Source organism: Onychomys torridus, unplaced genomic scaffold (assembly GCF_903995425.1).
Source record: "Onychomys torridus unplaced genomic scaffold, mOncTor1.1, whole genome shotgun sequence".
Taxonomy (NCBI): Eukaryota; Metazoa; Chordata; class Mammalia; order Rodentia; family Cricetidae; genus Onychomys; species Onychomys torridus.
The window spans coordinates 42221-114309 of NW_023414046.1; the positions used below are offsets into that span (position 1 = coordinate 42221).

Consider the following 72089-nt stretch of genomic DNA (forward strand, 5'->3'; position numbering starts at 1 on the left):
TTGCTTTCCACCTTCTTTAATTCTGTCCCAAGCATTCAAGACTGCTGTTTGACATAAAATTGGGGTGTGGTCATCATATAAATATTGTCTTTGTATATCAAGAGAGTCATCTTCTCCAAGAAGTTCATTTGGGAAATTTTCTTACCTCTAGTCTTACATCATTATTCAATGGTCTCAGACTCATCTTTCTACTATGTCCTCCATGTAAATGGACACCAGCCTCTAAAACAGCTATATCCAAATATTGTCAGTCTCAAGGAATAATTCTATTACAAGTGATCATGAGTTTAATATTTCCTTTACAGACAGAGCATGCATAACTTATAACACTGTAGCTTCTTTGAATCTCCTCAAATCTAACATTTTCACAGGAGTCTAAACAGGTTGTACACAGCCTTGAGTATTTAGCACTTCCTGTATTGTTACTGGATGGAACAAGTTTGACTGTTTGAAAGCCTTAGGCTGTTTCTCTGTAACTATATAATGCAGTGCTGAGATAGGTGCACCTTAAAATTCCTCTGTCAGGGTCTGAATTACTCTATGATCTTCTAAAACAAGTTTTTCTAAAACTTTTATCTTGGCTTTCAATTTAACCAACTTTTTAAATGATAAAACTAAATTGATCAAACAAATAATATTCATAATTGATGCTATATAAATCCCATCAACATTAATTATCCTCCCATTTAACTGTTCCAGTTTCAGATCACTTAATGTGCTATCAAACAGAGGCAAAATACACTCCATTGTAAAAATATTTCCCCTGTTTTAATGTGTGAAAAATTCTGTTTTAACTAATTCCTCCTTTTAAGAAATCTTAATTGACTCACCAAATTTGCTGACGATGATGATTTTGATGTGAGGCTGACTGCTTCTGAGTAGAGCAGTAGAAGTCCAAGCAAGTTTCAAGGAAGCTACCTAGTGTAGTAGCAGTCCGAGGTGGGGATCCAGAGAGAGCCCACAACCCACCAGGAGAAAAGAAGACAAAGAGACTCTGGCTCACTTGGTGTGAAGACTCTGGCTACATTCAACTTGGGCCAGTGCCAGGGACCTACAAGGCCAAAAGTGGCTTTTTATTGAATTTGTGCCACAAATAATGGTTGCCAGATATAACATGAATTACTAAATTGTCTTCCTAATGAAAAACCCAGAGCCAGTTATTGAGGTAAAAGCTGAAAGATCAGTGAGGCAGAAGATCAAGCCACTACTACTTACCCCTATGAAATCCTCAGCCTAAAGAGAGCAAGCTCCTCTCTCCACCCTGCCTTATGACTTCCTCTTTCCGCCCAGCTCTATTACTTCCTGTCTGTCTGCACAGACTTCCAGATCTCTGTGATTAACTTGAGGCTAGCTAATCCTTGTGATTATCAGGCAAGCTTTTTCTTATCACAAATGAAATATCACAACAAGTGAGGGACAATGCCAGCCTGTAACAGTAAAGAAATTCAAAGAAGCCATATTATGAAACAGAATCTTCATGAATGTAAGTATCTGATTTCCAAGTCAACAAGATGAACATTTACAAATATCTCATTTTCATTAAGTATATGATAAGGATGAGAAACATGTGATTGATTGAAAGGTCAAATGAATAATTAATTAAACACACAGAAATCCTGTCTGAAATGTAAACAGACTGAAGAGATAAAAAGTCTAAAAGAAAAACAAACAAAGAAAGAAAATTAAAAATCTGCAAGAAGAAATATTAAGAATGATCAAGAAGACAATGCAATGCAAAATAAAAACAAAACCCAACAATCACCAATCATGATATTTGGAAGAAGCCTAAGAAACGCAAATAACTTACACAAGGAGATAAAAGATTTACTAATGGGAACTATGAAACACTGAACACAGAAAATGAAGACAACCTGAGTAAATCCAAAGACTGCCCTTTTTCATGGTCCAGCAATATCATACAGTTCACATGGCTACATAAGTCAGTTGATTCTAACCTCTATAGAAATCCCTGTGCAGTCTTCTCAAAAATACAGAAAATTAGTCTAAAATTACATAAAGCAGTTCCCCAACCTCCAAATGTTCAATTCAATTCTCAGCAAGAAAGGTAATAGCAAAGTTACCATAGTATTTAAACTCAAATATACTATGTTTACTGCCATATGAAAATTAGTTACCAAAAAATCCTTGAAGTTGCAATAAGAGGAGACACATAAATGAAAGAGGTATGATAGAAGTTTATAAAGTAAAGGCCTAATTGAGTATAATCCTCAGATTCTTGATAAGGAATCTAAACAATGCTCTTCAGAAAAGAGTGCATTTGAAAGATAAGAAGCTGTAAAAGTAATTGTACAGAAAAAGATCTTCACCAAACCCACATCTGACAGAAGGCTAATCTCCAAAATATATAAAGAACTCATAAAGCTTGAAATCAAAATACTGCACAATCTAATTTAAAAATGGGCTACAGAGCTTAACAGAGAATTCTCAATAGAAGAATCTCAAATGGATGAAAGGCATTTAAGGAATTGCTCAACATCCTTAGTCATCAGGGAAATGCAAATCAAAACAACTATGAGATACCATCTTATACCTTCCATAATGGCTAAGATCAAAAACACATTAGACAGCTTATGTTGGAGAAGATGTGGAGCAAGGGGAACACTCCTCCACTATTGGTTGGAATGAAAACAGCCACTCTAGAAATCAGTATGGCAGTTTCTCAGAAAATTGGGTATAAGTCTTCCTCAAGACATAATTATACCTCTCTTGGGCATATACCCAAGAAATGCTCAATCTTACCACAAGGACACATGCTCAACTATGTTCATATGAGCATTATTTGTAATAGCACCTCAAGTGAAGTACTGATAAAGAAAATATGGCACATATACACAATGGAGTACTACTCAGCAGTAAAAAAAAAGTGATATCATGAAATTTGCAAGCAAATGGTTGGATCTAGAAAATATCAACTTGAGTGAGGTAACCCAGACTCAGAAGGACAAACATAGTATGTACTCACTCATAAGTGAATACTAAATGGGAAGTAAGGGATGACCAGACTGCAACCCACAAATCCAGAGACGCTAGCTAACAGGAAAGGACCATAGAAGGGACACATCGATGATCCTGTCAAGAAGTGGATGAGATCTACATGAGTGGACTGGGTAGGGGGATGGCAGAGGGCAAGGAGAGGGTGAGGAGAACATAGGGAAATGGGAGGCTCAACCTGGAACAGGGACAGAGTGGGAGGGCAGGGAGGAAGACACCATGATAGATGAGGACATCATGGGAATAGGAAGAGGCAAGGTGCTGGGGAGGCTCTCAGGAATCCACAAGGTTGACCCCACCTTTGTCTGCTGGCAGTGGTCCAGAGCATGCCTGGACCAGTCTATTCTGGTGTCCAGCCTAGCAAATATCCTAGATGTCATCATAGAGCCTTTGTCCAGTGACAGATGGAGGCAGATACAGAGATCCACAGCCAGGTACCAGGCTGATCTTTGGGAATCGAACTGATGAGAGAGAGGAGAGAGATACTGCATTCAAGAGACATCGAGGTCATGATAGGAGAATGTGCAGAGATCAATGGCCACACTAGTGGAAGCCCATGAACTGTGAACTGGTGGCTGTGGAGCCCCCATGGGACTGGACTAGGCACTCTAGATATGGAAGACAGTTGTTTGGATCGAACTGTTTTGGGGGCTCCCGGGCAGGGGGGTCAGGATCGGTCCCTGGTCTATGAGCAGGCTTCTGGAATCTGATGTCTGTGTTGTGACACCTTGCACAGCCTTGGTGCAGTGGAAAGGGGCTTGAACCTGCCTAGGCTCAGTGTGCTGGGATCTGCTGACTTCCCATGGGAGACCTCAACTTGGGGGATGTGGGGATTTGGGAATGTGGGATGGCTTGGCATGTAGGGTTGGGGGTTGGAAGGAGGGAGGAGGGGGGTCTGTGGAGAGTATGTGGAGTGAGTAGAAAATTACTTTATTAAAAAAATGAAAAAAAAATGTCAGTGTCCACCTGCACTGTGTTTAACTAAATCTTCACCAATTACCTTGTGAATAACTCAATTTAGGATTATGAAATAACATAATCCAGGAACATAAAATGACTCTAGGAAAAGAGATTCATTTGAGCACTGATGTAAAGGCAGTGACTTCCTGAGTATTATGGAAATACTTCATGAAGTAGTCATAGAAAGTGAAAACTCATGTGTTGCACAAAAAAAAAAAAAATCAACAGCATGAAGAGGAACCACAGCACAAAAGAACATTCTTCCTGGGCAATCGTCACCCAATTCACTAAAATCAGGAATATATAGTGCACTAGATAAAGTTAATTTCAAAAGAAAATGGTAGAATTGCATGAGTTACTGAATCAAATAAAAAAACACAATGCAAAACAGAAAGACTTGACAGTGTAAGAGTATGAAAGATGGAAAACAAAACTATAGAATACCACATTCGAACACCAATGGTGGAAAGGAAGGTGAATAAAGAACATAACATTTCTATGACACAATCAAGAGAACAAAACTAAGTTAAAAGTTAAAAGAGGTATTGTGTTTAATGAAGGGATAGGAATTTCTCAAATGAAGTGAAAGAAATGGACATTCTATCATGAAAGGTGTTTAGAGTCCAGACAGTTATGGATAGAGAAGAAACTTTGTCCCTCATAATGTACTCATATATTGGGAATACATAACTAATAAAACAAATAACAAGATGCAAAGAAAAATAACATCACTCTGCAAGTGAAAATACAACAGACAGATGTCAGGCTTCTCATTAGCATCTACTTAGCAACAAGTTATGGAAAGATGTGGTTCAACACATAAGGAGAGCACTGCTTTAATGTAAGCACTGGGAAATCCGAGACAGGTGGATCTCTATACATTCAAGGAGAGCTTGTTCTTGGAAGATAAGTGGATGGCAGCTAGGGCTACATAGAGAGACCTTGCATCAAAGTAAGTAAGTTATTCAATAAAAAAGACAACTTAGAGCCAAGATTTCTACATTAAGAGAAGCCATTTGTAAAACTAAAGGAGAACTAAGATCAAGGATTATAACATTTGCAGTGAGAACAAGTGTCGTAGCAGATCCCAACAACATCTAGTGAATTATTAGGGAACACATTAAAATTTCAATTCTAAAAAAAAGTTAAAAATATACATCCTCTATAGATTGTTGGTAATGGTCGAGAGAAAGCCTGATCTGACCTAGTCCGGTGATCAGATGGCTAAACACCCTAACTGTCATGCTGGAACACTTTTCCAAGAACTGATGGAAGTGGATGCAGAGATCCTCAGCCAGTCCCCAGGTAGAGCTCCATGTGTCCAACTGTCGAGAAAGAGGAAGGTCTGCAAGAGCGTGAATGGTTGAATCCAAGATTGCAAAAAGCACAGGGACAAATAACCAAACGAATGGAAGCACATGAAATATGAACCAAAGGCTGTGGAGTCCCCAGCTGGATCAGGCCCTGTGGATAAGTGAGACAATTGAATAGCTTGATCTGCTTGGGAGGCACCCACTCTGTGGGACCAGGACCTGTCCTTAGTGCATGAGCTGGCTCTTTGGAATCTTGGGCTTACACAGGGACACTTTGCTCAGTCTGGACGGAGTTGACAGGACCTGCCTGTACCGAATCCACCATGTTTAAATGAATCCCCAGGGGTGCCTTGATCCTGGAGGACATGGGAATGGGGGGAGTGGCTGGGGGGAGGGGAGGGGTGGGTATGGGAGGGGGGAGGAGAGGGGAACCCATGGCCGATGCATAAAATTTAAAACACATAATAATAAAGAAAAAAATTTAAAAAAATATAGAAGTAAGTAAATTCCTGATACATATGAGCTGATTTGATTACTCCAAAATTTGTAAGTAGATATAGAAGACTTAAGAATCATCATAATGGTCTTTACACAAGAAGCCAAGGACTGTGTGGGTCCTTTGCTGACTTCCGCCAAACCCTTAAAGAGCTGACACCAATGTTTTGAAGAGTTTCCTAAAACCCAGAGAGAGAAGAAATACAACAAAACTCACTGACTGAATCAATCATCATGCTGATCATGTATTCAATTGTTGTGACCCTCATGTGGAATGAAGAGAACAGTTGACTTGTTACTTCCAAACTTATAAAAGAAAGCACCTCCCCAAAATAAATAAATGAATGTAATAGGAACATAACAGCAAAAGAGCAAAAAATCCTTGTTAGAAAAAGATTTTAGGGCTTATTAATGTATAAACCATGAAATTAAAAATTAAATACACTGAGTTTCAGGAATTATGGAGTTGCTAACTACATTAATAAATAGCACAGAGAGATCTTGGTTAAAGAAATATAAATTAACAAAAGAAAAAAGAAACAGTGTTTATATCCATCTGCATCAATGGAAGGCAAGGTAAAAATATGCGCTATTCCCCATCCACCAGTCAGATGGTTGTCATTAGGAAGACAAATAGCCCAGTCTCTTAGTGCTCTTTCTCATTTTATGGTTTTATGGATTTGGGAATGGTGGAAAAAATGGGGAAAACTCTGATGTGATCATCATCTGTAGTTTTGAACAGATTGGGGCAGCAGTGGTGTATCTGACAGTTACAGATATGGTAGATTTGGACCAGCACAGCACTTGCTCCTGAGGCTGTCTTTTGTCAGGAGCTGTAAGAACCTCCAGTGTTTCTTCTATACTTACTCTTTGGTTTCTTTCCTGTGACCAATAACACTCTAAATAGACCACACTTTACTACAAAATATAACTACAGATTGGCAATGAATCATGAGCATGTACACAGTGTGTGATTGAACAGAGGACACAATAACATTTAGTGTGGAATATTGCCATTTGAGGCCAGCCTGGTCTACAGAGCAAGACCCAGGACAAGAACCAAAACAACACAGAGAAACCATGTCATGAAAAACAAACAGGAAAACAAAAAAAGTACAAGCAAGCAGAACACCAAGTAGACTGGACCAAAAAGAAAATTTCACTTGGTACATAATAATCAAAATACGGAATGTATAAAACAAAGAAGTATATTAAAAGCTGAAATAGAAAAGAATCAATTAACCAATTAACACAGAAAGGCAGAGTATAACACCTAACTTCTCTGGGAAGTCTTTAAAAGTTAGAAAGTCATATGCAAATATTATAGAGATTCTAAAAGGTCTTTGATGCCAACCCAGACAATATACCCAGTAAAATTTACAGTCACCATAGATGGATGAAATAAGATAGTCAATGATGAAACTAAGTTTTAGAAATAACTGTCTAACAGGGATGCCCAATGACAGAGAAATGGATGAGATCTACATGAACAACCTGGATGACAGTGGGAGTAATGAAGGGCAAGTTTTGAGGGAAAGAAAGCTTAGGGGAGCAGGAGATCCCAGCTGGATCAAGAACAGAAAGGGAGAACAAGGAATAACAGACCATGATAAATGATGACCACATGAGTACAGGAATAGGCAGAGAGCTAGAGAGGTCCCCAGAAATTCACAATAATACATCCTCTGTAGACTGCTGTCAATGGTCGAGAGAAAGCTTGATCTGATCTAGTCTGGTGATCAGATGGCCAAACACCCTAACAGTTGAGTTGGAACTCTCATCCAATAACTGATGGAAGTGGATGCAGAGATCCTCAGCCAGGAGGACCCAGGTGGAGCTCCAGGTGTCCAATTGTTGAGAAAGAGGAGGGACAGTAAGAGTGTGAATTATTGAGCTCAAGATTGGAAAAAGCACAGGGACAAATAGCCAAATGAATGGAAGCACATGAATTATGAACCAAAGGCTGTGGAGCCCCCAGCTGGATCAGGCCCTCTGGATAAGTAAGACAATTGAGTGGATTAGACTGTTTGGGAGGCATCCAGGCTGTGGGACCTGGACCTGTCCTTAGTGCATGAGCTGGCTGTTTGGAACCTTGGACTTACACAGGGACACTTTACTCAGCCTGGAAGGAGGGGACTGGACCTTCCTGCACTGAATCCACCAGGTTTAAATGAATCCCCAGGGGAGTCTTGGCTCTGGAGGAAATGGGAATGGAGGGGAGGGGATGGAGGGAAGGTGGGGGTGGGTACAGGAGGGGGGAGGACAGGGAAACCCATGGCTGATGTGTAAAATTAAAACACAAATATAACAAATAACAAAAAAAGGATGAACTGTCTATAAATATTGTCCTACAAAAGTCACTAAAGAAATGATATAACCTAACGACGTTAATCACACCCTAGGGAACATAGGGACTAAATAATTGCAAACAAGCAAATCAAAAGAATAAAAACATGTGTGTGCACGTGCGTACACACACACACACACACACACACACACACACACACACACACCACCAGCACTAGTAACACAAACATCCCAAAAACAACAACATAACAGAAATCAAAATCATTCATCAATACCATTTCTCAATCTCAATTATTTCAATTCCACAATAAAAATATCCACACTGATAGAATGGATGTGAAAATAGAAACCATTCCTCGGCTGCATTAAGGATACATGCCTTTACATCAAGGATAGATACCATCTCAAGTAAAAAGATCAGAACTATATATTTCAAGTAAATGGACCTAACAAGCACTCAGGTGTAGCCATTTTAATATCTGATAAAATACACTTTAAAACAAAATTATTGAGAAGAAATAGGGAAGGACCCTACATACTCATCAAAGAAATACTCCACCTAGAGGACACTGAAATTCTTAACATTGATGCGTGAAAATTAAGAATACAGTAGTACATATATTGACTCCCAACACTGATATGGAAGACAATAATGCCCCACTCTCACCAATGGACCAGGCATGCAGACAACAATTAAGCAGAAAAAATGCTGAAGATTGTTGTCATTAAAAAAATGGATCTAGGAGTTATTTTTGGAACCTTTCACTTAAACATGCACAAAAAATACTGTCTTCACAGTAGCTCATCTAAGTGTCTCCAAAATTGACCACATGCTCTGACACAAAGCAAGTATCAACAGATACAAGAAAAATTGAAAAAGCATTTTGCATCCTAACTGAGCACCATGGTTATATCTAGAATCAACAACAATAGAAACAGGAGAAAGTTTACAAACTCATGAAAAATATAGGACTAACTACAGAATGAAAAATGAGTTAAGAGAGAAATTAAAGACTTTCTAAAACTGAATAAAAATAAATACAAAGCATACCAAATTTGGGTACGGGAAACAGTGAAGGCAGTTCTGAGAGGATAGTTTATCGCACTAAATCTCTACATGAACAAAGCAGAGATATCTCATACTACTAACATAACATCACATATGAAATCTGTAGAAAAAAAGAATAAATCACGTCCAAAATTAGACAGCAAGAAATATTGAATTCAAGGCTTAAATCAATAAAATAGAAACAAATACAAATGTAAATCCTAGAGTCAATGAAACAAGAGTTGATTCCTGAAAAAAATTGATAAGATTGAAATACCCTTGTCCACATTAATTAAAGTTGGTGAGAAAAAAATTTCCAAGTTAGCAAACTGAAAAATGAAAAGGAGGACACAACAGACACCAAGGAAATGCAGAGAATCACAAGGACATATTTTAAATACCTTGACTTAACTTAGAAATGTAAAAGACATGGATAATTATCTCAGTGCATAACACTTACCAAAGTTAAATCAAGATCAGACAAACAATTTAAAAATACCTATAACTGTCATGTAATAGAAGCAATCATTTCAGTTCTCCCAACCAAAAAGAAAAGGAAAGACACTCCAGGACCAGATAGTTTTAGTGCAGAATTTTACCAGAATTTCCAAGAAGATATAGTACAAGTACTCCTCAAATTAATTCACGAAATATAAAGAAAGGAACACTGTCTAATTCATTTTCTAAACCAAATGAGCATACAGGAAATAAAAACAATTACAAACCAATTTTCCTTATGAACTTAGATGCAAAATTTCTCAATATAGTCAAAGTACACATCAAAATGATCATTTAACATTACTAACTATCTTTCATCCCTGAGATGCAAGTGTCTTCAACAATGGTTTGTTACCATTATGGAGGGTCTTATCCTATACCTTACCAATATATATGCTAAATAATATTAAATGTGGGAAATGTATGGTATTATACTTTCAGATTATGACATATTTGGATTAAAATTCTGGTCCTCAGCTCTATTTTCTGCAGTTATTATGACTTTTTTTTACTTCCATACAGGTGAAAAAACTTCATCATGTTAGTCTGTGCATACAATTACATGTACATAAGGTGCATTTTCTTTATTCAGTATTATCTTAATAAACACCTAAAACATTCTTACTGTCTTAAAAAACGTGCCAAAGCAAAAATAAATGTGTATCTAGGTGATGTGGTGTTTTGATTGAGATACACAGAAGTCCAACAGATTGTTCAGGTGGTATGTGTGTATTTTTCAGTGGTACTGCATGTTTGTGTTGTGCACATGTTTTGCCTTGTATATATATATACATCTCATTCTCTGTCTCTTTCTCTCCCCCATCTCTTTTTCTTTCTCTCTCTACAATTGCTTTCATTATTTTTTACACACATAAGAATAATCATCATCATCATGAATATAAAATGCCCTAAGTTGTGGACTAGTGTCATAGGGATTATTTTAGCTTTTGTATGGTTTAAGTTTCTAATTAGACTTATTTTCATGCTTGTACAATTCTTTAGATGGTATATAATTATTTATTAGATATGGAACTTAAATAAACATAGGGTTCTTAATTAAGGTAACTAATTTTTAGGTGCACAGTGGCTTGGACTATGCTCAGATACATTGTAAAGTATTTTCAAACTTTCTACCCCATTCATTTTTTTGTTTGATTTTCCCCACACTTTCATGTACAGTCTCTCAAGTGCAGGTCATTGTAAACTTATAAGAGCAGATTCTCTTCTCCCATGATTTGTGTGGTGGGATCAAACTCAGCTTGTCAAAATCATCAGAAGGATCCTCAACTGGCTGAGCAATCTTGGTGACCCATATGTTAAATATATTCATACATAGTAAATAATATTCTTTCCCAAAATGTCAAAATATCACTTGCAGTAGGTAAGTAGCAGAGTACTTCTCTCTTACAATTACTGAAAATGTGATTTACTTGGTATGTTAATATGAATTACAGAAAAATGCACATCCATTTCATATGTTAATATCATCCTAGAACCTCATGCATCATAGGAATATGTACTTGAAAAATGGAATTTAATAGTTTGTCTACTATATATCTATAACAATATCATTATAGATATAACATTTTAGTAAGCACTTTTATGTGTTAATACCATAAATAATTGCTTCAGGTGTTATAAAACACTTCTGATTGATGTTTCTTCTTTTGATTTTTGACATATTTATATTAAAGTTGGAAATTCTTGCCAACTTTCAGATTTACCAACATTCATAAGTCTTTTCTTACCAATAGGAATGAAGACTTAAGTATCTTTTGAGAAAGATAAACAGTTAATTACATAAATACATAATCGTTAAGAAGTATGCACGATACTTTGGGGGCATAGATAAATAAAAATTGATCTTTTTTTCTCTATAGTGTATACTTTTTGGTAGAGGAGCTGGAATGGAGGACAATGTAAAGGGTGGGAAGGAAGAGGGAGTTGTGACAGAGAACACATGGAGAGACAACTAAAATTAAAGGGTATTTGAGTGGTAGTATGAGTATAGAAACTTAATACAGTATAAACTCCCTAATACATAAACATTTTGTAGTTGATCTAAAGGAAGTTGTCATATAAAGGGGGGCAAGTCCCAATTGGCCATTTCTTGTCACCAAATGAAGATAGTAAAGCAGGATTGGGCTATATCTAATTGGGTTCATGGTCCAAGAGGCACCCTGAGAATCTCTAAACAATCCAGGCAGTGGCCAAGACAAGTTTTCTCTCCTTACAGGGATAACAAGGTGTCATTGCTGAAGAAAACACATATACAATATGAAGATGTCAAATTTATGCCTATATAGAAAATTCACACTTACTTTCTAGCATCTTTTGTACAGAAACTTACTCTGCAGGCTGCCAAATAGAAATGTAAGCAACAAGTTAGCCACATACCCTTTATCTATGATGGCATACTGCCTGCAAAATATGGTAGGGTAATGAAGGCACAATGTTTGAGTGAATCACCAAATTTTAACAGATTTGACTTAAGGTCCACTGCACAATATAAAATCCATACACAACACTAACTGAGTGACCAAGAAGCTGAGATCAGATTGCCAAGGGAATCTATAGCAAAAGCAAATAATACAGGCTTAAAAAAGAAAAAAAGTAATATGTATTTTGTCTTTTATTATATAATAAATAATATTAATTAGATCAAATAAAATAATCACATAAAATATTCTCATATAATTTATTTTACAATATATGTTTATAGATATGAAATATATAAGTATATATTTATATATTAGTAATAAAATAGCTCTTAGTGAGTGATACACTGTTATACTCATAGACAGGGCCTTATTCAGCTATTATCAGAAAAAAACTTACTCCTGCAGGATACTGGAATAAACATCAATATGACCCCCTTATATTATGCAAAGAATTAGAGACATTGTACACTCAGCCCTAAATGGGATGTCCCCATCAAATCCTTCCCCTCAGAGCTCAAGTAACTACATGTGTGAGTAGGAGGAAACAGTGTGAGACCCAGTGGGGATTGAGAAGAAAAAAGTAAATCTCTAAACATACATGATCAAAGCTCGTATGAACTCACAGTTACTAAACCAGCATACACAGAGCTTGTACAAGGATGCATCAGGTCTCCTTGCTTGTGTTGTAGCTTACAGTGCAGTGTTTTTTATTAGATTTCTAAGATTGAAAACTAGTGTGTCTCTGATTTTTGTGTCATCCCTGGGCACTTTTCCTTCTAGTTTGTTTTCTTCAACTTTGATGTGACAGTTTTGTTTAATCTCATATTTTACTTCATTTTATGTAAATGCATACATGAGGAAATGAATGAATGAACTAATGAATTAAACCCTTTCCACTACATAAACATAAACATTGAACTATTTTTCAGCCTTTTTGGATAGGGAAATTTAGTTTTCTCCTATGAAGTGACAGTGTGTATCAACCACTGTAGAGTAAGTAGGCCTCATGTTCAGAAGCTGTTGACTCCACATTTTTTGTGTGTCTGTGATTTTTATTTGGTTACAGTTGGTGTGGTTTTATTCTTTGTTAGTGTTGCTCTTCTGTTGGGTTTTAGTGTTTTCTTTTACAGAGCTTCTGTTCTATGAGCATTTGAATTTGGTGGGTAGGAAGGAGAGAATCTTGAAGGACTTATGAGACAGGAAGAATATGAATGAAATACATTTGAATTTAAAATTATTTTACATTATAAAAATATAAAAAAGAATTAAAATATTATGCAAAAATTTCATTATGCTCATTATTACTCTTTCACCTTTCAACTCTGTCTCTCTCTGTCTTTGACTTTCTCTCTCTGTTTCTCTCTCTGACTCTGTCTCTGACTCTGTTTCTCTCTCTCTCCATTCATTATCATCACATCTTCCAAAAGCTTTAGTTACAAGTACTTCTTTGACACTACAATGTTGTTTGAATTTTCAGAAGACAAACGTATTAAGTAAATTCACATCTGTAATGTTTATATCTGCAGGTCAAACATTTCTTTATTGTAACAGAAGTTTTGAAATGCATCAGTGCCTGGATCCAAAGAGAGAAAGGTATGTTTGGAAGAATAAAAATTATTATGGATTTACTTTATTTACTTCTGTCTTATTTATGAGAGTTTATGTGGTATGAAGTTTATAAAAACATACAGTACTATGTATTTCTATGTTTTAAAGAGGTTTTAGAACATCATATCAGAAAACAAATAGTAGTAGGTATGATGAGTAGGCTAATAAAAACTTATAATGTCCACTGCTTATGTACTTGAAGACAGGGGTACAGAAAATGCATTGTATTGGTTTGGATTCTTTAAATTAAGACAACTTAGAAATGAGTACATATATGTGTACATATATGAGATCTATCAAATAGGTTTCCATGGTGTTTTCCAGGCAATTCAGCAATGGAAATAGATATCTCACACTGGAGAGAATGAAAATCCAGCAGTTTAATTCAAGAGGCTGGATGACTCAGCAGTCCAAATCTGGTGTTGGAGTCTTTGAAGATTTCTACAGAGATGCTATTCATCATTCTGTGTTGAAATTATAAGATTATGGAACTTATATCAGTGAACTAATTACACAGCAGCAGTAGAGATTGATTTGGTAGATGAGTGAGGACATAGCTCTGAAAATGGAAGTTTTTTGTCATATATACTGTGTGGTCTGTTACCAGAAATGGATACCCACTTTATGGTAGGTCTTTCTGCTTCCAGGAATGTCATTAAGAAAATATGTTACAGGCATTCCCAATAACTTGTTAGATTATTCATGACATTATCCAGTTGTAAAAAGAGGTTAACCATCAAAAGTCCATCCTATATCAACTTGATACACAACCAAATCTCTTTCTGTCATGCTTTATTCCTTATAAAAACAATGCTCAGGTCACATGTTCCACCTAATATGATACAACCTTAAATACAACTCAAATTCATTATACATTTAAAAGTAGATGGTGATGTCCCTTGAGGAATACTTAGTCTTTCTTCCATAAATTTAATAACCATCAATATATCAATTACTGTTATGATCCATGAGAAATATTTAATTAAATCACAAATACTCAAATATATGCTTATTTAGACACAAAAAGGTGTTCTTAACAAAAAGCCCTCATTTCTGCATCTGTTCATGAGGTTTGCTGATAATAATGAACTTGTTCTACTCCCTCTCATTATTTATTTCCCCACATAATAGCAAAGCACCTATGAAGGTCTTGACTATTTCCCTGAAAGTATGATGTCTAACTTCATTCTGAAAGTCATGAGCTCTTTATCACCCTACATGGATTGGTTATAGTTTCAGTTTCACACAGTATTAATCACAGGACTTAGTAACACAGACCATATTCCTAAAGGATCTGATGTAATCCAGACACAATCTTTTATTCTTTCATGGTAGAAAAAACAACCAGTATTTTCCTAAGTAGTGTGGACTAATCACATCTCCTAACACTGTTAATCCTATAGTAACCTGCTCACATGAGGGCATTGAAAGCTCAACTTGACCAGGATGAAATATCAAGATCTAATTTGAAGAAATAATTGTCATATTTCCAGGCAGTAGTTCTCCAGCCATTGAAAGCACATTTCTAGAACAGCAATCAATAAAGTCATTGCATCAATAAGCATTTTTCCCTAGGTGATAAGATGTAATGTTGAGTGGAAACATTCCAGTTTCCACACCAGAATTCATTGTCCCATAAATGACAGCTAAGAAAGACAGCATTCATTAAACTGGATCCTCATTCAAAGCATATACCACCTTCTGGAAAACACAGTCACAGCCCATTATGCAAACACCACATAAATGGTATCTTACATTTCAAAAGCCATTTCAACATTACACCAAACTTGCTGATAAAGGATGGTGGAGGCCACATTACCCTAGTAATTTCCATATAAATGGGCCTAATGTTGTAATTCTCTTCCTGTAAAGAGAATTTCTTGGTAAGAAATAATGCTCTGTTAGTGTTCTAGTCTCTCCACTGAAAGACTTGCCTGGTTATAGGTGATGACTCATCTTGTCTCCATAATCACTAATGCTGAGAGACTTGGTCACCCTCATCTATTCCTGGTAGTTTCCAGTGCTCTAGGTCTCTACCTCATTACAGAGATGCCCCCAGATTCCAATTATCTCTCTGAGTACTCTCCTACATAGGACTGACTTGATCCCTGTTCATATATGTTGCAGTGGTGTAGCTTAGTCTTCTTGTGTGAACTGTAACAGTGAGATGAGGGCCTGTGTCTGAGTCTGTTACCTGGCTCCTCCTTCTGATTGCCCCTTCTGGCATTGACAGAAGAGGAAGTGCCCAGTCTTACTGAAACTTTATGTACCATGGCTGACTGATATCCATGGAAGGCCCACATGTATCTGGAGAGAAACAGGGAAGGAGAACTGAATGGGTCTGTTGGTGAACAGGGATGAGAAGAGGACCTGTGAAGAGGGGAAGGAGGGGAAACTGATTGGGAAAAAAACAAATAAACACACACATAAGCACACACACACACACACACACACACACACACACAAATGCTGTCTGGAATACCAGGATGGTGTGTAAGATACTCATTAAGGCACTCAATGTTAGTTTTGACATGTGCATTATACTATGGATACACAAATTCATAACAAGAATAAGTATCTAGTCCATTAAGGTGAAAGCATTTTGCTTTCTTTTTCATTTTCTTCCTTTTATTAAAAACAGATTCTTTTCTTACACCATATATCCAGATAAATTTTCATTCACTCTACTTATATCAGTCCCTCCCACTCTGCCATCATATTGAGATCCACTTGATTTCTGTCTCTCATTTAAAAATAATGAGCTTCTAAGAAGTAACAACCAACTATAAAATAAGATATAATTTGCTAAAACAAAAACCAACATATCATAGGATCTAAGTGACAAAGCAAAAATAGTGTTGTGCATGAATAGCAATCCCTTAGAAGACATTCACATCTAGCATCTAGATACCATGTTTGGTTAACTCAGTCCCTCCTGCTTTCTATGTTCCTGATGTGAAGCACAAGTGATGGAGGGATTTACTAATTCTACTGCCAACTGGACGATTTTGATGTTTCAGTGTGTCTTCTAATGCACATGACTGGAAAAGAAATAATGTTTATCAATCCTCAGATAATTGTCTGTGGGTTTTTATTCACTCCACTCTTCCTTCCTTTCTTCACTGAGCTTATTAATTTATTGGAACATCCTTTAATTTATACAATATAATACAAAGGACTTTCACTTTTCATCATCATCCTGTGATGCTTTGGGATGTTCTGTATGTTAAATGTTTTGCTCTGATTGGTTAATAAATAAAATACTGATTGGCCAGTAGCCAGGCAGGAAGTACAAGTGGGACAAGGAAAGAGGAGAATTCTGGGAAATGGAAGGCTGAGCAGAGAGACACTGCCAGCCACCGCCATGACAAACAAGATGTAAGGTACTGACAAGCTTCGTGGTAACTTATAGACTAATAGAAATGGGTTAATTTAAGATATAAGAACTAGATAACAAAAAGCCATACAGTTTGTAAGCAATACAAGTCTCTGTGTGTTTACTTGGTTGGGTCTGAGCAGCTGTGGGTCTGGCAGGTGAGAAAGATTTGTCCTGACCATGGGCCAAGCAGGACTGAGAAAAACTCCAGCTACAAATGACACCCAATGGCTCGAGTTTCCACCTTAAACCTGACAATTTTTAATAATCAATTCAAAACAGAGCTATAATCAGCATCCTAGTTGTCTCTCTCAAATTAGCAGCAGCCTGTATGTTTGAGGTACTCTATGGTGGGTTCATGGTGTGAGTGGGCTTGACTTATGCTATGTCACCCAGAGGTGTTACCAAGCTATGCACTGTTCTGTGTGTTGGATATAGTTTTTGCTAGGCAATAAAGAGAGAGAGAGAGAGAGAGAGAGAGAGAGAGAGAGAGAGAAAGGGGGTTTCTGGGATACAGGCTGCTTTGATAAAAGCATAGACCCAGTGTTTCTAAGAGTTGGCAGAAAACGTGCCACTGCCCTGTTGGCAAGCTGAGGTGGGAGGAGCCACCAGCCACATTGGCCATCTTGGTCTTACAAATGCTGCAGTTTAAAACAATAGATTCACAATAAGACAAATTCAGATGAAACAAGACTTTAAATACTTTACAATGTGTATAAAAATGTATTTAGGCTTGGAAGAGAGAGAAAAAGAAATATATACAGTTATATAAACAAATAGTTTTTAAAAATAAAGTTTTTAAAGAGACAGTAAACGTAGTATAAAAAATAAGCCATGTAAAGATGGATATTACACAGACAATATGGATTGTGTTGTCTTGGGGATTTTGAACTAAAAAGAGATATTTGATTGTAAAGGCAGTGGAGTTAAGCCAATCTGTATATTTTAATGCTACCATGACTTCAAAATTTGGATGTAATGATATGTTGCTTTGGAAAGGAGGCTCTGCTTTTGTTTCTAAAGAAGGAGGCTATGGATTTGTTCTAGATTAAGATACATCAGGTTTGACAAGCCAACACCCCCTGACAGGTTTTTGTTGACACCATGGCCCAGATGATCCAACATCCAGAATGGTTTCAAGGCAATTGGCTCAGACAATACACCCTCATGGACTACTCCATAATTCTAACATTTTCTTTATGTTCCCATAAGTTACAGCGCCCCCCTCTAGCAGGGAATAGTAAGAAAAGCTATGCCCAAATTCCCAAATATACTAAGCCAGCTTTGGAGAAGCAATTGGCTCACTCCTTCTCCAAACCCAGGCATATTGCTAAAAGAAAAAGTTAAGAGATTCTTGTGTCCAAAATCAGAAGAGCCCTCTGATGTGGGACAGAGAAAAACCAATATTTTTATGTGAAAGTTAAAACCTTCCTTTTTGAAAAACAAGGAAAGGGGAAGTGCAGTGGGTTGTTCAGTATGTTAAATGTTTTGCTTTGATTGATTAATAAAAAAAAAACACTGATTGGCCAGTAGCCAGGCAGGAAGTATAGGCAGGACAAGGAGAGAGGAGAATTCTGGGAAGTGGAAGGCTAAGAATAGAGACACTGCCAGCCACCACCATGACAAACAAGATGTAAGGTACTAGTAAGCCATAAGCCACGTGGTAACTTATAGACTAATAGAAATGGGTTAATTTAATATTTAAGAACTAGATAACAAGAAGCCTGCTGAAGCCATACAGTTGTAAGCAATGTAAGTCTCTGTATGTTTACTTGGTTGGGTCTGAGCAGCTGCAGGTCTGCCAAGTGAGAAAGATTTGTCTTGACCATGGGCCAAGCAGGACTGAGAAGAACTCCAGCTATACTGTGAACTAGGAAATAGAACGCTGTTCATCACAGCTTCATTTGGTTTATTAGGTGAAGCGTACATTTAGAGGCTATAAAATTATTATGCTTTATACAGAAATGAGAAAGATTTTCTACACATGTTCTCAGAACAGGGTAAGTAGTTGGTAAACCCACTGCACTAGATACAGGAACTTATCAGAACAACACATCTACCCAATTATTTACTGAGGATTAATTAGGACAGCAGAGGTGCAGTACCTCAAAGCATAGAATCTAAACAGGAAACTTCATGTCTCAGTCAGTTGGTCCATTTTGAAAAATTTTATAAGATCATTAATTTTTCCAAAGTGAGAAATAAATGGATTTTACTGGATGTGGACATTATATTAATATGTGTATATAGATTTGTCATAGAAGCAAAGAATCTCCAAGACACAGATACTAAGCAAGGTAGAATCCACTGACTTCATTTGGTTTGGAAAATCATAATATCTCAATCATTTTGCTAGGTTCCATCCATCATGGGATTTTTGCCCTTTCTCTACCCACTCACTTGGAATATCATCCTCTGCTGTAGACTGTTAACACAAATCTCAGTTGTTTTCATATGAAAAGTTTCTTGATTTATTCTTGTGACCAAATTACCCAAAGAGGAGTTCATCCCTGAGCTCTTACTGCCTGTTGTTTTAGCTGAAATCATGGTGCCTACAGGTACAGAAGAAAATCTATAAACATATTTTACAGCTTGTTTTTCTCCTGAATACAGGGCCTCAGATGCATAGCCGAAGGGAAGAAAGAGTTCCAGAATTCTCAGTGGCAGTGGAGGAGGTATAAGAAAGTGCTCAGAGTGTGACAGCTCTCTGGGTTACTGTGACAGCCTCACCCATCAGCAAAGTTAGAAGCGCATATGGTCACATACACTTGAGCTAAGCATAAACCTGCTGGACACTGTCGGATCTGAATCCATCAGACTTATGTCTGAACAGTCATGTGTGTTGGTGGGATGTTTCCTTTTGGTTATTATCATCAGGTTCTTCTATAATCACAGTCATGCATATGCTTATAGCCCCTCTGAGTGTTATTTCAGAATCAAAGAAGATTTTCACCATGAAGGAGATGTGACCATTGGTGTATTTCTCCCAGTTCATACTTACTACACAGGCAAAAAAGTTGCACATCCTTATCTTCCAAACATTTACACCGACTTTCACATACAGTAAGTGTTGTTGTTCATTTATGCTGTTTCAGAATTCATGTTACAAATGAATCAGGTGATATGTGTATTCAAACTCCTATGTTTCTTTTTTTTATCATGAAAAATCCTCTTCCAATCCAAAATTCCTTATTTAATTGTATTTTATTCTTCATTTATTTTCTATTCTCAAAGATGATAGAATAAGTTGCTTGTATATTTATTGATTTTTGTTTCCAAATATGACAATTGAAATATTGGATCTTCCGTGGCCATGCCTTTACAGCCACATGTTTCTCATGTTAGGTCTTCAGAAGGAATATGGCTTTATCATTTTACACGGCTCTTCAGGACAGTCTAGAAGTCTGTATGTACTCCTGTAAAAGGAGGTGATGCCACCAAAAGTTGTTACTATGGTGGGGTGTGATGGTAGAGTAACAAGTTTGCATCTGGTATATACCAATGATTTAGCACTAAGGGTGTCATACTTAGAAGTTAACAATAGTTTCTTGTTGTCAAAACAGCTATGTCTGTCTTCAAAGTTTTTTAGTTAAATTAATTATTTACTGATATTTTACTACCAGAAGCATTTTTCTCTTTACATGTGTTTCCATGCATTTCTAACAAGTTTTTAATCTCATTTTCATGGATGTGGTCATAAGACACAATGACAAGATTGTGGCCACTTAGGCTTGTTTCTTACTAAGTCAGAAATAAAGTTAAGTTTGTGGTAGGGAAATATATTTCTTATTACAAAAGAGTAGTATGCATGTCTTTCTCCTTTCCATTCCTCCCTCTAAATTTCCCATTGTACCATACCTTTCCTATTTTTTTCATACAAGTTGGGGAACAAGAAGTATATGTATTTTAAAGCTAAAATTATTTTGTAAGGCTTCTGATTACAGCCTTTATTACACTGTGAGAGTGCATATATGTTTTCAAAGAGGGAATATGTCTGCTCGCTAAGTTTCTTTGTCTCTTTTCATGCATAGAATTTTTACATGCCTAGAAATGATCATCTTAATTATCAAGATTACAAAATGTATTAGCTGTGGGCAACAATTTTGCGTCATTATATTGGTTTTTGTGTTGTCTAACTTGTTAAACAGATTTTACTTTAGGACTATTATAACTATTCAGATGATATGATATACAAACATAAAATTATTTATCAATTTCCAGATTAACGTGAGTTTTCTTTTGAGGAAACATGACTTAGTCTATTGAACAGCACATGATACAGACTTTACAAGGCATTCTTACCACAATTTTTGTGTGTGTCCATGCACTCTCATACCTCAGGTCTCACATGCAGGTGAGAGATCATCTGTGGAAGGGCAACTTAACCTTCCACCATGTGTGTGTTGACATCAAACTCATCCCATACTCAGTGCTAGGATGTTGCCCTAGGTGAGTGATATGTTTTTCCACATGACAATTCCTATTGTATATGGTGCCGTTTATCCTTCCAAGTTAAAATTGTTACTGTCTCTATAAATGTATGAGATGAAGAAGATGTTCATGCCACTGACTTTAAATTATTGTTGACTAGATATGTCAAATTATATTACTCCAAATCTCCAAACATTATTTATGTTAATAATGTGACAAAAATCCATGTATCATATGAATATTATCTTTTACAATTTGGATGTTAGATTTTCTCCTCTATTATAAATATATTCCCTTTTGTGTGCAGTTTCACACATCAAAATCAAAAAGCATTTACTTGCAGCTTACTGCAAAATACTTTGCAATGGGATGCTTGTTTTAAAATTTTTAATTACTTCATTTATTTTTGAAATTATAATGTAATCGGAGCATTTCTCTTTTCCTTCCTTTTCCAAACTGTCACATAACTCTTCTTCCTCCCTTCCAAACTTATGGACTGTTTAAAAAATTGTTAGTACACAAACATATGTGTGTACATATATATATACATGTTCCTAACTATAAGCAGATCAGTCTACATAAATGTACTCCTATGTATAGTTTTGAGGATGACCATCTGCTATTGGATATTTGATGGTTTTGCTTTTCCCTGTAGGAGACTATTTCTCTGACTTTTGACATTCCTTAGTTGCCTCTAGTTCTTTGTCTAGAAATATGACCCTATGATCTTTCTCCCAGCCACTTTTGTGTATCTATTATTGTCTTCTTAATTCATATCATGTTTAGGCAGTCATGTTCATGAAACTTTCAGGATATGACTTTAATTATAAAATGTAAAAATTTTCAAAGAAACAACCTAACTTTTAATGACCAAGTTTATCAACATTGCTTTTTAATAATAGCAATAAATGCTTTTATTATCTTTTTCAAGACGAATAGTTAAGAGTAACACCACATACACATAAATATATATACATTATATTTTTGGAGAATTGAAAAAAAGCAATAAAGACATATAACTATCAATTTTCTGGAGCATAACTCAGATAGGAAAGTCAGCTTTCACGTTTCCCCCAATCTGTCTTCCTTTCATGTATTAGCAGTGAAAATATCTTGATACCTATCTATATCATGTTTCTGAGCTCTTCCCTCCATTGCTGTCTGTGGCCTCATAATTGAGCTCTTCTTTCCATTAATTGAAGCTCTGTGGCCTTCTCTCTTCATGTGGGCAGAGTGATCTTTGAATGCTCTCTACACCCTTGTATGAAGGTCTATGTGGACTGCATTAATTCATTAGAAAACCCTTCTTTGGTGTCCGTTCTGTTGTAGCCATTGTGCTTTGTTTATCCTCACTTTGTACTTTTCTTTAGCATGGAGAACTTATTTGCTAACTCCCCTATTCTCAGGGTGTTTCACAAAGAATGTGTAATCTGCCATGGAATTTTACAACACAGCAAGAAACACACATACAGCTAATCAGATACACACCAGACCACCTGGTGTAAGAATGTTTTTTGGGATCTCACAGAAGTGAGTACTGATGGCTGTCATTGTTAGCACTATGGGAATTCTTTTAATATTTATCTCAATGTGTCACTTGCAGAAATATAGGTGTTTATCTGTCACTGTATTTACATTAAGTAATAATTCAGACCATTTTAGACTGGTTTGGGTATATTGTATATTGATATTAAAAAATATTAAATTATCCGATGTCAATCTCATATTTAATGTAAATGAATAAATAAATAATGACATCTCTGATTTCCAGTTGAAATTATGCATTGCAGGGACAGTAATTCCTACAACACATTCCCAGGTTTCTAAACCTTTCAATATTTCTGTCCATCTTCTACAGCTATCATCCAGTGACAATACTGTACATCATAGGTTACGAAAATACATTTAGAAAGAGTCAGAATCTTGTATTTTTATTTCTCACCATTTTTGCCAATTTCTTACATTTTTCACATTAGTCAGAATTTTTAGAATTTAATGTTTGAAATATATTAAAATCCAAAATCTATTTTAACTAGTATATAGGGGATAGGATTAAACTTTCTTGTGCACAATTATAATGAATAATAAGATCACAACATTTATGTACTTGAGTATGTCATAACTTTACTTGGTTTTGAACACAGCATTTCAGAAAATCTTACTTTCATTTTTTCTTTCTACTTCTTTCTTTTGGGTTCTGGACAGATCCTAACTATGCTTCTGTGATATCTTGGGCTCCCTTTCTCTTTCTCTGAAGCCACTTACACTGCAATGTGGCTTCTCCATCTCTATCTAATCTCTATGTTTGCTGAACGCAAGTACTTAAGGATGGCTATCTTTCTTCCATCTCCCATTGTCCTCTTCCAGGAAACTAATATGATGTACTCCAGACCTATCTTGGTGCTTTTTCATTTTAAAAAATCTAATAATAAAGCATTCAAGCTGCAAAAAAAACCTACATTTTATTATCATATGTGACCTTGAGATAACTTTTGATGTACTATATATAGAAAAAAGAGAGTACTAACATATACTGATCAGATTTTGTGAATAAAGTTTTCATCCCCTTATCATTGCTTAGGGGTTGGAGACTTTGAACACCTTTGCTTTCTTTTCATGGTAAATATAACAGGGATTATTAATATAATGTGCTCATAGGACTCATACATGTAAGAAATTCTCAAAATGCATGTATTATATGTGTATGTAGTGTGGTGTGTGTGTGTATGTGTGTGTGTGTGTGTGTGTGTGTGTGTATTTATACACACACATTCAAATCTTTCTGTTAGGAAAGAAAACTTGGTTTGCATTATTTTTCTTGGTTTCTACTTTGAAGAATTTTGTGCCCATTTCCCTTCCAGTACATGCCGTTCTTTATTTATCATTTTGGTTTGTCTGGCTGCTTTCTTGTTGGTTTTTAAATGCTTTCATGAATTAATTGAGAACTTAAGTACAGTGTGTTTTGATTACATTCACTACTCCCCTAAGTCCTTGCAAATGTGCTCCTTTATGTTAACCCTCCTGTTCACCCAATTTGATATTTCTTCTTTTTCCCCCAAAGAGTCGTGTCTATGTTGTTGTATTACTCATAAAACTGGAGCCTTCTCTGGACTGTGGTAAACATACTGAAGTTCAAAGCTTTGATAATAACTGACTATCACAAAACCTAAAAAGTAAAAAATCCCCATGGCTAGAGGTGTGATTTCACACAAAACTCTCTTCTCTATTCTTGTAGGGGTTTTTATATTTTTGTTTTTTTGATTTTTTCTTTTTTTTAAGCATGACCTTTTGTAGCTCTTGTGCCACTGATACTACTCATTTGTGTATACAATTAAGCTGTTCTTTCTTGAAAACAATTTTCTTTTAAATATCTACAACCTCTGGAAGATCACTGAGATTTCTGTGCCTAAGAATAATGTGTGTTCCTCATCTGAAGCTTTGCATTACCCAGTGCCCCATTCTCTCCAAAATGATCAGTTGAAGGTCTCTGTTTATTTACACCTACCAGGAGAGGGTTCTGTGACAAAAATGGATCAATGTTCTCATCTATGGTTTAACAAATAAAATATTAGGAATCATGCTCATTCTATGTCCATTTAGCAGAATAATATTATTGTATTCTCTCCTTGGGCTTATGGTCTCTTTTGTGTTCCAAATGACCATGCTATGAATGAATTTCTTCTCATGGAATATGCGTTTGATCCAAACAGAATATTATATGAATATTCATGTAACATTTCTTTTGCTATTGCATCAGAGGACATGTCTTACTAGGTCTGTTATTTTTGAATCTTGCAGGGCTCATAACTGGATGACATCAACTAATTTTAATTCCTGATTTCATATATACAATTTAGTGTTTAGAGTATTCACCAGAGACGAATTTTGGAACATGATTTAAGCTAAGAGAGAGCCTTTCTTAGCCAGCCTGCTACTATATTGGGTTATCAGTATCCCAGGGTAGCATGGAGTCTTTCTCAGGATGAGCTTCTAAGTACAGAAAACATGTTCTGTGTTAAAATACACCAGGTAACAAGAACAGTTATCTAGAATTGGAACTACAGAAGCAAAAATCAAGTTTAATACATTTAGAGTTTTTCTGAAAAGTATGTGTGTTGTTTTCATTTTCATCAGATGGTGCTGTCCATTTGCTGAGCCTTACAAGCTGACTGGCACTTCCACCATCCAATAGGTTGTGTTAAGCTCTGGAGGCCTACTAAGGATTGAGGCACTGCTACATTCACCATTGTTCTCAGGGAATGAGCCAAATCATGACTATTTTAGTTTATGATCCAATCATAATGAGAGTTAGATGCCCACCCAGTGCTGTTAGCAGGGTAGTTTGCCAGGGGGAGCAAACAATTTCACAACCATGTCAAGAATTTCTCTAATTGCTCCTGATCAGTTAGTTAGTAAAGAGAAACTGGGTTTCTCCCAAACCCATACATACTTTCCTATATTTCAAGAGAACTCTAAGGCTCTCCAATTTTGTAGGAACATTTCTTCAAAGAAATCTGTTGTTTTTAATGCAGAAACAGGAATTTTCAATATCTCTAACTTCTGATCAACAAATCTAGTTAGTTTGGAAACAATAAGAAGAGCCATTGAGTCAAACCATTAGTATATATCTACCAAGTAGTCCCAGAGGCCCAGAAATATTTTATAATATATATATATATTATAAAAATCATCACATTAGGCTAAATATCAGCTATCCAAATAAGGAAGAGTGTGTACATTAAAAATTTGGGATATTAGATTTCTTTGTCCCTTGTAAGTCTCCTAATGCTAATTAAGACTACACCAAGTCACTATAAGTATGTCAGTCAATGGGCAGACAGTCTGTTTAATTCATATCTCTATGTAGTATGAGGGCATGGCCTTAGCATAACCAGCAATTCCGGCTGATTTTGGATGGGAATGATATAACTCTATCACTAAGGTCCCACCTGCAGAATAAAGTCTGATTTCTTAGGTTATTCCTATTTCTCAAAGAAACAAATCTTTTTGAATCATTCTTTTTAGGACTCTCCAGTTTTTTGATGCTGGCAACTAGGGTACAAAGCCATGGGGAATGAATGGAATCGTAAACTCTGTATTACAATCTAAAAAGATAAACTCAATGAGAATTTGAGTGCAAGAACCTGAGGACCAATGAAACCTCATTATTAAAGGGCCATACTTCACAGACACTCCATTTGAGAATATCATCTGTGGCTTCCACTTTCTTTATCTGATTGTGGTGGGTCTGTGATGTAAGAGCACCTACATTCTCAATCAGAGGAGTAGAGAGAATCACCTTGTAGGGTCCTTAACAGATTAGCTCCAGTGTCCCTTTGGCTACTGACTTGACACAGAGGATATCACTCTCCTTAATTAAGATGAAATTGGTGGTGGACTCAGAAGATGACTGGGTATCTGAGATAATTAATTGAATGGCCTGTGTGGAGAACTGGAAGGCCTTTAGTGAACTGCAGTGGGTAGCCATCTCAGCCTTGGCCTGGAAGTTCCAACCCCCATTGAGGCTTTGGTAATGGTTATGCCCACAAAGCAGGGCTGAAAGAGGAAGCTGAAGACCCAGGATTGAGAGGAGAGGCTTCTCTTGGGTCCAGGACCCTGGGCACTGGAGGTATACTGAGCAGAGTTCTCCAGAGAACACCGCCAGACTGAGCCATACCTTTCCCAGACCCTGCAACCTATCCCTTCATTTGTAAGTTACCCCACAAAATAAACCTTCCTTTTAACTACATGGAGTGGCCTTAATAATTTCACCAATATCTGGCACCCAACAAGGGTCTTGAACCCACAACCCTGAGATTAAGAGTCTCATGCTCTACCGACTGAGCATGTTGGCAAGAATTTCCACCTAAAACCTGAGAAAAAAAAGATTCTAAAACTGAGCTAAAAACAGCTTCCTATTTGTCTCTCTCAAGTTAGCGGCAGTCTGCTGTTTGAGCTACTATGGTGGGTTCCTGGCGTGTGCATCTGACCTGCAATGTGGCAGGAATGAGGAATCTAAATGTGGCACTTTAATGCAGGGTGGATTTAGCCTTTGCTAGTTAAAAAAAAGAAAGAAAGAAAAAAGTTTCTGGGCTATGCACTGCTTTGATAGAACTGCTTCTGGTAGTTGATGGTACACATGACACCAGACCCAGATCTGGTGGTAAACTATACCACCGCCATGTTGGGAAGCTGAGGTTGATGGAGCCAGCTGCCACAGCAGCGTTTCAGTCTTACAAAGATGGATATTACACAGAGAATCTGGTTTATGTTGTGTTTGGGATTTTTAACTACAGAAAAAGATATGATTGTAAAAGATGTTGAGTTAAAAAAAACATGTAAATTTTAAAGGTACCTTGACTTAAAAATTTGGATATAAAGATATGTTGCTTTGGAAAAGAGTCTCTGCTTTTGTTTCCACAGAAAGCCAGAGGCTATGGATTTGTTCCAGATTAAGATCGAAGACTGCCTGAAGGGTCTCTGATAACACCATGGCCCAGATCATCCAACATCCAGAATAGTTTCAAGGCAACTGGCTCAGAGGTTCATCCTCAAAGACTACTCCATAATCCTAAAATTTTCTTTGTGTCCCCATAAGATACAGTGCCCCCCTCCAGCAGGAAGTAGTAAGAGAAGCTATGCCCACATTCCCAAAATTATCAAGCTGGCTTTGGAGATGGAATTGGCTCACTTCTTCTCTAAACCCAGACATATTGCTAAAAGAAAAGGTTAAGAGATTCTTGTGTCCCAAATCAGAAGATTCCTCTGGTGTGGGACAGAGAAAATCCAATATTTTTATTTAAAGCAGGTTGATTATAAATGTGATCTCTTTCTAAAGAAGAAAAGGAGATATGATATAGATATAATAGGAGGAAAGGGTAGATTAAGGAAATGACTTCTAAAGAGCAAAAACTTGTTTAAAATGTTTTACATTGGTATAGATTTTAGTCTATTGATACAAACTTAAAATTAATTTTGTTATACTGTGTATATTTCTACTCTTGTTTAAGGTATTACGTTTCTACAGCTCACTTAAAATTGGAATGGATAATTAAAAATAGATTAATAATTAGTCATCTATGATAATCATACTAGTAGCCATGTTAGTGAGGTCTTCTAGGTATACACAGAGATATTTCAAATAGATAGGTAATCCTCAAATACTTCAAAGACCTACAAAATATGGCATTTTAAATATTTTTAAAATTTAGACTTTCTGGACAGTGAGACATGTCTGGTCCTGGCAGCACCGATTTACTTCAGAGAGGAGGATGGGCATTAAAGACACTTCATATGGAGTTTATCTTCACCTTGGCAAAAATAGCCATTTAGGCAAGAAACTGTTCTTGCCTGGACTGCTTGATCATCTGGACATGCAGGACCCATAGGAAGGTGACCACTGAACTTTCCTTGACAGAATGGTCCTTCAGGTTCCTGCTTCACAGAGGAAACTGCCAGACAGTCTACAGGACACTGAGAGAAGTGACTGAGAGACTATACCCTGTGGGCTGAAGACAAATGCCCCAACTTTACAAAGGAACATTAGGTGACTGTCCAGGCTGCCAGCTGTCTCTGTCTATCTTACAAGACTCCTGAAAGTTGCTTGCATCCTTCTCCCATTTCTCAGGTAATATTATATCCTTCTGAGGTCTTTGATGTGGTTGAAGACTAGATAGTTATAATTTCCTCAGTTATGATAAAAGATAAGTTAGATATAAAACCTTAACTCACAAATATAAGATAGATAGGATATCTTCTTTAATATTGTAACTGTAATTCTTGCTTGATAATTGTTTTGTTATCTAAAGTTTTATTATATAAAAGTTAAAACCTTGCTTTTTGAAAAAAAGAAAAGGGGAAGTGCTGTGGGATGTTCTGTATGTCAAATGTGTTGCTCTGATTGGTTAAAATAAATAAAGTGCTGATTGGCTGGTAGCCAGGCAGGAATGAAAGGGTAGGCAGGACAAGAAGGAGGAGAATTGTGGGAAGCAGAAGGCTGGAGTAGATGCTGACAGCCACCACCATGACAAGGAAGATGTAAGGTAATGGTAAGCCACAAGCCACGTGGCAAATTATAGATTAATAGAAATGGGTTAATTTAAGATAGAAATAGATAACAAGAAGCCTGCCATGGTCATACAGTTTGTAAGTAATGTAAGTTTCTGTGTGTTTACTTGGTTGGGTCTGAGCGTCTATGGGACTGGCAGGTGAGAGACATTTGTCCTGACTGTGAGCCAGGCAGGAACACTATAACTATGGTGACTTGATAAGGGAATGATTAGTTTTGTCAAATGCTTGTCAAATGCCTGGGAAGCATGTGGGGAATTCTTCCAAATATAATCCAATGAGTAGTTAATCCCTCCCTAAATGGGGAACAGTAAACTGAGACACAGTAAAGGAGGAAGCCTATCCATCTTTTTCTGGACTGTAATGAATATTTTGTTGGAGTTTCATTTGATGTCCTGTTCATTCTTTCTGCCAGCTCAGTACTCTGAGGCCCAGATACACAGTGAAGTTTCTGCTCTATGTCTAAAGCCATAGCTATTAATTAAGTGGGTTTGGGTTATGAAAATAGGGATGTTGTCAAACCATATTGATAGAAGGAAGCCAAATTGGAGCACCCATTTATGACTGAGCTATTTAGCTACTATTTGAACACTTTTAGTCTATGTGGGGAACTCTTCTAACCACTCAAAAATGGTATCTATAAGAAAGTTGCAAGTATTTTTCCCTCACCCAACAAGCCAGATCTTGGTTGAAGTCAGTTTTTCCAATGATCAACAGGGTGTTGGTCTTCCATTTGGATACCTTCCTGGGTAAGGACTCTCTGTTTCTATTTATTTTAACACAATCCTGGTATATGGCTGAGATAGCCATGCTAGTGTGTCGAGTATAGCTATAACATACCTTGGTCTGAACAACTCAGAAAGTTTTGTGGTGCCCAGGGCAATAGTCTGGTGAAGGTTTGTAACCAGAATCCAGACAGTTATTTCTGAGAGAATGAACTTTTCCTCTGGTACCTTCCATCAACACACAGGCGATGGAAATATGTTTTTCTGTATACTGCAAATATTTGTTGTTCTGATTGGTTGATAAAAAAATCCATTTTTCTTATGACAAAGCAGCTTAGAGGCAGTGGAAAATTCAAAAAGAGAGGCAGGAAGAAGGTAGGGAGAGCCAGTGAGCAACTCAAGGAGCAAAATTTAATGGGATGCAGGTAAAGCCTCAGAATATGTGGTTATACATAGGTTAATAATTATTGGCTAATTTAAGATATAAGAGCTAGCTAGCAAAAACCTTGAGCCATGGCCATGTAGTTATAATTAATATAAGCCTCTGTGTGTTTACATGGGGGATGCAAGTATGAGAGATTTATCCCAACTGCCATCAGGCCAGGACATAGGAAATATCCTGACTACATATAGTTTTGTACTGACCATTTCCTTTACCCTGCAAAATCAGGTAGCACTGGTTTGTGGTATGTGTCATCAAAACATCAATAATTTTTAGTGTCATCTGTCATACAGTGAGTTAAACTGTGTGCCCATGGAAGACAGAAATTTTTAGGGGAAGCCACATAGCCCCTAGGAGGGCCAAGATTCTTAATGTCCTTTTCTCCAGCAGTGAGAAGCCATCTTTCTCTATAGATCACACAGTAAAATCATATCAACTGAAGGTCCATGTATATAGTAGTGGAGTTTCCTTTTCCCCAAATGAGATACTGGGCTAGATCACTCAGTTCCTCTACCTGGGATGAGGTTCCTGGTTTAGGCACAAATAATTTTATTAAAAGTAAGTATTGCATCTCCCAAGTTCCTAGTTTCATCTTTCATCTGGTGACAGACTTATATGAGGACATGTAGGTCATCATCATGCAAGAGGGATAGCTGTATTGATGATAAACTGAACCCAAGAAGGAACCATGAGTGGGGTCTTTTACTGGTTCAGTCATTAAACAGTTGATGATTTTCTTACCTCAGTAGAGGACCTCATTTTTCCTAGATACTATGAGTATCCGATCATAACACATTTAACTCGATTTCAATCTTTTATTGAGATAGCAGAACTCTCCATACATATTTGACACATAGGCCATCCTATGGCTACAAGGTCCAATCATTTTGACTGATGTATCACAGTGAATTTCCATGGTCCCAACATTTGGGTAAAACCCCTTTGTCTTTGTTTGTTTGTTTGTTTGTTTACAAACTGTATGGCCATGGCAGGCTTCTTGTTATCTACTTCTTCTATCTTAAATTAACTCATTTCTATAAATCTGTACTTTGAAACGTGACTCATGGCTTACAATTACCTTACATCCTTCTTGCCATGGCAGCAGTGGCTGGTGGTGTCTCTCTCCTCAGCCATCCTGTTCCCAGCCTTCTCCTCTTCCTTGTCCTGCCTACCCTATCATTCCTGCTGGGCTACAGGCCAATTAGCACTTTATTTTTATAATTTTTTAATTATTATTATATTTGTGTTTTAATTTTACATATCAGCCATGGGTTCCCCTGTCGTACCCCCTCCCGCACCCACCCCCACCTTTCCTCCATCCCCTCCCACCCATTCCCATCTAATCCAGGGCCAAGACTCCCCTGGGGATTCATTTAAACCTGGTGGATTCAGTACAGGAAGGTCCAGTCCCCTCCTTCCAGGCTGAGTAAAGTGTCCCTGTGTAAGCCCAAGGTTCCAAACAGCCAGCTCATGCACTAAGGACAAGTCCCGGTCCCACAGCCTGGATGCCTCCCAAACAGTTCAAGCTATTCAATTGTCTCACTTATCCAGAGGGTCTGATCCAGCTGGGGGCTCCACAGCATTTGGTTCAAAATTCATATTCTTCTATTCATTTGGCTATTCGTCCCTGCGCTTTTACCAATCTTGGACTCAACAATTCACACACTTACAGTCCCTCCTCTTTCTTGACAAATGGAAACCTGGAGCTCCACCTGGGCCTGGCTGAGGATCTGTGCATCCACTTCCATCAGTTATTGGATGAGAGTTCCAGCTCAACAGTTAAGGTGTGTGACCATCTGATCACCAGACTAGGTCAGATCAAGCTTTCTCTCAACCATTGCCAGCAGTCTACAGAGGATGTATAATTGTGGATTTCTGGGGACCTCTCCAACACTCTGCCTACTCCTCTTCTCATGTGGTCTTCATTTATCATGCTCTGTTATTCCTTGTTCTTCCTTTCTGTTCGTAATCCAGTCATCTTTGTTTTACATCTAGTATCCTCCTATGAGTGAGTACATACCATGTTTGTCCTTCTGAGTCTGGGTTAGCTCACTCAGAATGATGTTTTATAGATCCCTCCATTTGCCTGCAAACCTCATGATGTCATTGTTTTCCTCTGCTCAATAGTACTCCATTGTGTGTATGTACCATATTTTCCTTATCCATTCTTCAGTTGAAGGGCATCTAGGTTGTTTCCAGGTTCAGGCTATTACAAACAATGCTGATATGAACATAGCTGAGCAAATGCCCTTGTGGTATGATTGAGCATTCCTTGGGTATATGCCCAAGAGTGTTACAGCTGGGTTGTGGGGGAGAGGGATTCCCAATTTTCCAAGGAAGCGCCATATTGATTTCCAAAGTGGCTGGACAAGCTTACATTCCCACTAACAGTGGAGGAGAGTTCCCCTTGCTCCACATCCTCTCCAGCATAAGCACTATTCTGTGTTTTTTTATCTTAGCCACTCTGACAGGTATAAGGTGGTATCTCAGAGTCATTTTGATTTGCATTTCCTGGATAATTAGGGATGTTGAGCAATTCCTTAAATGTCTTTCAGCCATTTGAAATTCCTCTGTTGAGAATTCTCTGTTTAGTTCTATATCCCATTTCTTAATTGGACTGTTGGGCATTTTGTTATCTAATTTCTTGTGTTCTTTATGTATTCTGGATATCAGCCCTCTGTCAGATGTGGGGTTGGTGAAGACCTTTTCCCATTCTGTAGGCTGTTACTTTGTCTTGTTGACCATGTCCTTTGCTCTACAAAAGCTTCTCAGTTTCATCAGGTCCCACTGATTGATTTATTCTCTCAGGTTCTGTGCTACTGGTGTAATATTTAGAAAGTGACCTCTGATGCCAATGTGTTCAAGAGTACTTCCTACTTTCCCTTCTATCAGGTTCAGACTAACTGGATTTATGTTAAGGTCTTTGATCCACTTGGTCTGAAGTTTTGTGCATGGTGACAGATATGGATCTATTTGCAGCCATCTACACACTGACATCCAGTAATGGCAGCAACATTTGTTGAAGATGCTTTCTTTTTTTCATCGTACATTTTTGGATTCTTGTCAAAAATTATATGTTCATAGGTGTGTGAGTTAATGTCAGGGTCTTCAATTCGATTAAATTGGTCCACAATTTGATTTTTATACCAGTACCAAGCTGTTTTTATTGTGGTAGCTCTATATAGTAAAGCTTGAGGTTGGGGATCGCCATGCCTCCAGAGGTTGTTTTATTGTACAGGATACTTTTGGCTATCACAGATATTTTGTTTTTCCATATGAAGTTGAGTATTATTCTTTCCAGATCTGTGAAGAATTGTGTTGGTAATTTGATGGGAATTGCGTTAAATTTATAGATTGCTTTTGGTAAGATCACCATTTTTACTATGTTAATCCTGCCTATCCATGAGCTTGGGAAATCTTTCCATTTTCTGATATCTTCTTCAATTTCTTTTTCCAGGGACTTAAAGTACTTGTCATATAGGTCCTTCACATGCTCAGTTAGAGTAACCCCAAGGTATTTTATATTATTTGTGGCTATTGTAAAGAGTGATGTATCTCTGATTTCCTTCTCAGCCTGTTTGTCTATAGTATATAGGAGGGCTACTGATTTTTTTGAGTTGATCTTGTATCCTGCTATGTTGCTGAAGGTTTTCATTAGCTGTATCAGTTCCTTGGTTGAATTTTTGGGGTCACTCATGTATACTGTCATGTCATCTGCAAATAGGGAAAGATTGACTTCTTCCTTTCCAATTTGTATCCCCTTAATCTCTTTATGTTGTCTTATATCTCTGGCTAGAACTTCAAGTACTATATTGAATAAGTATGGGGAGAGGGGACAGCCTTGCCTTGTTCCTGAGTTTAGTGGTATTGCTTTGAGTTTCTCTCCATTTAATTTGATATTGGCTGTTGGCTTGCTGTAGATTGCCTTTATTATGTTTAGGTATGTTCGCTGTATTCCTGATTGCTCCAAGACCTTTCTCATGAAGGTGTGTTGGATTTTGTCAAATGCATTTTCTGCATCTAATGAGATGGTCATCTGGTTTTTTCTTTGAGTTTGTTTATATGGTGTATTACATTGACGGACTATCGTATGTTGAACCACCCTTGCATCCCTGGGATGAAGGCTTCTTGATCTTGGAGGATAATTGTTTTGATGTATTCTTGGAGTCTATTTGCCAGTATTTTATTGAATATTTTTGCATCAATGTTCATGAGAGAGATCGATCTGTAGTTCTCTTTCTTTGTTGCATCTTTGTTTGGTTTAGGAATCAGGGTAATTGTAGCCTCATAGAAGGATTTTGGTAATATACCTTCTGCTTCTATTGTGTGGAACAATTTAAAGAGTATTGGTATTAAGTCTTCTTTGAAGATCTGGTAGAATTCTACACTGAAACCATCTGGTCCTGGGCTTTTTTTGGTTGGGAGACTTTTAATGACTGATTCTATTTCCTTAGGGGTTATTGAACAATTTAAATGGTTTATCTGGTCTTGATGTAACTTAGGGATGTGGTACCTATCCAGAAAATTATCCATTTCTTTTAGATTTTCCAGTTTTGTGGAGCAGAGGTTTTTGAACTATGACCTGATGATTCTCTGGATTTCCTCATTGTCTGTTGTTAGGTCCCCCTTTTCATTTCTGATTTTGTTAATTTGGATGCTCTTTCTCTGTCTTTTGGTTAGTTTGAATAAGGGCTTGTTGATCTTCTCAAAGAACCAATTCTTTGTTTCATTAATCCTTTGTATTGTTCTCTTTATTTCTATTTTATTGATTTCAGCTCTCAATTTGATAATTTCCTGGTGTCTGTTCCACCTTGGAGACTTTGCTTCTTCCTGTTCAATGGCTTTCAGATGTGCTGTCAAGTCACTAGCATGATGCTGTGGGATGTTCTGTATGTCAAATGTGTTGCTCTGATTGGTTAAAATAAATATAGTGCTTATTGGCGAGTAGCCAGGCAGGAAGGATAGGGTAAGAGGGACAAGGAAGAGGAGAGGAGAGGGCGGGGAATGGGAAGGCTGGGAGGAGACACTGCCAGCCGGTGCCATGAGAAGCAACATGTAAAGACACCAGTAAGCCACAAGCCATGTGGCAAAGTATAGACTAACAGAAATGGGTTAATTTAAGATTTAAAAAAAAAGTAGATAACAAGCAGCCTGCCACGGCCATACAGTTTGTAAGCAATATAAGTTTCAGTGTGTTTACTTGGTTGGGTTTGAGCGACCGTGGGCCTGGCGGGTAAGAGAGATTTGTCCTGCCTATGGCCCAGGCAGGAAAATTCTATATTCCTTATGTGGGCATTTAGAGCTATGAATTTCACCCTTAGCACTGCTTCCATAGTGTCCCATAAGTTTGGGTATGTGGTGTATTCATTTTCATTGATCTCTAGGAAGTCTTTAATTTCTTTCTTTATTTCTTCCTTAACCCATTGGTGATTCAGTTGAGCATTATTTAGTTTCCATGAGATAGTAGGGTTTCTGTAGTTTTTTCTATTGTTGAAATCTAACTTTAAACCATGGTGATCAGATAGAACACAGGAGATTATTCTAATTGTTTTGTATCTTTTGAGATTTGCTTTGTGGCTCAGTATGTGGTCGATTTTAGAGAAGGTTCCATCTTCCAAAAGAAGATATATTCTTTTTTGTTCATGTGAAATGTTCTGTAGATATCGATTAAGTCCATCTGAGCCATAACATTAGTTAAGACCCTTATGTCTCTGTTAAGTTTCAATTTGGCTGATCTGTCCAGAGTTGAAAATGGGGTGTTGAAGTCTCCCACTATTAATGTGTGGGGTTTTATATGTGATTTAAGCTTTAGTAATGTTTCTTTTACATACGTCCGATGCCTATGTGTTTGGGGCGTAAATGTTCAGAATTGAGATTTCATCTTGGTGGATCTTTCCTGCAATGAGTATGTAATGTCCTTCATCATCTCTTTTGATTGCTTTTAGTTTGAGGTCTATTTTGCTGAATATTAAGACGGCTACACCAGCTTGCTTCTTAAGACCATTTGATTGGAAAGTCTTTTCCCAGCCTTTTATTCTTAGGAGGTGTCTGTCTTTGAATTTGAGGTGTGCTTCTTGTATGCAGCAGAAAGATGGGTCCTGTTTTCGTATCCATTCTGTTAGTCTGTGTCTTTTTATAGGTGAATTAAGTCCATTGATGTTAAGGGATATTAGTGACCAGTGATTGTTCATTCCTGTTATTATTTTTATTTTTTGGTGGTAGTGTGTGTGTACTTCTTTTCTTTGGGGTTTACTGCTATGGTGTTATCTATTGCCTGTGTTTTCATGGGTTTATCTGCCTTCCTTAGGTAGGAATTTTCCTTCTAGTGCTTTCTGTAGGGCTGGGTTTGTGGATAAGTATTCTTTAAATCTGGTTTTGCTTGGAAGGTCTTGTTCACTCCATCTATGATGATTGAAAGTTTTGCTGGGTATATTAGTCTAGGTTGGCATCCATGGTCTCTTAGTGTCTGCATTATATCTGTCCAGGTCCTTCTGGCTTTAAAGTCTCCATTGAGAAATCAGATGTTATTCTGATGGGTTTGCCTTTATAAGTCACTTGGCCTTTTTCCTTGGCTGCCCTTAATAATCTTTCTTTATTCTGTACATTTAGTTATTTAATTATTATGTGGCAAGGGTACTTTCTGTGGGGGTCTAGTCTGTTTGGTGTTCTATAGGCTTCTTGTATCTTCATAGGCATTTTGTTTTTAAGGTGGGAAAATTTTCTTCAATGCTCTTGTTAAATATATTTTCTGTGCCTTTGAGTTGGTATTCTTCTCCTCCCTCTATCCCTATTATTCATAAGTTTGGTCTTTTCAAGTTGTCCCAAAATTCTTGGACATTTTGGGTCATGACTTTGTTGGCTTTAGTGTTTTCTTTGTCTGATGAATTTATTTCTTCTACCATATCTTCAACACCAGAGATCCTCTCTTCTATCTCTTTCATTCTGTTGGTTATACTTGCTTCTGAAGTTGCTGTTTGTTTACTCAGATTTTCTATTTCTAGCATTCCTTCTGCTAGTGTCTTCTTCATTTTTTCTATTTCCCTCTGCAGGTCTTGGACTGTTTCCCTTGCTTTTTCATGATTTTCTTTCAGGGACTCATTGTTTTCTTCTGCTTTAATTGTCCTTTCCTCTAGTTTTTTATTGCATTCTTCCCAGTTTTTGTCTGTTCCTCTATTTTATTTTTGATTTCTTCTATACAAGGCTCTAGCCTCTTCACGATGTTACTTATAAGATTGTTTTCTTCTTCTTCCATTCTGTGATGTTCAGGTCTAGCTGTTGGAGAAGGGCTAGGTTCTGGTGATGCTGTATTTCTCTTTATTTTGTTGTATGTACTTCTGCCTTGGCATCTGCCCATCTCCTTGTGGGTTCGTTCTTGGTCTTATCAGTGTACTTGGTCCAGACAGAGCTGACAGATTTAGAGAGCCTCTCTCTGGTCCAGATGGAAGCTCTGGCTGAATGGGAGATCTGGTCCATATGAGAGTGCCGGCTGGATAGGATCTGGGGGGCTAGACTCTGAGTCTCAGGAATTCCCTGGGGTCTCCTTATCTTGTCCAGATGGGAGCTCCTCTTGTCCAGATGTGAGTTCTGTGACTGGATGGAAGCTCTTGTCCAGATGGGAGTTCCTGGGCACATGGGAGCTGGGGCCTCTCTTGTCCAGATGGGAGTTCTGGGGCAGGATGGAGTGCTGGACACTGGTCTCTAAGTCTCCGGAAGTGGCTGGGATCTCCAGCAGATGGGTGTGGGGGCAAGGTGTTGAGGTTGTAGTGTCCACTGGAGGGTCTCTCTGGTCCAGGTGGGAGTTCCAGGGTGGATAGGAGCTGGGGGCTCGTCTCTGATTCTCAGGAAGTGGTTGGCATCTCAGGCAAGTGGGTGTGGGGCCAGGGTGTGGAGACTGCCGGGTCTGCCTGCATTCTTGAAAAAGGGTAGCCTTTCCACAGGGGCCAAGTTGGGCAGGTCCTCCCAGAATAGCTGGTGCCCAGGTGTGGGACCCAGGGGCAGTTGTGTCTCTGACTATAACACCAGGCACTCTTCTCTGGTCCAGATGGGAGTTCTGGGACAAATGGTATCTGGAGGCTGGTCTCTGAGTCTCAGGAAGTGACTGGGGTCTCAGGCAAATGGGTGTGGGGCCAGGGTGTGGCCCCCTTTGTCTTTTGTGTCATGGACTGGCAATGAAAAGGTTTTGGGGGCATCTGGCAGTTCTAGGGCTGGAGTCAAATTCAGAGGTATTTTTAAATCTTTAAATGTCTTTCATTTAGTCTCAGTCAAGATTAGGGGCTTAGTACTCCTACTTTATGCTTATGCATAGAGGCATTGCAGTTTCCACAAACACTGAAATACACAGCTGCATGCAGGAATTCTGGAATCTGTCCCTTAGTCTTTGTAGTTGGAATCTGCAGTGCTGTGTGGTCTGTAATTTCCTCAGTTATGTTTTTATTCAATGTCTGCAGGTAAAATTTTAAAATACACCAGTTGGTTCTGGCCCTGGTATTTGCCATTGAGGAGATCAATGGGAACCCTCATCTTTTACCCAACATATCTCTGGGATTTGACTTCTATAATGTCCCATACAGTGAGAAAAACATTCTTATGAACGCCCTTTTTTGGCTCACAGGCCGGAGAAGTCAACAAAGACTTCACTGTAATTATAACTGTGAAAAGGAGAGAAAGTCAACTGCTGCAATAACAGGAATATCATGGGCAAAATCTGCCCATATTGGGACACTGCTTCAGCTCTACAAATTTCCACAGGTGAGGAGTTGTATGGGATAAAAATGCAGATCTCCATGGCTGACATTTCAGGTGTGTCCATAGATAAAAAGGTATACTTGGATTAGTTAGATATCAATGAAATCTGTCCAGATAATTAGAGATGGACCTCTATTTCAGTCACTGGGAAAAGAAAGGGGAGGTTGGATTAGACAAGGAGGTTTAATAAATATAGAAAATAGGCCAGTAATTTTCTGAAAACTTCTCTCACAGATATTTGCCTTTTAAATGAGGGTGAAGTCATCATTGTGCTAACTACTTCCATCTGTTTCTGCAGAACTAGGATCATGTATAATGCCATTGTTCTTTCTCTTGTTTCTATTTTTTTTTCTCTTCAGCTCACTGTTGGTCCTTTTGAGCCTATCTTCAGTGAACAAGGTCAGTTTACTTCTCTATATCAGATGGCCCCCCAAGGCACAACTCTGTCTCTTGCCATGGTCTCTTTGATGCTTCATTTTGGCTGGTCCTGGGTGGGTCTTCTTATCCCAGATGATCACAGAGGGACTCAGTTTCTAGCAGATATCAGAGAAAATATGGAGAAAAAGCAAGTCTGCATAGCTTTTGTTGAAATGATTCAAAGCACATGGAATTCACTTTCATACAAATACTGGAAAAGTCTTGGCATCATCCAGGAAACATTGGCCAATGTTATCATCATTTATGGTGACAATGATTCACTACAAGGTTTAATGCGAAATCTAGGGCAACAGATTTTGACGACTAAAGTCTGGGTCATGACCTCTGAGTGGGATGTTACTAATATCGCTGATTATTTCTTGCTGGATTCGTTCCATGGAAGTTTCATTTTTTCACAACACCATGAGCAGGTGGCTGAATTTAAAAATTTTATCCAAACAGTTAATCCTTATAAATATCCAGAAGACAATTACCTTCCTAAACTGTGGTTTTTGTTCTTCAAGTGCTCATTTTCAGAGCTTGATTGTCATCTTTTGGAGAACTGCCAACCCAATGCTTCCTTGGAATTACTACCTAGACACATTTTTGACACGGTAATGAATGAAGAAAGTTACAGTACATACAAGGCTGTATATACTGTGGCCCACAGTCTCCATGAGATGAGTCTTCAGCAAGTACAGATGCAACCATTTGGAAGTGGAGAAAGATTGGTATTCTTCCCCTGGCAGGTAATATCCCTTCCATAACATCAATAATGTGAAATTTTGAGAGTCTTCAGAGGTACCAAACTAGATATTACATATTTCAGTATTTTACATAAAGTATATGTATATATACATACATATGTGTGTTTATGTGCGCGTGCACATGCGTGCATGCATGCACACATATCCATCCACAAGAGATTCTTCATGTGTTATCCAATCTTCCAGGTCAATGCAGATCTTTGTGTTCATGTTGCTGAGGAATAACTTGCTAGTGGCAAGAAGGAAATGATTTTAATTAATATAAAAATTGTGTCACAAAAACTGCACAAGTTTTTCATTGTAATGATTACACCAGCAACCTAAGAATTTTCTCAGTGAAACAATGAAAGCTTATTATGCCAAGTTATTAGTATATAAATGTTTTCTTTTAACTACTATTTAGTCAGAAGTACCCACCTTTTACTCAATGAACTTTGGGCTGAAGCTTGTGTGTAAATGGATATAGATTTCTTTTACAGAAATTGAGATTTGCTTCAATCAATACTCAGCGATTCCATTCCCAAGTTTGTATAGAAGATGTACTTGAGGTTGGCTGTTCCTCAGATGTAGAATTGTATTCCATTAACTTAGATCAACTTTGCTGACCTTCAATGATACCTACATTATTATTGTATTCTACACCACAGATGATGAACATTGAGAGTTATTCTATAATCATTGGTGCTCAAACTCTCAGACACCCATTAAAACATATTCTTGCCTCACTTTCAGCTTCATCCTTTCTTGAGGAATATCCGTGTGGGAGTCAACATGGCTTTAGAATGGAAACAGAAGTTAGATGATGATAAGTATGATATTCTCAACTTTTGGAATTTTCCAAAGGGTCTTGGACGAAAAGTGAAAGTAGGAAATTTTTTGCCCAGTGCTCCCCAGAGTCAACAGTTGACTTTATTTGAGAAGATGATACAGTGGCCAGAAAGATATTCAGAGGTGGGTTATTTATTATCTCAATGCATTAAACTTATAATAAAAATACAAATACATTCCCCACTATAACAACTTCTATTTTTGAATCTAAATCCCAGTACTATAAAATTGCCAGTAGACAAAGACAAAATGTAACTACTAGAAGACAGTGCTTTATAATCCCCTGATTCTTAAAAAAGGATGTTTTTAAGCTTTAAATGTCTGCTAATATTCAATGGTGCATTGGTTAAATTTTGTCAATTTGACACAAATTAAGTACACCAGAGAAGTGATATATGCAATCCTCATAATGTCTCACAGGAGACTCTGATGTAGAAAATCTCTGCATTCACAACAGAAAACTGAGTAAGTTATGTTTTCTTGCTATGATAAAACACCGTCACTTGAAGTGACTTTTGGAAAAAAAGAGTTTATCTGAGCTGGGCGGTGGTGGCGCACACCAGTAATCCCAGCACTCAGGAGGCAGAGCCAGGTGGATCTCTGTGAGTTCGAGGCTAGCCTGGTCTACAGAGCAAGTTCCAGGAAAGGTGCAAAACTACACAGAGAAACCCAGTCTTGAAAAAACAAACAAAAAAAGAGTTTATCTGACTTATGGTTCTGGAGTTTTGAGTGTGCTTTATACTCAAGAGGCATGCCAGTGTGTGGCATCCGTGGAGAGATGGGCAGGAACCTGAAACAGAATGCCTCAGTCCACACACTGGAAGCAGAGAGTGAATACTGGAATTAGGTGTGGGTCATAAATTTTCAAAATCCCCAACCTCTGAAATAATTCTGCCAATAAGTCTGCAACTCTTAAAGTTGCAATAACTCTCAAGATTGCAAAACCATTGAGGGAATATATAGTCACATATCTGTGTTTATCATTGTCACTTTTCATTCAAACCAATAAACAATGTCTCTATTAGAATTCCTCACTGTATCTAAAATTTGAATAGTTCATCTTGATTTCATGCTTAAAATTACAGTAGATAAACAGTTATCATTTATTTTATCCACCCCATGATTTGAAATACTATAGCGTGTATGTTTGTATGTTACCTCTTGTTCTGCTACTGAAGATACATACATACCTAATGTAACTTAAGCAAGTGTTTCTTTAGGAAGACAGTATGAGCCTTCACCCCTTATCTTTGGAAATTTATTGCTCTAGGAGCATGAGGTTCCTGATGACATCATATTCTCATTCAATAGAAAAAGTAATTACAACGAATCAACTTTTCCTCATTCTCAATTCTGAGAAAATAGCCTATAGAACGGTGATGTTCATTCTTAGAGTGAACCCTTTCAACTCTCTTTAAAAACACTCACAGGCATGCCCAACAATTTGTTCACATGGTGATTATAAGTCCTGTCAAGTTGACAAGCAAGATTTACAATCACGGTGAATTAAAAGTTTCTCAACACATTAGAAAGCAACCACAGAGACAAGATCCATCTGAAAGACCACTTGACCTTCTAGGTCATGGCTTCTATGACTCCCCCTGCATCAAAATTGTCCATACATCATTATGATCCAAAATGTCTAATAATGGGATAATCCTCAGACCAAATTTGGATAGATCATAGATGCTCAAATTCCTTTTCTACCTTTATAGAAATAAAACTTGCAAATTAATTATGTGATATTAAAGTATTATTGAGGCTTTCAATAAACCATGAGAATTTGTTAACTTTGCTCCAATTTTTCTCAGATTCCTCATTCTGTGTGCAGTGAGAGCTGTGGGCCTGGATTCAGGAAAATGTCCCTGGAGGACAAGGCTGTTTGTTGCTATGATTGTACTCCTTGTGCAGACAATGAGATTTCCAATGAGACTGGTAAGAATAAATCTTACAGAAATGGTTACACATTTCTACAGGATTCTGCATTATCATAAAAACTGAAAAATATCTAGAGTGAAATCAGAAAAATTTATTCCTTCTCTTATTTAGGATATGAAAATGTATCACCATGTCTTGAAATAGTGCAGAGTAGTCACACAAGTTTATAATTGATTTACATTTATGATCAACTCCAGCTATTGTTTCCTGCAGAAAACCTCTTTTCTCTGTACTAATCAATATGCTTTATTTCCCCGCATAATTTTACACATAATAATAAAGTGTGCAAATTGGATGTTTTCCTAACTGTATTTCAATAATGATTAGAACTCACCTAAATGTAGGATAGGTTATTTTAATAATCATTCTTCCCAGCAAGAACAGATAATTAGCAATTTGTGTTTGATATCCCCAATATATTATTATTGACTGTACAGCATAACTAAATTTTCAAATTTCCTTAATAAAAAGGATTATGTTCATTTTTATGCTGCAATTCTGAGAAACAGTATATAAAACAATATCCTCAAAGCAGTTCCAACAGTCTGTTACTGAGAGTTTTACCAAGACCCAAGAGCTGCAATGAAATACAGAATCTCCATTTAGAAAATAGGTCATGAAAATGTTCATAGCATGTTTCATTGGAAATAAAAATCTTTAAAAGCTAGTATTTCCATACCCAATGCTAAATTTGTGACCAGGTTTATTTCAATTTTGAAATGTTTTCTATTCTTTGAGAATTTCATAATATGTATTTTGATCATATTCATACCCTCTCAAATCTTCCACTTTCCTACCTAACTTGTTTTCTCTCTAGTTAAAAAAGAAAAAGAAAAACTCATTGAATTCAGTTTCTGCTACCCAAATACTCTTTGGAGTGGAGTCCCTAATGGAATATGGACTAATTCCTACTGCCAGATTCTTAAAGTTTAAAGTGTCTTCTCCTTATAGCAGCTATGAGGTCAAATAGCTTCTTAGTTAAGTGTAGTACTTTATACCAACTCTCCATACATAATGGTGTTTCGTCTGCCCTGCTCTTTCACATGTTATGTGCATGATATCAAACCTCAAATTTATATATTCAACTGCCCAGCTATGTATGAAAATTTCTATTCCCTTGAAGTATTTTATGACCTCTGACTTTTACATTCTTTCTGCAAATTCTTTCATGGTTTTCTCACATTGAAATGTAAAAGACTGTGCCCCCAAGCTGTTATTCAAAAGAAACACAGTTTAAGTGAATATGCATGCACATATTCACACACACACACACACACACACACACACACACACACACACACACATACACACAGTAGTTTTTCTTATATATATATCATGCGCCGTTAGTAAGGAATGTAGTTATACATGTGAGTCATCCATTAAAATAGAAAACTAAAACAAAATGAAAACCTCAACATAAAAGAGAAAGAAATAACAGAGCCTGAGGTTATACTTTGGAAAGTAAGTCCTAAGAACAGATATAACAATGGGTCAAAATAGCTGAAGGAAACATTATTTACAAGGTATATAGAAATAAGTTTTACTCTACTAAAGTGAATTCAACATTATGCTACTAAAATTTGTCAACAAAATTGAAAAATCTGGTGATGAATTTCTTTTTTAAATCATACAAAAAATGACAGTGGAAATCTGGCGTGCATAAATTACTGTTCTTGTACTTCAAATACAAGATGAATTTTATGAATTTTCAAGAGCAGAATTTTATAATACTGTTTTATTTCATACCCTAAAACTGTCTCAATAGTTCTGACCTTTCCCCAATTGGAATGAAGACTATTAACTAGTGTACTGGTAACAACGTAGTAATGCCCATTCACTAAAGCTTCTACAGAGAAGTGTCAATATTAGAAAACAGGAAGCAATTTTAAAATGACAAGAAAAATGAAACCCTATGTTTAAGAAGAGTAATTTATGAAAATAATTTCAAGAGCATACTCCCCCTTTTGCACTATTCAAATTAATAATGTGGAATGACTTATGATGTGGTTTCAGAAATAAAGTATGTTTATGTATTGTAATTCAGTATTCTAATAACTTCCAAAACAGATACACAATAGCACAAAAGGGTTGAAGGTATTTAAGAGAGAAAAGTGTAAGGTGTATTTAATTTATATAACTATAAAGAAGATGAGTTGTATGAGAATCTACTGGTAATTGATAACTACTACCAAGAGGAACATCACTTTTCTTTAAGGTTGAGGACTGTGAAATGTTGCCCATATTCCAGTTGTTGCCCCCATAATATGTAAGTACTACCATCAGTGAATAGACTCAGTGAGTGTTACAATGTAAAAGAAGAGATAAGAGAGCACATTAAGATGCTAAGTAAAAGTGGGAGAAGTTGAGGAATGGAGCAAGAGGAAAAAGGGCTGTTGGATCAATACATTTTATAAGTTCACATAAATAATTGAAATATCAGATAGGGAAGTTGGGTGGTATAAATATGAAAATGTTCACTACAGAGTTCATGTTTCTTTGTCCTTGAGAAAAAAGGAAAGTGATGTAGATAGCAGTCTGTCAAAAAGTACAGAAAAATGGCTTAGAATAAAAGGCATAACTTCAGCTTGGATTAAATCTCACCTTCATTTCTGATCAGGTATGGATCAGTGCATGAAGTGTCCAGAGAGTCATTATGCAGACACAGAGAAGAAACACTGCCTCCAGAAAGCTGTGAGTTTTCTTAACCATGAGGACCCCTTGGGGATGTCTCTCACAACCATAGCTCTGAGCTTCTCTTTACTCACAACTGTGGTTCTTGGACTCTTTGTGAAGCACAGAGACACTCCAATTGTCAAAGCTAATAATAGGACCCTTAGTTACACATTGCTTATCACACTCACTGTCTGTTTTCTCTGTGCCTTGCTCTTCAATGGCCGTCCCAACAACACAACCTGTATCCTGCAGCAGATCACATTTGGAGGTGCTTTCACTGTGGCTCTGGCCACTGTGTTGGCCAAAGCTATCACTGTGCTTATTGCCTTCAAAGTCACTTTTCCAAGGAGAGTGGTGAGGTGGTTAATAATATCAAAGGCTCCAAACTTCATCGTCCCCATATGTACTCTGATCCACCTTGTCCTCTGTGGAATCTGGCTAGGGACTTCTCCTCCCTTCCTTGACCAGGATGCTCATGCTGAACATGGGCATATCATCATTGTGTGTAACAAGGGCTCAGATTTTGCGTTCCATGGTGTACTGGGATATCTCTGCATCTTGGCACTTGGGAGTTTTACTATGGCTTTCATGTCACGGAATCTTCCAGACACATTCAATGAAGCCAAGTTCCTGTCATTTAGCATGCTGGTGTTCTTCTGTGTCTGGGTCACATTCCTACCTGTCTACCACAGCACCAAGGGGAAGGTCATGGTGGCTATGGAAGTCTTCTCTATCTTGGCTTCTAGTGCAGCTCTCCTTGGCTTCATTTTTGTCCCTAAGTGCTATATTATCTTAATAAGGCCAGATAAGAACTCAGTTCATCATATCAGGAACAGGCCACATTCTAGATGAAATAACTTTCTTAAAACCTAGTTCAAAACTCAACATAGTTCTCATATTAAGACATGAATTGCAAAGAGGAAGTCCAGTTGATCTCTACTGCAAATATGTGTTATGCAATTAGAGTATGAGTTGGATTCTTTGAGCTTTTACATGGTCATCTGCTTACAGGAACATTTTTGTCTACAGTCATCTAATTGTACTAGAGACTCTTCATTCTAGAGCTATTGGAGTTATCCACACTTGAAATCCAGGTTGTATTTTCATAATAGCAGGACCTCAGTATGTATCTGGGCTTGTATTAAACCTTCTGTGAATATCATGACATTTTGAATGCATAGATATCTGCCTACATCTTCCTCTGCTCTTCTGAGATGGAGTGCTTCTTACCCCCTCTTCTGGGATTAAAGATAGTCAGTCCCACCACCCCACCATATTCTTCTATAATATAGACTGCTAGGATTCATGTTATTGATTTAAATTTCTTGAAAGCCTCAAGTATATTCTCTTTTCCAATTGTACTAATCACATGTTTTAAATTTTGAAAGTGTTTCCTAGTATTTTTTCTTGTCTTTCAATAACTGTGGTAAAATAAATAGATCAAAATTTTATTTTATATTCAACTTTTAATATACCAGATTTATACAAGAACATTGATCTGTTTCTTAAGGTCTGAAGGCCCTTCACTAAATTATCATGGTTTCATTCATGTTTATGTAATTATACTGAAGAATATAGGATTTTGAAAATGTCAATGTAATCTTCTTGAATATAATATTTCATCAGTCATTGAATAATATGTTGCATGATAAGTTAGAATGTAGACATACTACAAATTATATTTTATTAAACAATGTCAAATGTCAGTCTATCAGAAGAAGTAACCAGGTCTAAATACATGGATCCGTTATTTGTCCTCTGATGTCATATGTCAAATTTCCACCTGTTTTAAGTCTAGCTGACTACCACCAGTTCCCTTTTAATCTGGGCATTTGCGCATCATTTATCTGAATGCTTCTTCCAATTAACTGCTTTTCCTGGAATTAGTACATACTCTTCATTTAAAATCATGAACAGGTTATAATGTGCCATTTTATTATTACATATTTCTGCAGAATTCATCACCATTTCATACAAATGCATACAATATATGAAGTAAAATATTTTCTACTTCCACATCGTTAAATTAAAGCAAAATTGTATAAAATTGTTAGACTTTTACTACTGTGAGTTTTGTCCTAGCTGTGGTGACTCTTTTGCTCTTATGTGTATACACTAAGCTAGAAGATTTCACAAATGCTATTGTTAGCTGAAACTGAACATAATTACTGCTTGTCAAGAGGGAAACCAACCCGAGTTATGGAAACGAAAGCAACAACCAAGAACTAGTGAAATCTTGAATCTCAGAAGAGAAGCTACAACTGTCACTTTACTAAAATAGCATAGACCCTAAACATTCGAAATAGTTGTTCTCACACATACAATTAAGTCTGTTCTTCAGATCTATTTAAGGATATGTCATATTGTAATAGATGCATACAATTATAAAAGGCCACAATCAATCAAATTGAATAATTATGGATCCCATTCCAATTGATATATTTACAGTATATACTCCCCTAAGGTTCAGGTTTCATTGGTGAAAGTGGGACAGAAAGAATCTAAGTGCCTGAGGACCTGGGAGTTTGTTGTGACATTATGTCTCTTAGGAATGTTATACATTATCCATAAAGACACATAATGTCTGATCAACATGACTTCATAACCATAAGCTGAACTAGGATCACAGAAGTAGGCATGCATATGTGAATGGCAAACTTCATTAGACCTCAACCATACAAGGATTACACTGAACAAAGTAAAGCTCACAGAGGAAGAAAAAGTCTTCCATGAATCAGAGCACACTACATGATTTGTAAGGCAAAGTGGTATTCATATATTTAGGATTGTATATTTATATGTATTTATATAAATTAATTATATAGTAAATAATTTATATGTTATAATTTAAATTATGTGTATAGGTTATACATTTTATAAGGTATAGATTATATATAGGAATTATACATACATTTATATTTCTAGTATGTACTCACAGATATTTGAATGTATATATGTAATAACAACTTAAAAAAAGAGTCCATGAGTTTGTAATAGAGAAAGAATAGGTATTCAGGATCATTTAGTCAGAGAGAATTGAAGGGAAAATGATGTAATTTCACTGTAATATGAAAATAACAATGCAGTTCTATTAATTGGCATTTAAAGTTTATTTATATCTTCTACATTTTTAATGTTATTATTTAGCTTTCCTTACTAAGTAATTAAATATGTTATGAAATTAATTATCCTGCAATTCACATCAAACTTTTTTTGAAAGAGTTGTCCTCGACAGCTGTGGATCCTGCATGGGACCAGTCTAGATCTTCTGCATATGTGAGATGATTGTGTAGATGGGTCTTTTTGAGGTGACCCTAGCAGTGTGATCAGGATCTATCCCTGGTGCAGGAACTGGCTTTCTGGATCCCATTACCTGTGGTAGGAACCCTGCTCATTCTTGATGTAGCCAGGAATGGCTTAGTCTTGCCTTAACAAAATGTACCAGACTTAGCTGTCCTCCCACTGGTGAACTTACATTGTTGGAAGAGAAAATGAACTTACCCTATTGGAGGTGTGTTAGGGAGGCTGGAAGGCAGGGGCAGAGCAGAAGGAGGGAGGAGAGGGGGATCTGTGGTAGGTATGTAAAATGAATAAATAAAGAGAGAGTATACTAAATATTTTACCCAAGGGAATGTGTGTTAAGGCTAGCCCCCTCCAAAGAATAAAGATGTTTGAGAATAGGTGAATCTGGACAATAAAATCAATAGAGAGTAAACAAAAATTATCCTCTAATAAAAACAATGAAATAAATTAATTTATACTTGAATGACAAGGAATGCATGGAGACAATTCTTCTTACTCTCAGCTTTAATATAATAGTAAGAAATAAGACTAACATTTCTCACAGTATAGACATTTTTGTTTTAGAAACAAGTTGAAAATAATTTATTCATTTTAACTATGGAACAAGTGAGGCTAACACTCTACTAACATCCTATACTGACTAACAGATTGAGTAAAAGACAAGGTGCATTTTTCTGATGCTTCCAAGATACACACTTCACAATCAAAGTCAGTAATTGCATACTTTAAAAAGATTAAAAATATTATAAGGTAATGAATCTAAGATGAAAGTAAACAAAGCTAGTTTTATATTATATGATAAAATAAATTCAAGCCCAAACTAAACAGAACATGTTGAGAAGGATATTACATAATAATCAAAGAGAAAATATAGTGAAAACATCTAACAATTCTAAAAGCATGTATGCACCAAATGCCGGGCACAAAAAAATGTAAAAGAAACAGTACTGTTGCTGAAATCACATATTGATCAGAACACAGTGATAATGGTTGACTTCAATACCCTAATCACACAAATAGGCTGGTCTTCCAGACATAATCTAAACAAAGAAGCACTGGAGTTAGATAGCATCATGAAACAGAGACATAACAGACATCTACAAAATATAGCAACCAAACACTAAATAATATTCCTTTTTCCAAGAGTTCACAAAGCTTCCTCCAAAATTGACCAAAAATAAGGAATAAACAAGTCTCCAAAGTTATATGAAAATTGAAATAATACCCTGGACTCTGTCCTACCACCATGAATTAAAGCTAGATATCAACAATACCAACAGGAAATATACAGTCTCATGGAAGCCGAACAACTCACTGCTGAATGAACAGTGAGTCAAGACAGAAACCAAGAATGAAAATGAAAACAGAGAATATCCAAAGCATGGGACACAATGAAAGAAGTTCTAAGGGACAAGTTCAAAGCACTGAATGTAGGTTGGGCAGTGGTGGCACACGCCTGTAATCCCAGCACTCAGGAGACAGAGCCAGGTGGATCTCTATGAGTTCAAGGCCAGCCTGATCTACAGAATGAGGTCCAGGAAAGGCTCAAAGCTCCGAAGAGAAACCCTGTCTCGAAAAAACAAACAAACAAACAAACAAACAAATAAATAAATAAATAAATAAACATACTGGAGTGATTTCTTATTAATACCTTCATTACACATTTGAAATCTCTAGAAAAACAATACTTGAAAATGGTAGATAAAAAGAAATACAAAGGCTACAAATCAGGGCTGTGAAAATCAACAATGAATTCAATGAGATGGAAACAAACAGCAACAGCATAAACCAAATGAAGAATAGAAGAAATGAAAGGTTGTTTCCTCAAAGAAATCAAGATGACAAGGCCTCAGACAAATTAGTCAACAAAATGAGAGGGAATATCTAAATTAATGAAGCTAGATGTTAAAAAGATGACTTTACAACAGATCCCGAGAAAATTGAGAGAAACATAAGGACATACTTGTGGAGCTACACTGACTCCAGCTTGTGGCTTCATCCCATCTTGACTTAAGGTCAGATAGTTCAAGCCTGTATTTGCTCCTCAAGGCTGAATAACAGGATGTTTGGACAAAGGCGTGGTTACTAGATGCTTTTATAATAAGGAGAAGTTTATGCTTGTTTGTTCCTTTGAACCATGGTGAGGACGTCTTTTGCCCCCCTTGGTTTGTGTACAAAAAATGCTGTGCAAAATAATAATAATAATAATAATAATAATAATAATAATAATAATAATAATAATAATAATTTGGGGTTACTGCTGTATTCATTGGGAACCCACCCAATTCTATCTTCTGCCTCTTGTCTTTTTTTAAAATCTACACTACCCCTTTCAGGTACTGTTGGATGGGTCAGTTGGTCCTGACATGTGGTGCCTAAACAGGGAATCTGAAAATGGGGAGCTTCATAAAGGGCACTCAGGTGAATGGAGCACTCAGATATTATTAAAGTGGAAGTGCAGTGAGTGACATGGAGTGAAATTGTAAATATGGGGCAGGGTAATATAGACAACTGTTTATACATTTGCTTAAAGATGTTTTAAAAGTCAGAGGAGCTAAAGTAGGGCAGCATCCGGTACAGAAATTTTTAGTTTGTAGAGCAAGTGTGCCCTTGGGTTCCCAAGCATGAGACCTTGGACACAGACACATGGGGGATAATTGTAGTCAAAATTCAACAGCATTGTAATGAGCATGGCCCTGAGAAAGTCACAGTGGATGCACTTATTCTGTGGGCATCTATCAGGGACACTTTTAATTTGTTCCATGAACATCAGAAGGTATTTCCCCCTGAAATGGTTAAAAGTGAAACAAAACACTCCATGACACCAGAGGAGCCACTAGACACAGACTCCTCTAGACCCTCCAGAACCAGGCCATTAATTTGAATTCTAAGCTTTGGTCTTTGTTAATTTATGGAAGCCTGCCAAATATTTGTTTTATTGTGTTCTTTGAAAACTGTGATTCATCTATCAGAGCTGTTTTATCATCCATTGCAGTATCGGTTTTTACATTAGGCATTGGTTTATTCAGTTGCCCTGGAAAGGAATTTCTTCCACAGTGGCTGGGAATGTTCTTACCATGTTTGATTATGGGGCCTGCAGGAGGCTCCCTGAGGTATTTCCCACCAGTAAAGGGTTGCCTTGTATATCTATTTTTGATCTGCACTCACTGGTCCAGTGTCTACCTTTGCCACATGTTCTACATAATCCAGGAGGTGGTTGGGGTCTCCTGTTTAGGCTATTCCTAGAAGTATTACTTCAAGGAGTACCCCATGTACAATTTTTACTTATATGACCTGGTGTACCACATTTAAAACATTTGGTACCACGGGGCCTTCTTTCACCTCTGGGATTTGTCCCCTCCTATCCAAGCCTCAATACTGTAGTTAAGAGATTCAACACCATTAGTATACTGAATCCATTCTTCCAAAGGAGCTGATCTGATCTTTAATGGTATAAGAATTCTTTTGCATTCTACATTAGCATTGTCAAATGCCAAGGACTCAGTTAATACATTTATTAAGTATTAACTGAGTATTAAGTATTTTATTAAGTATCAACATGGACCTTATCTTATCAATTAATGATAATCTTTCTTCCTTATATAGTATCTGAGTAGCCACAACTTCATTCTGGAGAGTTAGTCTTCTATCCATTAAATATTCATATTTCTTATCAATAAAGTCAATTTTGGGTACAACCCTATTTTATAAATTCTGGTTATCAGATTCCAGAGAGAGAATATTTTATGTAAGTCCTGAGAATATTTAAAAACCAATTCAAAACATAGCTAAAACACAGCTTCCTAGGTGTCTCTTTCAAGTTGGCAGGTTCCTGGCATGTGTGCTTGACCAGCAGTATGGAGGGAATGAGGCATCTGCAAGCAATACATTATGCTACCAGGTGGATTTAGCCTTTGCTAGTATAAAAAAAAATTGGTTTCTGGGCTACATGCTGCTTTGATAGAACTGATTCTGATAGGTGATGGTACACATGTCTCCAGACCCAGAGCTAGTGGTAAACTGTACCATCACCACATTAGGAGACTGAGGTGGGCTAAACCAGCAGCCACAACACCATTTCAGTCTTAGAATGTTACAGTAAATACAATAGATTCATGATAAGACAGATTCAGATGGAACAAGACTTTAAATGCTTTACAATGTGTGTAAAAATGTATGTAGGCTTAAAAGAGAGAAAAGGGGAATATATATAGTTATAAAAATATATATAGTTTTAAAAAATAAATTCTTTAAAGAAACAATAAGGTTAATATAAAAAATAAGCCACATAAAGATGGATATTACACAGGATTGTGTTGTCTTTGGGATTTTTAACAGCACAAGAGGATTTGATTTAAAATCTGAGGAGTTAAACAAATATATACATTTTAAAGGTAGCTTGACATCAAATTTTGGACTTGCCCAACTTGACCCCAGTTCTGGCCATAGGGCAGGACCACCACAACCCACCAGGAAGCTTCCCCATCTCCAAGACTACCAGAGGACCCTATAATCTCCACACCCTGAACTCACAGCCATCTACCACAATCTAAGCCACTGCCTGAGACTCAGAGAACAGACCCAGCTCCCATCTGGCCAGCACTCCCAACTGGACAAGAGCTCCCATCTGGCCCAGAGCTTCCATCTGGACCAGAGAGAGGCTCCCTAAATCTGTTAGCTCTGTCTGGACCAAGTGCACTGATAAGACCAAGAATAAATCCACAAGGAGATGGGCAGATGTCAAGGCAGAAGTACATACAACAAAATAAAGAGCAATACAGCATCACCAGAACCTAGCCCTTCTCCAACAGCTAGATTTGAACAACACAGAATGGAAGAAGAAGAAGAAAACAACCTTATAAATAACATCATGATGAGGCTAGAGCCTTAAATAGAAGAAATCAAAAATGAAGTGGAGGAACAGACAAACAAAAAATGAGAAGAATGCTATAAAAAACTAGAGAAAGGGACAAATAAAGCAGAAGAAACCAATAAGTCCCTGAAAGAAAATCATGAAAAGGCAAAGAAACAGATGAGGGAAACAGTCCAAGACCTGAAAAGGGAAATAGAAAAAAATGAAGAAGACGCAAGCAGACGGAATGCTGGCAATAGAAAAATCTGAGTAAATGAACAGGAACTTCAGATGCAAGTATAACCAACAGGATGCAAGAGATGGAAGAGAGGATCAAAAGATATCAAGAAGGAGATTACATACTCATCACAGGAAAGATCCACCAAGATGAAGTTTCAATTCTGAACATTTATGCCCCAAACACAAGGGTACCCACATATGTAAAAGAAACATTACTAAAGCATAAATCACATATAAAACCCCACACATTAATAGTGGGAGACTTCAACACCCCACTTTCACCTCTGGACACATCTGCCAAATTGAAACTTAACAGAGATAATAGACTTAACTGATGTTATGACTCAAATGGACTTAATTGATATCTACAGAACATTCCATCCTAACAAAAAAGTATATATCTTCTTCTCAGCACCCCATGGAACTGTCTCTAAAACCAACCTCATACTTTGCCACAAAGCAAATCTCAACAGATAAAAAACAATTGGAATTGTTCTATCAGACCACCATGGTTTAAAGTTAGATTTCAACAACAGAAAAAACTACAGGAACCCTACAATCTCATGGAAACTGAATAATGCTCAACTGAATCACCAATGGGTAAAGGAAGAAATAAAGAAAGAAATTAAAGAATTCCTAGAGATCAATGAAAATGAATACACCACATACCCAAACTTATGGGACACTATGAAAGCAGTGCTAAGGGTGAAATTCATAGCACTAAATGCCCACATAAAGGAGCTGGAGAAATCTCACACTAGTGACTTAACAGTACACCTGAAGGCTCTAGAACAAGAAGAAGCAAAGTCTCCCAGGAAGAAAAGATGCCAGGAAATTATCAAATTGAGAGCTGAAATCAATAAAATAGAAATAAAGGGAATAATATAAAAAATTAATGGAACAAAGAGTTGGTTCTTTGAGAAAATCAACAGGATAGACAAGCCCTTATCAAAACTAACCAAAAGACACAGAGAGAGAGCATTCAAATTAACAAAATCAGAAATGAAAAAGGGGACATAACAACAGACAATGAGAAAATTCAGAGAATCATCAGGTCATACTTCAAAAACCTCTATTCCAAAAAACTGGAAAATCTAAAAGAAATGGATAATTTTCTGGATAGGTACCACATACCTAAGTTAAATCAAGACCAGATAAACCATTTAAATAGTCCAATAATCCCTAAGGAAATAGAAACAGTCATTAAAAGTCTCCCAACTAAAAAAAAGCCCTGGACCAGATGGTTTCACTATAGAATTCTACCAGATCTTCAAAGAAGATTCAATACCAATACTCTTTAAATTGTTCCACACAATAGAATCAGAAGGAATATTACCAAACTCCTTCTGTGAGGCTACAATTAACCTGATTCCTAAACCAAACAAAGATGCAAGAAAGAAAGAACTACAGACCTATCTCCCTCATGAACACTGATGCAAAAATATTCCATAAAATACTGGCAAACAGACTCCAAGAACACATCAAAACAATTATCCACCATGATCAAGTAGGCTTCATCCCAGGGATGCAAGAGTGGTTACAAATAGATCCATATCTATCACCATGCACAAAACTCAAGTCCAAGTGGATCAAAGACCTCAACATAAATCCCTTTACACTCAACTTAATAGAAGAGAAAGTAGCAAGTACTCTTGAACTCATGGGCACTAGAGATCACTTCCTAAATTTAACACCAGAAGCACAAACACTGAGCACAACAATTAATAAATGGTACCTCTGGAAACTGAGAAGTTTTGCTGGGCAAAAGATATGGTCAATAAGACAAAAAGATAGCCTACAGAATGGGAAAAGATCTTCACCACCCCCACATTGGACACAGGATTGATCCCCATAGTATATAAAGAACTCAAGAAATTAGACATCAAAATACTGAACAATCCAATTACAAAATGTGCTAAAGAGCTAAACAGAGAATTCACAAAACAAGAATCACAAATGGCTGAAAGACATTTAAAGAAATGCCCAGCATCCTTAATCAGAGAAATGCAAATCAAAACATCTCTGAGATACCACCTTACACCTGTCAGAATGGCTATGATCAAAACACTAACAACAGTCAATGTTGGAGACGATGCAGAGCAAAGTGAACACTACTCCACTGTTGGTGGGAATGCAAACTTGTACAACCACTGTGGAAGTCAGTATGGTGGTTTCTCAGAAAATTGGGAATTGAACTACCTCAAGACCCAGCCATACCACTCTTTGGCATATAATCAAGGAATACTTAACCATACCTCAAAGATACATGCAAAACTATGTTCATAGCAGCATTATTTGTAATAGCCAGAACCTGGAAACAACCTAGATGCCCATCAAATGAAGAATGGATTAAGAAGATGTGGTACTTAAACCAGATGTGTATACTTAAACCAGCATGGTACACACACACACACACACATATATATATATACACATATATATATATATATGTGTGTGTGTGTGTGTGTGTGTGTGTGTGTGTGTGTGTATGTATGTATATATAGCATGGAGGTCCCTAGGATAACTGTTGCTTATAATAACATCTGGTATTACTCAGTTACTGAGCAACCCTCAATGAAACATTATACTATTAAGAACAATGAAATTCTTCTTATGGTTTCTGAGTGGTGAGTGTGTCCTATGGCTGCAGCAGAAGCCCAACATGGAAAAAACCTATTGGGCATTTGTGAAAAACTCTCCCATTCTGATGCCAATGGTGATTGAAAGCCCAATAGGGCCAGCTTTGGCAAGCATTAACATAAGCCTAGGAACTGCAGCCCTGCGGATGGATTCTCCAGAAGATAATGTATGGTAACTGCTTTTTTTTCTTTAGTCTTTTCTTTTCTTCTTTTTTCTTTTCATGGGAGGTTTATTGAGAGGAGGAGAGATAAGGAGCAGGGAAGGGAATAGAGACTGGTACCTGGAGATGAGATTGAAGGGAGAGAAAGAGACAGGAGTTGTACAAGACCCCCTTTTATAAGGAAACATAGTGAATGCCCAGGGGGTGCTCTTAGTGGCTGTAGCTGAGGATATATCCTGATAGGACCCCAAAGGCAGGCCAGTACAGATGCCTAAATGCCAACATTCCTCCCTTCTGTTTACTATAAAAATGTGAGGAGTTGGAAAGGGGTAAGAAGTGAGGTGGGGATGAGGGTGCCGTGTTCTCAAAAATGCTTCCTGCTGGTCTGGGAGACATCAATAATTTTTGGGGGACCTGAGAAATTTGTGGTGCTGGCCATGTCCTGGGGTAGCTAGCTGGACATTTCACTGTCCAGGCTCTGTGGAACCACCAGGCTATTTAAGGTGGATCCAAGTAGACTCCCTGGATTTCAAAAAAAACAATCTTCAGTGTTGGATGGAGAGACCCAGCAATTCATTAAGTGGGAAAAAGGTAGGGCAGTTGGTCATTGGTGGGCCAGGTGCTGGGTCTCAGCATATCTCAGACTGAATCTAAATCTCAGCACCAAATGTATTTTTAAACCAGCAGGGAAGGAGTCACACCATACCACAGGACCCATGTGGGAGGTTTATTGAGGGGATGGGAGATAAGGGGCAAAGAAGGGGCATAGAAGAGAGCAAAGACCAGTCCCTGGGGACAAGAGTGAAGGAAAAGAAAGAGAGGTAACTGCTTTCTCAAGTATGTTTGAGAATGTGTCACCCAGACACCTAGGAGATGAAGGATAACACTGAAGATCACTGACCTCCATTTAGTAACAGTAGCATGGCAGCTAAGCATTTTCATTCTCATGATCCTATTCATGCTGGAGCAGTACCTACTTCTCAGGAGTGGCTCTGTGCAACATTTTTTGGCTGCCTGAAACTCATTTAGCCCCTTTTGAAGATACCTTAAAATTTGTGAGTCTGAATGTAGCCATTATGAGACCTTTAGTTCTGCTGCTTATGAACTTATTTTTCCTTTATGGTTCTTAGTTGCTCTTTTGCAGAGCTGCCAGCTTAAGTTGTGCTGGGATCAAGAATAATGGGCATTGGAGGTTCATGTTCCTGGAGTTGTGCCCATGCCAATGGATACCCACATGCTCCAGAAGAGAATTTGACATCACTGTTGCTGGTGTTGCTGTTACAACAGTGACGACCACCACTACTACTGTTTCTGGGATTGCCATTTCATAACTGGTTACTACAGCTAGCACAGTGGAGACCCTGGCAGCAAAAGTAGCTACCACAGTTAACTAATTTTTTATTCTATTTGGGCATGACAAATTTAAACCAATAGTTATATACATTTCAATTGGCTTTGAAAGTCATAAATTTACAAACTCAAGTTCCATTTGCTCTTGGGATACCATCTTACAAAGACTCCAATTTGCAGTAAGGTTCATTAAGGAAGGGAATGGCTCAGCTGCCTTTAGCCTACCAGCTATGGGTGGGTTAAGACTTCTGTTCATCTTTTCTGTGTCGAACACACAGATATCAAGGCCAGCACAACTTAGAGATCTTTGGCAACAGTAGCTTTGCAGCTATCACACACGATTGAGCCTGTATGATAATGAGTATTCAGAGATGGGTAATGTCTGGGGGATGCTCACAAACCTAAGACAGAATGCCTGTGTGGCCTGGACAGGTGTCTCCATGATGGGTAAAGTGACTTGCTGACATCCCACACAACCTAAGTCAGAAGCTCATTATTTTAGTAAAAGGGGGGGGGGAACCTGTAGGTCCCTGGCCCCCGTTTTGGGAAACTGTTGCCTTGCTTGCTCACCTTGACCTTAATATCCTCCCTGTGCTAATTCCCTATGAGATTCCACCCTCCTGAATGCTTAAGGGAAGCTCCTTGTCTGTGTATCCAGCATATTGGGTGTTAACAGCTTAGATGCAAGATTGTAAAACTCCAGGAGCAGGGTGGGGATTTAGCACAATGGTAGAGTGCTTGCCTAGCAAGTGCAAAGCCCAGGGTTTGACCCTCAGCTCCAAAAATAAATCAGAAGTGAACTTCTGCCCTCCGGGGTTCTACCATTGTGCTGTAAGCCTGTATTTAAGAACTCCTCCCTCCTTCAATAAATGGCATTCAAAAAAAAACAAGAAGAAGAAGAAGAGGGGATCAAGATCATGATGGGGAAACTCACAGAGACAGCTGACCAGTGCTAGTTGGAGCTCACTGACTCTGAACTGACAGTTCTGGAACCTGCATGGGACTGAACTAGGCCTGCTGAATGTGAGTGACAGTTGTGTGGCTTGATCTGCAGCAGGGCCAGGGCTTATCCCAGGTGCATGAACTGACATTTTGGAACCCACTCCCTGAAGTGGAATACCATGCTCAGGTTTGATAAAACAGGGAGGAGCTAGGCTCTCCTTCAACTTGGTATGCCAGACTCTGCTGAATAACATGAGAGGCCTTACCCACTCTGAAGAGTGGATGGAGGTAGAGTGGAAAGGAGGTGAAGAGGCAGGAGAAGGAGAGGGAGAGGGAACTAGGGTTGGTATATAAAATGGAAAAATTTTAATAAATAAATATATTGTTAAAATATGCCAACACAATTCTTCACAGACCTGGAAAGAACAATACTCAGATTCATATGAAAAAACAAAAAACCAAGGATAGAAAAAAGAATCCTGTACAACCTCTGGAGGCATCACAATCACTGACCTCAGGCTCTACTATAGAGCTACAGTAATGAAAACAGCTTGGTACTAGCATAAAAACTGAAATGTGGACCAATGGAATCGAAATGAAGACTCTGATATTAACCCGCACACCTATGAACATATAACTTTTGACAAAGAAGCCAAAAATGTACAATGGAAAAAAGAAAGCATCTTCAACAAATGGTACTGGCATAACTGGATGTCAATGTGTAGAAGGCTGCAAATATATCCGTATCTGTCACCATGCACAAAACTTAAGTCCAAGTGGATCAAAGACCTCAACATAAATCCAGTTACTCTGAACCTGATAGAAGAGAAAGTAGGAAGTACTCTTGAACTCATTGGCACCGGAGATGACTTCCTAAATATAACACCAGTAGCACAGAACCTGAGAGAAACAATCAATCAGTGGGACCTGTTGAAACTGAGAAGCTTTTGTAGAGCAAAGGACATGGTCAACAAGACAAAGCAATGGCCTAGAGAATGGGAAAAAGTTTTCACCAACTCCACATCTGACAGAGTGTTGATGTCCAGAATATATAAAGAACTCCAGAAATTAGACAACAAAATGCCCAACAGTCCAATTAAGAAATGGGCTATAGAACTAAACAGAGAATTCTCAACAGAGCAAGTTCAAATGGCTGAAAGACATTTAAGGAATTGCTCAACATCCCTAATTATCTGGGAAATGCAAATCCAAACGACTCTGAGATACCACCTTACACCTGTCAGAATGGCTAAGATCAAAAACACTGAAGGCAGCTTATGCTAGAGAGGATGTGGAGCAAGGGAAACTCTCCTCCACTGCTGGTGGGAATGCAAGCTTGTACAGCTACTTTGTAAATCAATATGGTGCTTTCTTAGAAAATTGGAAATCCATCTCCCCCAAGATCCACATATACAACTCTTGGGCATATTCCAAAGGAATGCTCAATCATACTACAAGGGCATTTGCTCAGCTATGTTCATATCAGCATTGTTTGTAATATCCAGAACCTGGAAACAACCTAGATGCCCTTCAAATGAAGAATGGATAAAGAAAATATGGTACATATACACAATGGAGTACTACTCAGCAGAGAAAAACAATGACATCATGAGGTTTTCAGGCAAATGGATGGATTTAGAAAAAAATCATCCTGAGTGAGGTAACCCAGACTCAGAAGGACAAACATGGTATGTATTCACTCATAGGAGGATACTAGATGTAAAACAAAGATGACTAGACTGCTACACAACTCCAGGGAGGCTACCTAGAAAACATGACCCTAAGAAAAACACAGGGATCACCCAATCACAGAGAAATGGATGAGATCTACATGAACAACTTAGACATGAGTGAGGGTAATTAAGGGCAAGTTTCTAGGGTAAGAGAGCCTAGGGGAGCAGGAGATCCCAGGTGGATCAAGAACAGAAAGGGTGAACAAGGAATAACAGACCATGATAAATGAAGACCACATGAGAACAGGAAGAAGCAAAATACTAGAGAGGTCCCCAGAAATCCACAATGATACCTCCACTGTAGACTATTGGCAATAGTCAAGAGAAAGCCTGAACTGACCTAGTCTGGTGATCGGATGGCCAAACACCCTAACTGTTGTGCTAGAACTCTCATCCAATAACTGATGGAAGTGGATGCAGAGATCCACAGCCAGGCCCCAGGTGGAGCTCCAGGGACCAGCTGTCAAGAAAGAGGAGGGATTGTAAGAGCATGAATTGTTGAGACCAAGATTGGAAAAGCACAGGGACAAATAGCCAAGCTAATGGAAACACATGCACTATGAACCAAAAGCTGTGGAGCCCCCAACTGGATCAGGCCCTCTGGATAAGTGAGACAATTGTATAGCTTGAACTGTTTGGGAGGCAACCAGGAAGTGGGACCAGGACCTGTCCTTAGTGCAAGAGCAGGCTGTGTGGAACCTGGGGATTATGTGGGGACACTTTGCTCAGTCTGGAAGGAGGGGACTGGACCTGCCTGGACTGAATCTACCAGGGTGAGCTGAATCCCCAGGGGAGTCTTTGCCTTGGAGGAGATAGAAATCTGGGGGCTGGGGGCAAGGCAGGGGCGGGGGCAGGAGAGGGGAGAACAGGGAAGCCCATGGCAGATATGTAAAATTAAATTAAATTAAAAATATTTGGATATAAGGATATGTTGCTTTGGAAAAGAGGCTCTGCTTTTATTTCCACAGAAAGCCAGAGGCTGTGGATTTGTTCCAGGTTAAGATACGTCAGGTTTGACCAGCCAAGACCCCCTGAATGGTCCAGCAACACAACAGCCCAGATGATCCAACATGCAAAACAGTTTCAAGGCAACTGGCCCAGACGATACACCCTCATGGACTACTGCGTGATCATACATTTTCTTTATGTCCCCATAAGATACAGCGCCCCCCTCCAGCAGGAAGTACTAAGAAAAACTACGCCCAAATTCCCAAATATATCAAGCTGGCTTTGGAGATGGAATTGGCTCACTCCTTCTCTAAACCCAGGCATGTTGCTAAAATAAAAGGTTAAGAGTTTCTTATGTCCCGTATCAGAAGAGCCCTCTGGTGTGGGACAGAGAAAAACCAATATTTTTATTTAAAACAGGTTGATTATAAATGCAATCTCTTTCTAAAGAAGAAAAGGGGATATGATATAGTGAATGTTATTTCATAATCAAAGATTTTCACAATGAAGGAGATGGGTCATTGGTGTATTTTTCCAGTTCCTACTTACTACACAGGTAACAGAGTTCCACATCCATATCTGCCATACCTTTCCACTGACATTCACATACAGTAAGTGTTGTTACTCATTTATCCTGTTTCAAATTTCATATTACATATAACCCAGGTGCTATATGTATTCAAACTTTAATACTTCATATATATATATGGAAAAATCCTTCTGGAATCTAAAATTCTTTATTTAATTTTGTTACTCTTCATTTATTTTCTTTTCCTAAAGATAATACAGTAAGGTTACTTGTTTGTTTATTGATTATTGTTTCCAAATATGATAATTTAAATTTTGTTATCTTACTTGACTATGCCTTTACAGCCACATATTTTTCATGATAGGTCTTCAGAGGGAAGATGATTTTATCAAATTTTGAACTGGCTTTTCAGGGCAATCAAGACGTCTATATGAGGGATATGATGGTAGAGTCACAGGTTTGCATGTGTTAGATGACACTGATTTAGGAGTAAGGGTGTCAGATTTAGAAGTTGAGAATACTTTCTTGTTAAACATCTCTGCCTCTCTTCAAGTTTTTTCTTTAATTAAATTAATTATTTGCTAAACTTTACTCTCAGATACTTTTTTCCTTTATTTGTTTGTTGATTTATGTTTATGTGTCTCTAATAAGTTTTTAACCCATGGCTGATGTATAAAATTAAAACGCATAATAATAATACAATAAATAAATAAATAAATAAAAATTTTAACAGATACTCTGACTTTAACTAATACAAATACTCCAACTTTGACTAATACATATCAACATTGCTTTTTTTATTATTATATTTGTGTTTTAATTCATCCCACAGTCTGGATGCCTCCCAAACACTTCAAGCTATTCAATTGTCTCACTTATCCAGAGGGCCTGAACCAGCTGGGGAATCCACAGCCTTTGTTTCATAATTCATGTGCTTCTATCAGTTTGGCTATTTGCCCTGTGCTTTTTCCAATCTTGGGCTCAGCAATTCACGCTCTTACAATCCCTCCTCTTTCTCAAGTATTGGACACCTGGAGCTCCACCTGGGCCCTGGCTGAGGATCTCTGCATCCACTTCCATCAGTTATTGGATGAGAGTTCCAGCACGACTGTTAGAGTGTTTGGCCATCTGACCACCAGACTAGGTCAGATCAGGCTTTCTCTTGACCACTGCCAGAAGTCTACAGAGGATGTATCATTGTGGATTTCTGGGGACCTCTTCAGCACTCTGCCTATTCCTGTTCTCATGTGGTCTTCATTTATCATGGTCTGTTATTCCTTGTTCTCCCTTTTTGTTCTTGATCCAGCTGGGATCTCCTGCTCCCCTAAGCTTTCTTTCCCTCAAATCTTGCCCTTCATTACTCCCACTGTCATCCAGGTTGTTCATGTAGATCTCATCCATTTCTCTGTCATTGGGTGATCCCTGTGTCTTTCCTAGGGTTCCGTTTTCTAGGTAGCCTCCCTGGAGTTGTGTAGCAGTCAACTCATCTAGTATCCTCCTAAGAGTGAGTACATACCATGTTTGTCCTTCTGAGTCTGGGTTACCTCACTCAGGATGATTTTTTCTAGATCCATCCATTTGCTGCAAACCTCATGATGTCATTGTTTTTCTCTGATGAGTAGTACTCCATTGTGTATATGTACCATATTTTCTTTATCCATTCTTCAGTTGAAGGGCACCTTGGCTGTTTCCAGGTTCTGGCTATTATAAACAATGCTGATATGAACATAGCTGAGCAAATGCCCTTGTGGTATGATTGAGCATTCCTTGGGTATATGCCCAAGAGTGCTACAGCTGGGTATTGGGGAGATTGATTCCCAATTTTCTAAGGAAGCACCATATTGATTTACAAAGTGGCTGTACAAGCTTGCATTCCCACCAGCAGTGGAGGAGAGTTTCCCTTGCTCCACATCCTCTGCATAAGATGTCTTCTGTGTTTTTTATCTGAGCCACTCTGACAGGTGTAAGGTGGTATCTCAGAGTCTTTTTGATTTGCATTTCCCGGATAATTAGGGATGTTGAGCAATTCCTTAAATGTCTTTCAGCCACTTGAACTTCCTTTGTTGAGAATTCTCTGTTTAGTTCTATAGCCCATTTCTTAATTGGACTGTTGGACATTTTGTTGTCTAATTTCTGGAGTTCTTTATATATTCTGGATATCAGCCCTCTGTCAGATGTGCGGTTGGTTTAGACCTTTTCCCATTCTGTAGGCTGTCACTTTGTCTTGTTGACCATGTCCTTTGCTCTACAAAAGCTTCTTAGTTTCAACAGGTCCCATTGATTGATTGTTTCTCTCAGGTTCTGTGCTACTGGTGTTATATTTAGGAAGTGATCTCCTGTGCCAATGCGTTCAAGAGTACTTCCTACTTTCTCTTCTATCAGGTTCAGAGTAACTGGATTTATGTTGAGGTCTTTGATCCACTTGGACTTAAGTTTTGTGCATGGTGACAGATACGGATATATTTGCAGCCTTCTACATATTGACATCCAGTTATGCCAGCACCATTTGTTGAAGATGCTTTCTTTTTTCCATTGTACATTTTTGGCTTATTTGTCAAAAATTATATGTTCATAGGTGTGCGAGTTAATGTCAGGGTCTTCATTTCAATTCCATTGGTCCACATGTCAGTTTTTATGCCAGTACCAAGCTGTTTTTATTACTGTAGCTCTATAGTAGAGCTTTCAACATTGCTTTTAAATTATAGGTATAAATGGTTTATTGTCTTATTTAGAACAAATAAATATATGTACATTGTATATTTCTGGAAGTGAAAAAAGCAATAAAAACTTTTAATTATCGATTTTCTAGAGCATAACTCAGAGAAAGTCACAGTGCATATTTCCCCCATGTTTTCTATTTTTGTGTATTAGCAATGAAAATTGTTATACCTGTATCTGTTTCATTATTCCAAGCTCTTCTCTCCATTGTCTTCTGTGGCCTCATAATTGGTCACCCTCTTTTTATGAACTGAAGCTTTGTGAACTTTTCTCTTCACATGGGCAGAGTGACCTTTTAATGCTCTCTACATGCATCTATGAAGGTCTATGTGGATTGCATTCATTCATTTGAAAAACCCTTCTGTGGTGTGCATTCTGTTGTAGCCACTGCTAGTTTTATCCTCAGTTTGTACTTTTCATTATCACGGCAATTTTATTTGCTAGCTCCCTTTTTCTTAGAGTGTTTCACAAAAAAAATGTGTAATCTGCCCTGATATATTACAAAACATCCAGAAACATACACACAGGCAGCTAATCAGATACAGACCAAACTACTTGCTGTAAAAATATTTTCCATGGTCTCATAGTTTTGAGTGCTGATGGCTGTTGGAGTTAGCACTGTGGTGATGCTTTTAATATTTATCTCAGTGTGTCACTTCCAAAAATACATTTACTACTGCATTTATATTCAGTAATAATTCAGACCATTTTAGATTGATTTGTCTAATGAGATTAAAAATATTAAATTATAGAATGTCACTCTTTTATCTAGTGTAATTGAATACATAAATAATGACACCTCAGGTTTCCAGTGAAATTACGTAATGCAGGGACAGTAATTCCTACAGAATTACTCATTCTATATTCTCTGATTTCTATCAAATATGTCTCTTATCTTCTACTGTTACCATCCACTGACAATACTGTACATCATGAATTACTAAAATATATTTCTAAAGAATTAAGAATTTTATATTTTTATTTCTCACCATTTTTGCCAATTTCTTAAGGTTTTCACATTAGCAAAAATTCTTAAACATAGACATGCATGAAATTTATTAAAATTCAAAATCAATTTTAACTAATGCATAGGAGACAGGATTAAACTTTCTTGTATATAAAGTGAAATATTCAGATCACAATACCTATGTACTTGAGTGTTTCATAAGTTTCCTTGACCTTGAACAAAAGTGAGTGCTGATTTAAAAAATCCTAATTTCAACTTTTCTTTCTGTTTTTTTCTTTGGGTTCTGGTTTGACCCTAACTTTGCCTCTGTGATATCTTGGGCTCCCTTTCTCTTTCACTGAGGCCATCTTCACTGCTCTATGGCTTCTTTTCTATCTGTGTCTTACCTCCATGTTTGCTTAACTCAAACAGCTTAAGCAAGGCTTTCTTTCTTCTTTCCTCCATTGTCTTATTCCAGACAGCTAATATTGTCTAATCCATACCTATCTTAGTTTTTTGTCCATTTTAAAACTCTAATAATATAGTATTCAAGTTGCAGAAAAATATTTTATTGTCATATATGAAATGCGCATAATTATTTGTATACTATATAATGTAAAAACCTTAGATCCAACATATACTGATCGAATTTGGTGATTAAAGTTTCCATCCCATTATTATTGCTTAATGTTTGGAGGTTTGAGCTCCTCTGCTCTTTTTACATGGAAAATATAGCTTGGGTTATGAAATATTAATGTACTCATAAGATTACATACATGTGTAACATTCTCAAAAAGTATGCATTATATGTATGTATGTGTCTTATAAATGTCTACATAAACATGCATTTAAATCTACATTGTGGTTTCCACAGTTTTTCTAGGTTTCCACTATTAAGGACTTTTGTGCCCAATTCCCTTCCAGTATGTGCAATTATTTTATTTATTATTTTGATATGTCTGGCAGTTTTCATGGTGTTGTTTAAATATTTTTATCAATTAATTAAAAAATTAAATGAACTGTTTTGACTATATTCACTCCTCCCCTAACTCCTTCAGTATGTACTTAACCATGCTAACCTTCCTATTCACCCGTTTGAAATTTCTTCTTTTATCCCCAAAGAGGCCTGCTTATGTTGTTGAATTACTTATAAAACTGGAGCCTTATCTTAGACTGGAGGTCAAAGCTTTGATAATAACTATAACAAAAACTATCAAATTAAAATTATCCATGCCTTATAGTGAGATTTCACACTTAACTCTGTTCTCCGTGTTTGTTTGTTTGTTTTCTAGCATGAATTTTTGTAGCTGTGGTGTCACAAAAGCTATGCATTCATATGCACACTTGCTCTGTTCTTTCTGGAAAATAATTTTCTTGTAATTATCTGTAACCTTTGTACAATCACAGAAATTTCTGTGGCCGAGTATGATATGCATGTCTCATCTGGAACTGAGCATTATCCAGCACCTCATTGTCTCCAAAGTGACCACATGAAGGTCTCTATTAATTTACGTCTGCCAGGAAAAGCTTGTCTGAGAAGGCTGAATCAATGCTCTGATCTATGGTTTGACACACAAATTATTAGGAATCATCTTAATCCTAAGTCCATTTAGAAGAATAAAACTATTATACTCTCTCCTTGGATCTAGGACCTTACTATTCACTCTTTCACATTCCTAATAAACATGCTAGCGATGAGTTTCTTCTCATGGAATGGGTCCTAAATCCAAAATAAATTACTTGAATACTCATGTACCATTTCGCTTGCTATTGCATCAAAGGGCATGTCTTCTTAGGTCAGTTGTTTGATCTTAGGTCTGTCCAATCAGAATGAGTATTATAGGCACATCCAGTGCTGATATAGAGTAGTTAGCAAAAGGGACCAATTATTTTCCCAACCAAAACAACATTATTTCAAATTACTCCTGATGAATTAGCAAAGAGACAACAGATTTCTCCCAACTCCATACATACTTTATTTTATTTTATGAGAACTCTAGCCTCTCCAATTTTGGATGACCATTTCTGCAAAGGAATCTGTTTATTTTAATTCAGAAACAGAAACTTTAATGCCTCTAAGTCTTGATCAATTTATCTACTTCATTTGTAAAGCATTAGAAGAGCCATTTAGTCAAACCATTAGTACATGTCCACCAAGTAATCTCAGAGGCTAATTAATATTGCTTTTATACATATGAACTAACCTATTAGGCTGAAAAGCAGCTATTAGAATAAGGAAAAGTGTGTAGGTTAAAAGTTTTAAATATTAGACATTTTGCCCCTTGTAAGTATACTAATGTTGATTAAGGTTGCCCACCATCACTGTAAGTATTGTCAGTAAATAAGCTGACAGTCTGTTTAGTGCATATCCCTATGTGTTTTGCAGGCCGTATGTCTAAGCATAACCAACAATGCTGGCTAATTTTTCCCTGGGAATGATTAACTCTATCCCAAGGGTCCCTTGCAACAGGATAGAGTCTGACTACTTATGTTATTCCTAATTTCTAAAGTCCAAAATCTGTTTAAATCAATCTTTTTAGGAATCTAGTTTTACAAAGGAAACTCCCTTGTATCTGGAAGCTAGGGTATCAGGCCACAGGGTATCCATGAAATCATAAACTCTGTATTTGTATCTAAAAAGACAAAGTCCAGCATCCTTCCATTCTCCAATATAACCAAACACTTAAAGTAGGCATCAACAAGTAAAGGCCAAGATGAAATAAAGGCTGGTGGTCTGTAGTCACACTAGCTAATACCTTCTGAGTATATCTCTTCCTCAGTTTCAAGTCCAGACCTAATAATGGTGAGGTTTGGTTCTTGACCTTGTACTTACAGCCATAGTTTAAAACACAGACTCAGTAAGAGGTATGGTGGCAGGGATTGGAGGAGCCTGGGTCTAATGGAACCTTAGTAGCAATTGATCTATAGTCCAGAGACAGTCCATTTAAGAGAAGCATCTGTGGCTTCCACTTTTTATCAGGATGTGGTACATCTATAGTGTAAGATGACCTACCTGCACCATCATAGGAGTTGAGAGAAACACATTGTAGGATCCTTTCCATGTTCCAGTGTCCCTTTGGCTACTCACTTGACACAGAGGACTTAAACATGGGGAAATTGTTTGCTGACTCAGGGATTGCCTGTGTCTCTCAAATAGTTCATTAAGTAGCATATATAGAGAACTGGAGAGTCTTTAGTTACTTGAAAAATGCATGGTTAGTGAGTTTTTTCAATAGCTGGTCTCTGAGGCTAGGAGGTAGATAAGGAATTCTTCCAAATATAGTCTGATAGGGCATAAATCACTCACTAGATGGGGTTCAGGGAACTGAGGCAAACAAAAGGAAGGAGCCTATTCATCTTTCTTTGTACTCTAGTGAGCATTTTGTTATAGTTCCATTGATCTTCTGTTCATTCATTCTATCAGCCAAGAACTCTGAGGTCTAGACGTACAATGAAGTTTTCACTCTACGTCTAAAGTCACAGTTAGTAATAGAGAGGGTGTTGGCCATGAAAATCAGGCCACTGTTGGATAATTTTTCTAGAAAGAGGAAAATCAGGGCACCCTTTCATGAAGAGGTTTTGTTTTGGATTTTTTTTTTAGATACTACTTGAACAGTTTCAGTCTCCTTGGGAAAACTTCTTCCCATCCAAAAAAAGTAACTTTAAGAAAGTAGCAAGTATTTTTACCTCACACAGTAAGCCAGATCTTGGTTGAAGTCTGCCACAGCCATATCTAATGGGAAGAACAAAAGTCATAAACCCAGAACAGCTGATTGACAAAGATCAAGCAAAGCTGAGCGCATGATGACCCCCACACCACCTTTGGATTTCATCGCTACCTGTAGCATACTTGGGTCACTTTTAATACTTGTACAAGTTTGGGATGTTAGATTGAAGGAAAATTTATTTTGAATCATTTATGCCTTGTCCCAGGAATAATGCTTCTAAGCTTCTCTGGAACAATCCTAAACATAATAGTCACCCCTTCTAGGAAGATAACCTTATCTACTTGAAGGTCTTCCTTACACCTTGGAAGTGGTAACACAGATAAAGAAGCCAGAGATCTCTTTAAGAAGTTATGCTGGGGGATACTTTCTGCACACTGTGAATATACATTGTTCCCATTGGTTAATAAATAAGCTGTTTTGGCCTATGGCAAGGCAGCTTGGAGGCAAGTAGGAAATCCAAGGAGAGAGACAGGAAAGATAAAGGCAGAGTCTGGGGAGATGCCAGCCTGCCCTACAAGGAGCAACATGACAGCAGATTGGTAAAGCCATGGAACATGTGGCAAAAGATATATTAATAGAAATGGGTTAGTTTAAGATATACAAGCTAGCTAGCAGGAGGCCTGTGATAGGCCTTACAGTTTGTAAATAATGTTAAGCCTCTGAGTGATTATTTTATAAGTGTCCATGGGATTGTTAGGCTAGGCAGGACTTAAGAAATCCTTCTGGCTCCATTTGGCTGCCTAATGTGTTGGAGTGAGTTTCCACCTAAAATCTGAGAAAACTTAAAAAGAGATTCTAAAACAGATCCAAAAACAGCTTCCTATATCTTGTCTCATGCCATAGATGTAGGACATGGGCTGTGAGACACCATAGCACTTAGGCTTGAGTGTAGCATATCTGATTTCTGCTTCAGTACACAGAGATGTCTTCAAGCTGTGCAGAACATTGCATAGTGGATTTAGCATTTATTCACACAGACAAAAAGGGTTTATGGGCCAGCTGCATGCTGTCTGATGGCAGTGTGGACCCCAGAGTTGCTGGAATAAGTGTGACTCTACTAGGTACCACCACCATGTTGGGAAGCTGAAGTGGGTGGAGTCAGCAACCAGGGCTGCAGCTTCAATCTTAGCCCTGCTGCAGTTTGCAATGATCAAAAAAGAATTATAGGTACACAAAAGACAGATTCAAATGGAATAAACCTCTACATGATTTAGATTATATGTAAAAATGTACATAGGCTTGGAAGAGAGAGAGAAAAGAGGATAGACTGTTATATAAAGTAATAGATCATTTAAAAAATAAAGTATTTAATGAGGCAATGAAAGTAATATAAAAAATAAGCCATGTAAAGATGAAAATCACACAGAGAGTCTGGGTTATATTGTCTTTGGAATTTTTAACTGCAGAAAGACATTTGGTTATAAAGGCTGATGAGTTAAAACAATATACATATATCTTAATGGTATCTTGACTTCAAAATTTGTGTCTAAGGATATGATACTTTGGAAAATAGGTTCTGCTTTTGTTTCCACAAAAGATGAGACCCTATGGATTGCTTCCAGGCTAATATGGTTTGGTTAACCTAGACCCCCTGAAAAGTTTCCAATAACAGCCATGGCCCAGATAATTCAACATCAAAAATCAGCTTCAAAGCAACTGGATGAGATCATCCATCCTCACAGATTACTACATCCAAGATTTAATTATAATTCTTAATTTTCTCAGGATACCTGTAAAATTATCAGTACCCACAATCAGCAAGAATTAGCCTAGAAAACTATGTCCACATTCCCAAAAAATAGATTATGAATGTTTACCCTTGTTTGGGAGTTGGTAACAAATTTTTATTGGTCATAGTCCATCTCTTTCTAAAATAAGAAATGAGCTATGATAAAGAAATGTACGTGGT

General features: G+C 37.4%; 1 pseudogene; it reads left to right on the forward strand.

Annotated features, from left to right (window-relative positions):
- Positions 1-17046: 17046 nt before the first annotated feature.
- Positions 17047-46943, forward strand: LOC118576668 (annotated as a pseudogene).
- Positions 46944-72089: the final 25146 nt, after the last annotated feature.